General features: G+C 43.8%; 8 protein-coding genes and 1 non-coding gene across 19 annotated transcripts in view; 7 read left to right on the top strand and 2 right to left on the bottom strand.

The window, feature by feature from the left end:
* Positions 1-2,298, top strand: part of LOC117857037 (uncharacterized) — a 6,788-nt gene extending 4,490 nt beyond the window's left edge. For 3 of the 5 annotated variants that reach the window (XM_034739524.2, XM_034739532.2, XM_034739511.2), the window contains 3 exons: positions 1,271-1,315; positions 1,615-1,680; positions 1,795-2,298. In XM_034739524.2, coding sequence (XP_034595415.1) covers positions 1,271-1,315; positions 1,615-1,680; positions 1,795-1,947 — 264 coding nt within the window. In that variant the 3' untranslated portion in view covers positions 1,948-2,298. The remainder of the gene's footprint in view (positions 1-1,270; positions 1,316-1,614; positions 1,681-1,794) is intronic. The other 2 variants (XM_034739541.2, XM_034739516.2) reach the window with 1 other exon arrangement.
* Positions 2,299-9,034: 6,736 nt separating this feature from the next.
* LOC117851187 (tocopherol cyclase, chloroplastic) lies at positions 9,035-17,570 on the top strand. Its single transcript, XM_034732971.2, has 10 exons — positions 9,035-9,311; positions 9,870-10,114; positions 11,370-11,449; positions 12,082-12,158; positions 12,628-12,797; positions 13,697-13,794; positions 14,410-14,514; positions 16,546-16,662; positions 16,892-17,041; positions 17,300-17,570. The coding sequence occupies exons 1-10, from the start codon at positions 9,085-9,087 to the stop codon at positions 17,471-17,473; spliced, it is 1,443 nt and encodes a 480-aa protein (XP_034588862.1). The 5' UTR covers positions 9,035-9,084; the 3' UTR covers positions 17,474-17,570.
* A 1,776-nt stretch (positions 17,571-19,346) lies between these two features.
* LOC117861020 (probable inactive nicotinamidase At3g16190) lies at positions 19,347-23,797 on the top strand. Of its 2 annotated transcripts, XM_034744479.2 has the most exons (6): positions 19,347-19,701; positions 19,804-19,923; positions 21,362-21,436; positions 21,515-21,746; positions 22,093-22,209; positions 23,506-23,797. In XM_034744479.2, exons 1-6 carry the CDS (start codon positions 19,507-19,509, stop codon positions 23,568-23,570), a joined length of 804 nt encoding a protein of 267 aa, XP_034600370.1. In that variant the 5' UTR covers positions 19,347-19,506; the 3' UTR covers positions 23,571-23,797. The 2 variants fall into 2 exon arrangements, with proteins under 2 accessions (XP_034600370.1, XP_034600376.1); XM_034744485.2 differs by lacking the exon at positions 21,362-21,436 and having other exon boundaries at positions 19,353-19,701.
* Positions 23,798-29,878: 6,081 nt separating this feature from the next.
* On the top strand, positions 29,879-34,365 carry LOC117837836 (probable inactive nicotinamidase At3g16190). The gene is made up of 5 exons (XM_034717614.2): positions 29,879-30,056; positions 30,157-30,276; positions 33,442-33,673; positions 33,782-33,898; positions 34,080-34,365. Exons 1-5 carry the CDS (start codon positions 29,997-29,999, stop codon positions 34,148-34,150), a joined length of 600 nt encoding a protein of 199 aa, XP_034573505.1. The 5' UTR covers positions 29,879-29,996; the 3' UTR covers positions 34,151-34,365.
* Positions 34,366-41,344: 6,979 nt separating this feature from the next.
* On the bottom strand, positions 41,345-41,482 carry LOC117841769 (small nucleolar RNA Z247). Its single transcript, XR_004637355.1, has one exon. It is a non-coding gene; the product is annotated as a small nucleolar RNA Z247 (small nucleolar RNA).
* Positions 41,483-48,467: 6,985 nt separating this feature from the next.
* On the top strand, positions 48,468-49,679 carry LOC140221358 (protein ALP1-like). Its single transcript, XM_072290888.1, has 2 exons — positions 48,468-49,126; positions 49,212-49,679. The coding sequence occupies exons 1-2, from the start codon at positions 48,471-48,473 to the stop codon at positions 49,663-49,665; spliced, it is 1,110 nt and encodes a 369-aa protein (XP_072146989.1). The 5' UTR covers positions 48,468-48,470; the 3' UTR covers positions 49,666-49,679.
* Positions 49,680-50,169: 490 nt separating this feature from the next.
* On the top strand, positions 50,170-53,625 carry LOC117858924 (fucosyltransferase 2). Its single transcript, XM_034742084.2, has 2 exons — positions 50,170-50,687; positions 51,764-53,625. Exons 1-2 carry the CDS (start codon positions 50,444-50,446, stop codon positions 53,233-53,235), a joined length of 1,716 nt encoding a protein of 571 aa, XP_034597975.1. The 5' UTR covers positions 50,170-50,443; the 3' UTR covers positions 53,236-53,625.
* A 334-nt stretch (positions 53,626-53,959) lies between these two features.
* On the top strand, positions 53,960-59,287 carry LOC117858914 (galactoside 2-alpha-L-fucosyltransferase). The gene is made up of 2 exons (XM_034742073.2): positions 53,960-54,383; positions 57,607-59,287. The coding sequence occupies exons 1-2, from the start codon at positions 54,113-54,115 to the stop codon at positions 59,082-59,084; spliced, it is 1,749 nt and encodes a 582-aa protein (XP_034597964.1). The 5' UTR covers positions 53,960-54,112; the 3' UTR covers positions 59,085-59,287.
* Positions 59,275-63,387, bottom strand: LOC117858933 (cytochrome c-type biogenesis CcmH-like mitochondrial protein). 6 transcript variants are annotated; one of them, XM_034742122.2, is made up of 4 exons: positions 63,231-63,387; positions 61,150-61,312; positions 60,005-60,136; positions 59,275-59,825 (listed from the first exon to the last, which is right to left on the bottom strand). In XM_034742122.2, the coding sequence occupies exons 2-4, from the start codon at positions 61,288-61,290 to the stop codon at positions 59,640-59,642; spliced, it is 459 nt and encodes a 152-aa protein (XP_034598013.1). In that variant the 5' UTR covers positions 61,291-61,312; positions 63,231-63,387; the 3' UTR covers positions 59,275-59,639. The 6 variants fall into 6 exon arrangements, with proteins under 6 accessions (XP_034598013.1, XP_034598007.1, XP_034598000.1 ...); XM_034742116.2 differs by having other exon boundaries at positions 61,150-61,346; positions 63,231-63,383; XM_034742109.2 differs by lacking the exon at positions 63,231-63,387 and adding an exon at positions 61,830-62,566 and having other exon boundaries at positions 61,150-61,346.
* Positions 63,388-69,069: the final 5,682 nt, after the last annotated feature.

The following is a 69,069-nucleotide window of genomic DNA, read 5'->3' as shown; positions in this document are numbered from 1 at the left end:
GTTTTTCTAAATGCATAGATATTATTATACATATAGGCATATAGGATATATCTAAGTGCATAATAAAGTTTATGAATTAAAAAAGCCAAAACGACATATAATTTGGGATGGAGGGAGTATATCTTATGTATAAGGTGCCAGATTTTTCCATAAAGGGTCAGTTTGAAATGGACGGCTCAGTCCTAATAAAATTTATCAGTTGGATTTGTCACCATCATGCAGTTGGATTTTAATAAATAATGCAAAATAAATTATCCAGTGCTTTTCACATGTCTACACCTTATCATATATTTTAGTTTCCTAATGAAAAGACGCCTTAAGTTGAATTTAGACCTAGTGGTTACTACACTACTGTTGTTACTGATGTAAAGTTATGTATGAGAGAATACAAAAAATGCATGCGGCTCATTGTCCGTATGAGTTAAAAATTCAATGAAGTAGAACAAAGAAAATGAAGCATAAGGAATTCAAATTAAAACCATAAAATAACATCCATGAGGAGTTTTTACCCATTTTTTGTAGAATCAACAAAAGTTTGAGATTAAAGTAATCAACACAGCTGATGACACACTCCGACATGTTTATGTAATATAATAGTTTCATCAGTAGAATGTATACTAGCTTTATTTGGTAGACATAGCTGTGTGAGAACCCCAGAATTGTACATGATCGCCACGGGAAACATAAAGACAAATGCTATTGATACAAGTGATTGGTGTGTACAGTACCATTTGGTGCATTAATTTTCCTTTCCAGATGATCAGATCGATCACAAGTGGTACAGTGCCACACCCTTGTTGTATGTTCTTGGCAGCTAGGATGTATATTTTTGTGTGTGTCCTCATATATGTTTAGGCTTAAGACCACTGCACATCATGTGTTCTTCACAACTTTAAAAATAATGTATCATTTTCCTTACATACATTCCCTTGAATATTTCATAATTTTATCTATGCTGCGGTGTGCAAAAGTGTAGCTGCTGCCTTATGAAGCAATAGGTTATTCTTCTGAACCAAGGATTCCCACATGCACTGAGAGTATGCTTTCTGCTGCAGAGAAGTATAAAATTATATTACCATGACAACAAGATTAAGGCAGAACAAGCAGCGCAATAGAAAAAGCATAAGCGTACGATTTTACCCAAAGCATCGTATCTCTGTGAGATCTTTGACAAAAGTATTGACAGAAACTTTATGCCTGGCGAACCAATTTATGTATATATATACCGATAAAAGGTGTCTGATTCCCTTTAATCCCTAATTTTTTATAGGTGCACGGAGAAAGGCACAGCATATTTCCAGAAGACCCTGGCCAGGTATCATTATCTACTCGATTAGTCTCAGTAATTTTATCGCTAGCTTCTTTTATGGGATCAATACCCATGCATCTGATTGATCGGTTAAGTAAAGCACAAAGATACTTTTGTTCGAAAGAAAGGAGCCTTTAGTTCTTCGTCAAAAGCGTTGCTTTAATTTGGTACATGTAGAAAGCATCAAGGAAAAGTTAATCATGGGCCAGTACTTGTCTCCAGCTTTACATCCTTTAGTTATCATTGCAAAATGCTCTTTGGCCTCACTAATGCATATGATTATCTCTGGTCCCATACGTGTGCAGCTCCTGCATGACAATGCATTGAAAAAACGAGGACAGCCTGAGCAGGTACTACTCGTCATCGATCATGTAAATCAACTCAAAGTTTGCTTGATATCTCATGTAAAAAATTAAGGAGAATAGTAGGTCATACCCATAGCATATTTTGCAACATTTAGTTATGTTAAAAAAAACTGTGGCCAGGATGGAAGCTGTGAGGAAGCGAAGAAGGATCTGAGGAGCAGGGGTCTGTGCCTTGTCCCAGTGAGCTGCACCCTGGACGTCGGAGTTGACGTGGTCGCAGACTACTGGGCGGCCGCAGCTGCGCCGGCTTTCGGCATGGGGTTCGGCGGGTAGATAATGGAGGATGTTACACGGCGAGCATGCTGGGCTGCATAACATCAGGAGCAGCCATCCTGGTGAAGAGAGATGCTTAAGGCTGGTTCCTCTTGATGCTATGCGAGTATGCGTACGTATGATCGATAGATGTATGCACACTGATCGATAATGCATGGACGTAGGGGATCGATGCAAATAGTATATAACTGGTAGTGTGTGTGATCTATCTTGTCTAGAGATTGGTCATCAATTTGGATGCATTGATTAGAGAGGGCTGCACACAAGCTAAGAGTGCACCATCTGTACGTATAACTCATTTAACTCTTATTTGCGCCTCACTGCTATGCATGGTGATGGTCTCTTGTGTAAGTGTGCAATGTGTCTATGTTTAATTTTTCGCAAGTTGCTATGATTTAAAATCTGAATGCATTATCGCGCGTCCGTTCTAGATTTTTCTGCTATATATCTATGAATACGTTGAATCTTGTAAATGATAAATACGCAGTTAGTGAAATTTGAAAATGTATATTATTGTTTTTGCTCATCGAAGGCCGGGCAGGCATCAAACTGATGCCTATATTATTTGGTAGACGGGCCATGTTGTAATTGTAGTGTTAGTTTTCATGGCTTTACTACTCAACTATATGCGTTAATTTTTCCCTTTTTATTATTTGAAAATGGTAACATCACTTGGACTGAATTTTTTGTGGTGATAACTAATAAAATGGCAACTTAACAAAGTGTTACCTCAAGCTTTACTTATGTTAGTTTTTTTGGGAGGGTGGGGATGGGGCCCACTATATTTACTCTTACAGCACCTAATAAGTTATTGGGCGTTCTCTTACTGGTCTCACTACCGGAATGTCCAAGTTTGCCGTGTGTCGGCACACGGCGAAGCTCAAAAAATACTCGGCAAAGCCTTTGCCAAGTGTTACACGGCGTACACAGTGCCAGCAAAAGTTTCTTTGGGCACTCGGCAAAAACTTTGCCGAGTGCTAAAACCGACGCTCGAAAAAAAAAAGCAACGTGACGGCACGAAGACGGTCACAGCACAGCACGTTTGCCGAGTGTCTAACGGCATGGGCACTCAGCAAGCTGCCCTGTTTGCCGAGTGTCCACAGAAAAAACACTCGGCAAACATGCCTTGCTTGCCGAGTGTCCTAGAATGTACAGAGCCCTTTTGCCGAGTGTAACACTTGGCAAAGCTGCCACATATAACCAGTTTATTTGGTTCGGTCACAGTCACGTACCATATTCAAATAAACATCACATCCATCACAGATAGTTCACAATAGGCATCACAGGCAGTTCATATAGATATATCGACAACACATCACAAATGCAAATGAACTTCACAATCACAAATGCAAATAAACTTCAGAATCACAAGTACATAGTTCATAGAGACTTGAAACACACAAGTATACACTAATAAGACCTCTCATCGACATCTACTGAACTAACCGGCGTCACTGTGACTGCAGTGGCCATTGGTGCTGTGAGTGTCCTACTCCAGGCTCATTCGATGCCGCTGATTGATTCTGCACAAAGGAGAAGAGATAAATCATTCACAATGATTGAGAACGAAACATACAAGTATTAGAAATAAACTAGCAACTAGAAATAGTGATTAATTCTACGGAAACTAAAAGTAGCTAAGTTACAGTGATTGAGAACGAAACAGTGATTGCAAGATTAACTACAAACTAGAAATAAACTAGAAACTAGAAACATACGCACATCACAGAGGAGAAAAGATTGATTCTACATAAACTAGAAACGGTGATTATAAGGTTGTGAAGTGACTCACAGTGCCGGGTGGAGTATTTGGAGTAGGTTGAGGAGGAGGGACTGGCATCGCTGGCGGAGGTTGACCGATTGCAGCGTAAACACCCCTCATCATTTCAAACATCCGCAGTCGCTCTGCCTCCATCCTCAATTGCTCGGCCTCCATCCTCTGCTCAATCCTCTGCTCGATGGATGCCTCTAGCTCCTCCGGTCGCCTCCGTTCTTGTTCCAGCTGAGCCTACAATATTTCATCCCAATGTTACAATGCAATGCAAAAGTATGTAAAAATCAATGAATGATGAATAAAATAGAAATAACCTGGAGTTCGTCCATCTGGAACCATGTAGAGTCTGGTCGAGGGCGTATCGCCGGGTTGGAACTCGTGCTCTGTGCTCGAAGCTGAGAGAGGGAGGGAGTACAAGCCGTATCGAGTGTGCCATTGCCAATCCAGAACTGGCCATGCTTCTTGCCTCCTCCCGCCCTCATGACCACTTCTCCATCAAGGTCATGTGCGCTCGGATCATAGTTTGGGCCATGGACCGCCCTTGCCATTGATGTGTATCCATCAAGGCGACTGTGGACGGTCTTGTTGCTGTACGCCGAGGACGAGTCATCCGGGTTGTAGGTGACGCTGGCCGTCGCCTTGCCTTTGCAGGCCAAAGCATAAGCCTTGAACAAAGGAACATAATAGTGTCAATTATAAATATTGGTAGCACCTCCCAAGCATAGTGAGGTAACCACAACCTGCAACAAACCAACAACATGATGGCCGGCAACCACATACACAGCTTATACCTTGCAAAACTCGGGAACTACCACATGAAGTAGCCTCTCGTCGCCGGCGACAGGTGACGCATTGAGTAGTTTATCCTACATGTTTGCATGAATACAATGGTGTCATTTCCAAATCATTACATAATACTTTCAATGAATTGTTTCTTCTCCAATCTAATGAAATTACCTTGGTTCCAAAATGAGCACGACACGGAGCGGCGGGGAGGGTGGGGGCGGCCTCATCGCGGCAGCGACGGGGTAGGAGGTGGCAATGAGGGTGGGGGTGGCGGGGAGGGTGGGGGGCGGCCTCACCACGGCCAAGAAAGGCATGGGGAGAAGGCGGGGAGGGTGTGGGGCGGTGGGGAGGAGGCGGGGAGGGGGGAAGACCACAGCGGGGAGGGTCAGGGAGAGTCGGCAGCATGGTCCCGGTGGCGGGGAGGGGCGGGGACAGGCAGGGAGAGGCGTGGCAGGAGTGGCGGCCCAGCCCGGTGGTGGGGAGACCCGGGAAGAGGCGGGGAGGAGGTGGGGAGAGGTGCGGCGGGGTGTGGCGGCGTGCCCCAGCGGTAGGGAGAGGCGGAGAGAGCCGGGCAGAGGCGCGACGGGGAGAGGAGTGATGGCGCGGCTGGCGCCGGCGACATTGGGTGAGGCTGTGTGGTGGCTAGGTGGCGGCAGTTGAAGAAAACGCTAAGGACTCGCGCTCATACGCGCCCTAAAAACACGGTTTACCAAGTGTCAGATCACGGCACTCAACAATCCCATCTTTGCCGAGTGCCCCAAATCTTAGACACTCGGCAAATATATTAATTATTTTTTATTTCCTTATTTTTCGTAACGTGTTTTCTTTTTTTTCGATGTACTTTGAAAATACTTTGTCAAATTGACTCAACAATATATATATGATTTTTCTACGAATATTATTCCGTTATTTTATGTAGTTACAACTCAAATTTAATTTATATCAATTAAAATTCTATAATTGCACTTAATAAATTAAAATTATCAAACGGATCCAAAAAGTTACCAAAATTTCACATGAAACAATCTATGTTCTCTATTTCCTATAGAAAAAGTTTTGAAGTCAAACCCCAATTCGACTGTCACTTTGACTCCAAATCTTACCGATTCCTTCTCAAGGCTACGATTATTCTTCTGAGATGCTTCGGTTTGTAAACATCGTACGTGATAAATTGTGCAAAACCTTCTTAATTTTTTATCACAGCCTCCATGTATGATATCATCACATCATGACAAATCTCATAATTTATAGACTTTATTTGCTTTTTTTAGAATTTAAAAACCAATTGGCCACATGTTCGTGGTCGTGTTTTCTGAACAAGATGTTTGAAATTTCTTTTTATTTCCTGGGTAAGGCCTAACACTGGACTCATTAACATGAATATCATTTTTCTACTCATTTTATTCTATTATTTCAATCACTTACAGTTCAAATTTGACTTATACCAAAAAATTCATAGAAATGCAATAAATTAACTAAATATAGCAAATAGATCCAGAAATATAACAAATTTTAACATGTTGTATGCTGAGAGTAGAAAAATTTTCAAGGTCATAAGAGAAAAAAATAAAATTATTTGCCGAGTGCCACAGATTTACACCGGCAAACATATTAACGGATGGACACGTGGCACGTTCTTTGCTGAGTGCCTCCCTTTGCCAAGTGTTTTTTTTCTCATTTGCCGAGTGTTTATGCACATTTTTGCAAGTGTAAGTCTTTGCCGAGTGTTTCCACTAATGGACACTCGGCAAACATATTAACGGATGTACACATGGCATGTTTTTTGCTGAGTGCCTCCCTTTGCCGAGTGTTTTTTCCTCTTTTGCCAAGTGCAAAAAGTTGCCGAGTGTTTATGCACGTTTTTGCCAAGTGTAAATGTTTGCCGAGTGTTTTTTGATCTGTTTATAGTGTGTCACATTTTTTGCTGAGTGTTTTTTATTAGCACTCGGTAAATAGCTTCTTTGTCAAGTGCGTCACTCGGTAAAAAAAAGGTAGCACAGGGCAAAGCCATAATTTCTGGTAGTGTCTCTATGTCAATGGGCTTATTGACAGCACCCTTTCTAGAGAATGTCAAATAATTCCAAAATCCATTTTGTTGCTATAGCTACGACTGTTTTTTTATAGGTACTGCGGCAGTAGCTCTTTGGTTAGGTATTGGAGCAACATTATCCATTGATAAAATCCTTAAATCTAGGTCCTTTTTAGGGATTTTTCGAGTTGGTTCATTCAACCGCGAAGTCCATGGGTATCTAGGAAATAGTTACTTCCAAGTGACCCTTCCCTGGATATGTGTCGTGTACACTTGAAATTCCCCCTTTTTGTTTGTGTTGCTCTAAAGCATTTCCTTTGCTTCAGTATTTGTTTTGCTAACAAAAATTAAGCAGCACGAAGATGTGAACATTGGATTATGTAAGATCCAAATGACAAACATCTGACTACAATATAACCAAAATTTGATGGTATACATGCATACCAGGCAATGCACTTAATAAGGAAAAAAAGTTTTTTGTACACCGATACAAATAAACCATGCCTTTTAATCCACTAGACAGCAAACGCTATACATCGTTCCATAATTATATACAATGGAATATATGTCTTGCGTTGAAATAATTAAGAACAGATTAAGAGCAAATGTTGATTTGTGTATATGCCATTTACACTACTGGAAAACCCACCTTTACTCCCGGTTGTATAGGACCTTAGATCCCGAAAATCTAATCGGGACTAAGTTTTCGAGACAGAAGGGTCCTTTAGTCCCGGGTCATTCACCCGGGATTAGAGACCCCCTCTAGTCCCGTTTGGTGTTACCAACGGAAATAAAAAGGTTCAAAAAATAAAAAATGGGCCGCCCGCCCCCGCCCCAGCCACCCGCCACCCACGCCCGCCCCGGCCGCCCACCGCCCGCTTGGAGGAGGAGGAGGAGGAGGAGGAGGAGGGAGAGGAGCGCGCTACCTGCCTGCGGGAGATAAGAAAGGGGAGATAAAGAAGATAAGGTGGAGGGGGGCCGCGTGAAAAGATCCCGGTTGGGCGTTTACTCCCGGTTGGTGTTACCAACGGGACTAAAGGCCCCCCTTTAGTCCCGGTTGGAATTACCAATCGGAACTAAATCTTCCAACCGGAACTAAAGAGGGGCTTTAGTCCCGGTTGGTAACACCAACCGGGACTAAACGCCCCATCCGATTCTCTCCATTACAACCGGGACTAAAGAGCCCGTCGGAGGTGGCCTTCAGTGGCTCATTTTTAACCTGGGATTAAAGACACTTTAGTCCCGTCCCGGTCCAAGATCAATCGGGACAAAAAGGGTTGAACGGAAGGTGAGTTCATGTAACTATTGTTTAAACATGTATGCGTCATATTCATCTATATGTATAGGGTTAAGTAAAGAATTCTGGCAGGGCAGAACCAAAAAAATGTGATGAGGGACAAATAGTACAAAATATACTATGAATGGGTCTATTTTCAAGATTAGTACAAAATGTACTATGAAGGGGTCTATTTTCAAGATTTTATTTGATTCATCGTATGGTGAAAATACATGTAAAGATATGGTGGGTGTTTAGCTCCATTAGCCCCTCCCCCACACCCCATTCATGTTTCCCCGTATCATGGGTATATATTCATATAGTCGTAAATTACACAATGTGAGGTTGAAGCATGGTTTAAAAACAATAATGGCACAATCTCCTATACATCCTCCGCAGGTCCCTGTCCCCATCGCCGTTCCTATTTTGAAACGAGCGAACAAATATCCGTAGGGCAAAAGCCAATTGTTACTTAAGGAGTAGGGGGCGAGGAGTCATGAGAACACGAAGAAACATTATTGGTCCAAAAGCACCGGGTGCCATGATGAGCAATAACACATTAGGGGCATGAGAAAGGAAGAGAGAAATGGACTTACGATCCTTACAATATGTAGAATGTGATGAGCTAGCACGCAAACGACATCGATATCAAATGGGAAGATACGTGAACAAGGAGCTTTGGAAGTATGGGTGGTTGGGGGTGAGGGGTGCAAACAAAAGGCCTTAGTTGTAGCATTTGGATCAAGGCCTTAGTTAGAGGGAAGAAATGAGTTGTCGTGGTATGATTTTTATTCATTTGTTTCTCCTCGCACAAGTTTATGGTCAGCTCAATTTTATAGGGGCATGGGAGGTTTCTATGCACTTCTATAGATGTGCAACCGAGGGTAGAAATTTGAGCTCTCTATGTAAATGGTCCACGAGCAAAAGTTGGCCCAGCAGCTGATAATACCGGGCCATGAGCCCACACTGGCTAGGCCTATAAAAAAGCTACAATCCCACCAATTCTAGTGAAGCCCACAGCGGAGGAGCCACGGGGAGGGTGTGTGACTGTGTGCGCGGCAGGCAGCCGCCGTGGAGGCACCGGAGCCGGTCCACTCTCATCCATCCACTATTCCACTCCAGGCAAATGGAGCACGTGGCCGCGCCACGCTTTCCGCGCGACACGACGCACGAGCACGAAGCGGCCAAAAACGAAAACCCAACAGAAAAAAACCCCGTGGCCGCTCCGCCCGCGCACCGCGACGGGCTGGACTATACCCATACTGCTCCCCCATGAGCCTCGCCGTCGCCGCCGCCGCCGCCGTGCCGGGCGTGGCGCCGCCTACCCGCGTCGCGCACCCGCGGTGCGCCCGCCTCCCCCGCCGCGGCGGCCTCCCCGCGCGCGCGGCCTCGGCCTCCGCTGGCTCGCCCTCCTCCTCGTCGTCGGCGGCGTCCGCGGCGGCGGCGCCCGTCTACGCGCCCACGCCGCAGGACCGGCCGCTCCGGACGCCGCACAGCGGGTAAGCGCCGCGCATCTCGGGGCTGTGATTTTCGCTGTTGCTGCCGGAGTCCGGCCCGGGAGGTATGATTGCGGCCGAACGAGCGCGCGCGCGCGGGGAGGCAGCTCTCCTTCTGCCCGCCCCGCACATGCAGAGTTTTTCGATTGGGTCCGACGGCCACGTTGTGCTAGACATATATATCTTCGCCCCAGATTTATGATAGCGGAAATGCAGTTCTAGATGGTTGATGCTGCGAATGCATGCAGCTCTAGATGGTTGATGCTGTGAATACATGCAGCTCTAGATGGCTGATGCTGCGAATACAATAATACATCCTCGCATCACTATGTCCAAATGGTCAATTCGGAGCCTCAATTCTCCATCCACATCCAGTGAACAGCGCTGAGATTATCCACAATGCTGATAATCTGTTACCCTGTCTTCAGCCAGAAATGCATTTTTTTGGCGCTTACCTTATCATCTTCAGTGCTGTATGCTGTTACTTGGTAGCGCCAAGTGGCGAGACCTGGGAGCCTGAGATAAGAGTACGTAAGCGTAGTGGATTGATTAATTTTGCAGGTACCACTTTGATGGCACCTCCAGGCCTTTCTTTGAAGGATGGTACTTCAAGGTGTCCATACCCGAGATCAGGCAAAGCTTTGGCTTCATGTACTCTGTTGAGAACCCGCTGTTCCGTGATGGGATGAGTGATCTCGACAAGTTGGTACACGGCCCACGCTTTACCGGGGTGGGAGCACAAATCCTTGGCGCGGATGATAAGTACATATTTCAGTTCTCTGAGAAATCAAACAATTTTTGGGGAAGTAAGCTTCTTTCTCAGCCTCTCTGTGCTTCGTTGCTGTTTTGTCTTACACTTTTATCATTCTGATAAAACTCAAGTTAAAAATTTATTGGCATGGCTCATAAATTTGTGGCATGAAGGAAAAGGTGCTGAATGGAAGGTTCTTGCAAATTTGCAATGAACTTCACCAAATTCAAATTAGTTGTTGCCTTATTTTTGTGAAATTTGTAACTGTGTCTTGGATAGAGATGAGATTTCAATGCCCCATGGTCCAATTCCTGCAACAACATAGCCATGTCCCAGGTTAGCCACCACAAAATCAGAAGTCTTCATGATACTAGTTGTGGACATCCCATGATGCATTCCAGATAAACAACTTAGGGCCACTTTGGACTTCTGATTGCTGTGTTCCAGTGCGTAACCCAGTTAGTTACTATGGCTTCAGACTTTTTTTTTTATTGAATATTGATTACTACTTCCTATCACATAAAAGTGACATTTTAGACATTGGCAAAGTAGCCACAATGCAGACCACTGGCTTCTGATGTGAATATTTGTAAAAGCTGTATTCGAGAAAAAAATATTGTAAAACATGGTGAGAATTATGCAATGCTAAACCTCCATTTGGTAATATTTGTCCATTTTTTTAGGAAGCTTTGTTCCACGATTTTTGTTCATCGAGAAAAATATGTCGAACAATTGTAGCATGGATTTCAATAGGGACATGTACAATCTTTTTCATTAACTTTTCTTAAGTTTGGTGCTCTTGTGTTCGTCCATGATTGGATTGGATGTATATTATGAAACAGAGGGAGTGTTTTCTTGCGACAAAAAACTACTCTGGGTTGAAAACCTATGTCAAAGAAAATTATGCCTCTGAAAGTACACTACCATCTCTGGCTGTATGATTACCTTGATGGTAATGACTAAGGGCTACCTACCTGGTCGGTGGACCAAGGTCCTCCTGGGTTGAGAGTAGCAGCCCAGTTTTTTGTGATATGTCTGCAAGTTGCTGTATTGCTGTTTCAATTAATATAAGGTCAACTGCATGCATTCTTGGAAAAAATGTGCTTTTTTTCATAGGGAGTGATTAATAACTGCAAACTAAAATAGATGGCATATTAAAAGCCATCACAGTGGCAAACTGGTCTTCATGTAAAAGTTAGTTCCTTCAGTTTTCTGTGTTAGCAGTTAGTGTTGCTTTTCTTGTTCTCCTGGAACTTTAGTAATGCATCACTGTTTGCTTAATTCCCAACTAATAAGCTACGTTTGCATAGGTAGGCATGAACTAGCGCTGGGAAACACTTTCATTCCCAATAAAGACTCAATTCCCCCACAAGGGGAGGTCCCCCCTCAGGTACATGCTTTATGGCTTATGAAAACACATTGAATGACATAAGCTCAGCTGCTTCATATCTTGTTTATCTCGGGAACACGGTGCGGAAACATCATTTTCTTGCCGCTTCTTTAGTATTTGTTCATAATTATATTTTTCCATGATACTTTAATTGCTAATTCCTTAAGTGCAACATCTTCATTTTTAATAGTAGTAGATATATGTACTGATTTAAACATTTAGTCTACTTTCTTCTTTTTGGTATAATGTTAACTTCTTCATACGAGAATATGATTTATTCGCACTTCAACTTCATTCATTTTCTTGTCTTTCAATCATTCCAGAAAATAAGTGCTTTGCTTGCTTGTGAGAAGATACTTTTTGAGAACATGCGTTGCCAGTATATGTATTGATTCTGTCAATTAAATATCCAAAAAAAAGTTTCTTTAGAAGAAGGGTTTCCATTGATTTGTATAGCTGTTACCTTTTCATATCGCTAGGCTTTAATTAATAATAAATAATGATCGATTAATGTGTATTTTCCCATTCTCCTATTTGTACATGATATTTGATATTTCTGCTGGTTCATTGTTTTGTTCTCTCAAAGTTTTGTAACATGTAAAGGATTCTCATTGAATAATTAACGGTTATAGGAGTTCTCTAAGCGTGTTTTGGAAGGGTTCCAAGTCACTCCAATCTGGCATCAGGGTTTCATACGTGATAATGGAAGGCATGTGATATCTCATCTTATATAAGATTCGCTTTTATTATTATTAGGTTGCTTGCTTACCACTGCGACAATAGTTGCTTAACATTTTTTTGACCCTTTAGTATGTGATAGTGGCTACTCTTGTTTAAAAATTGTATATTTTGCCGAAGTTAGAAGTTTAACTATGCTCCCATTTCAAGACAACAATAGGAATTTTCTCTATAGGAACTTTGGCTACATTGTGTTACAAAGTGCAAGGAAAATTAAAATCATGCTAATTCATATATTTTATAGCAATATCCTAAAATTTATAATAGTTCTGTTCTCTTGATCTTGATGTTGCAATGCAAAAATTACCAAACTACCTGCAGTAATAGTTCAGTGGCTCAGCAAAACACACTAACTTTGTTACAAGTAAACAGAGGTCGGGTAAAATATTAGACGGGTATTTTCTTTTCTATTATTGTTGTGAGATAGTTTTTCCTCACAGGTCAAAGTATGTGCCAAATGTCCAAACAGCTCGTTGGGAGTACAGCACTCGTCCAGTTTATGGATGGGGTGATGTCAATTCTAAGCAGTTATCCACAGCTGGTTGGCTTGCAGCTTTTCCTTTCTTTGAACCTCATTGGCAAATATGCATGGCTGGTGGCTTGTCCACAGGTTTGTCTTCATACTCAGAAAAATAAAGATATTGAGTTACTTACTGACATGCTGTTTATAAGTTTTTCATGGTAGAGTGCACACTCCCTCTATTTACTGAGTTAACATTTCTTTCGTAAACTAAGACATCACAATGGCACTGTTTATAAGATTTGTACTTCTTAACCTGGCATGTGAAAGTTGGGATTTCTGATAACATGGTTTTGTGCCATCCTTTTACCTTTCAATAATGCTTGCAAGAACCCTATTTGCATTTAGCACATATCTGGACACTGGACTGCAGTAGGTCCACATGCCAGATTAAGAAGTACATATCCTTTTACTTCTTAACCTGGCTTGTGAAAGATGTGTTCTTATTTTCCATCATATGACTTCTCTCCAATTGATTCATAGCTTTAATCCTGTAAGAAGTTGAGGTATCTGTCAAGAATTTCCTTTGGCCCCCAGGTTGTCTCCATTTTCTGCAGTTCATGACAATCAAATTATATTTTGAGGTGTACCCTGTGTTTTACTATTTCTTTTTCTGTGTGAACATCTCTGTGTACCTCAGACGACTGATGTGTAAGTAGGGCCATACCTCCTATCCATTTAGAGCATATGGATCACTTAAAGAATTATACATGTTTATTCTTATGTTCTTCTGTGGTGCTTCTGGATCAAGAATTAAGAGAAGAATTAAAATTGCAATATATACAGGTATATGTTTTGAACTATTTGCTTGGTGTGTCTTATGGAAAATCACTTCGTTTCCTGCTATCTGCATCTTATAAATGCTTCCTTGACCACCACGTTTAACTAGAAATTTCTGAAATAATCTGCAACATGCTGTATTTTTATTTCCTTTAATAACTTCCCATCAATTGGAATAGTATCAACAACAGTGACATGTGACTTTTCAGGATGGATAGAATGGGATGGAGAACGGTTTGAATTTGAAAATGCTCCATCCTACTCGGAAAAGAACTGGGGTGGAGCTTTCCCAAGAAAGTGGTATTGGGTGTGTCATCTGTATTCATTGTGACCTCTGATCTTCTGTTAGTTCTGATGCCATAAATGCCTTATAATATTAAATACAATCTTATTATTTGCAGATAAGAAAACATGTTTTTATACAATAATTTTGGTTGAAAAATTAGCAATAATTTTTGAACTTGGTTTTAGTGGTAAATTGAGATAGAATAATGACTCTACTGTCCAATAATTTACCAGGTAGAATTTGCCGCAAATTCTTGTAGCTTCTTCTGAAAATTGCCCTTTTGGACTCGTCTTTTACGCCAGGCACTAGTCATGATGGTTCTAAATTCTAATCGTTATAAGGTCACTTAATGACCTGTGTGTTCTAGGTCTCAATAAGATTCAGGTCTATGTAGTGAAGTTTGCAAGTATGCTGTGGTTCTGGTCTGCTATAATTGGATTATCTTCTGTAAAAAAATGTTATTGACGAAACATACCAAATGATCATTGATCCTAACCTTTCCTGATGTATTCTAAAAGCTATGGCCTTTCACTCCTTTTCCTTGGGAAGTAGACTAATATTCTTTATACTTTTTGTCAGTTGCACAATCTCATGCATTACCGATGTAGTTAACTGAATAATCATTGCATTATTCAGATCCAGTGCAACGTTTTCTCAGGCGCTTCTGGTGAAGTTTCTTTAACTGCTGCTGGTGGATTGAGGAAAATTGGACTTGGTGATACCTACGAGAGTCCTTCACTGGTACAGTTTATGATACTTTGTGCTTTCAAATTGACCTTCTGCTTCTGGTTCGCACAGTGTAGTGTTAAGGGCATGCATTGATGAGAGGGGATTGGTGAGGGAGAGATGAGGCGTCAGCCAATGGAGAAGCTGACTAGAGCACATGCCATAGGCCTGCGCATGAGTGTGTGAGAGAGGGGCAATGGCTAGAGGAGGGAGAAGGTGGTGGCAAAGAGAGATGAGGGCAGAACGGAGTTAACCCTTAATTCCTGCTCACCCTTCATTGATAGGCTGCCACCCTTTATATAGCGAGGATAATGGCCCCTAAGCAATCTATTACAATCTTGAACAGTCCGAATGCTACCTAATATTACATTACCAAACTTTACGGGCAAGTAACCATGCATTAGGATCATGGACCTGCATTTGTACTATAGAGCATGTGCACAGTGCCTCAAGCCTCCCGGGATCAAGGCTGGGCCAGCAGGTCCTTGGGCCATGTCTAGGCCCATAACAATAAGTTACTTACAAATTAAAATCATCATGTTAGCATATGTGAGCGTGAAACATAGATATCTAGTGAAGAAGATTATTCATGGACCTACTGGGCATTTTGAGATTGTGGAAGTATGATGTCTGCTACTATTGGAAGCACTGATGTATGTTGCAAAGCTCTGATAAAATATCATACAAAACTGTGATAAAGTATCATGGATATTTTGGTTGATTACTATATTGCTGCTACAGCTGCCAAGTGTTGGAGTATAAATGAATTGTCCACCTTTCCCTATCAGTTTAAGCTTTAGGGTTGGGTTGAACTGGTTGGTGCATGCAACTCAATATGATATCAGGGCCATAGGTCTCGAGTTCGAATCCTGGCGGGCAGCCCAGTCCAATTTCCACGTATGCGGCCTGATGGAGCCTGCACATGAGGGGGAGTGTTGGAGTATAAGTGAATTGCCCACCTTTCCTCATCAGCTTAAGCTTTTGGGTTGAATTGGTTGGTGCATGCAACTCGATACCAGGGATAAATAGTTAGATAAGCTCAAAGGGGGAAAAAGAAAAACGTTCCATCATAAGTTCATTCAGTTTGTTCCTTATAATTTCTCTGTCGATTCAGCTTGTAAAGACTGCAGTAGCTATTCATATATGAGATATGCTGACCCTTTGTAGTACTGACAATTGCACAGTTAGCTCATTCGTATCAATCTAGTCATTTACATATACATTTTACAGATAAATGATAGGATGCACATTAGGCCAATACTTCTTTGTAGTCAATGTTTCACTTTGAAAACCACTAACCTTTTTTTCTTAGATAGTATGTTGTCCAGTCTCCATTGAGAAACTTTTGCCTGAGGGACTAATCTGGAATACCGGTGACTTGATGGTCATTTTCTCAGAATAGCTTGCAATCAAAAGTATATGATAGAAAAGGATATGGGTTTAAGTCTGCATACTTCGATCAGATCTTTTCTACACTTCTGCCAACGAGAACTGTTCTGTTTGTCTTTGTACTGATTAAAGATGATCCGTCATTGCATATGTTTAATTGTTTCCTTTAAGTTTTACTATTTCAATGGACTGTATGAACTTTTGTCTGAAATGTTTCTCTTCTTATCCAGAGTTCAGCATATACAAATTTTCTGCATCACATTGTCTGCCTTAATTATTGCAAACAAATGTAGCTGTACCTATTTCGTCATTACTTATCAGCCTATTCATTTACTCTGTTACTATAGAAACTGCTATTTAGTCAGTATATTGAGTGGTTAGTAACTTAGTATTTTCTCCTCCATGTATTAAATGAAATAGGCGTACGCATGAAGGCATCAATTGTGAGGCCCATGGGCCAAAATGGCCATGCGGCCACTCCACCAAAGGTAGCATGTATGGGATAGTCCCATACTGCTAGCCAAGTGAGTGTGAGGCCAACTTAACTAGCTGTTTTCCTGGGCTGGGTCATTACATCAATATATAACCTTTCTTAAAAAGCAAATCCAATATATCATGCAACTACCATGTATAAGGACTCTCATTTTTATTCTGCAGATTGGAATACACTGTGATGGAAATTTTTTTGAATTCGTACCTTGGACTGGGACAGTAAGCTGGGACATCGCACTGTGGGGCTGCTGGAAGATGTCTGGCGAGAACAAAACTCATCTGGTAACTGTTGCACAATAATACAATCCTGTGAATTTTGCTTGTCTATGAACTAGTTGGCCTCATTTTTGCATTTGTAGTTGTTGCAAATGAGAAGAATTAGCTTCATAGCAAGACTCCATTGCAGTTTTAAGCTCGTCATGCTTTGTCTGTTACTGCTAACCTAATGTTCTGCAAGTTCTGATGTCACTTTCTTGTGCTCCTTAACAAATGCATCCTTATATTTTTGCAGGTAGAAATAGAAGCAACCACTACAGAACCAGGCAGTACATTGCGAGCTCCTACTACGGAGGCTGGACTGGCGCCAGCATGCAAAGACACCTTCTATGGAGATCTCAGGCTACAATTGTGGGAAAAGAAATATGATGGTGGCAAGGGAAAGGTATGCTTTCATTATCAGAAGTTGCTGGCACCAGTTTCCCTTATGCATGACCTTTCATGCTCTTCATTTTGTCCTTTCCTCTTTGTTCGGGTGTTGAAAGCAATTTATACACGTTTTGACCACTTTAAGATCAAATTAACTTCATTCTTTCACATGTCCATAATCGGCATTTACGCACTGCATCTGGAAAGTTTGATGAGTATTTTTCAGCCTGATTAATACGCTAGATTACCAATGCGTTAAATGATTTCCTCGCAGTTGATACTCGACGCCACAAGCAACATGGCTGCCCTGGAGATCGGTGGTGGCCCCTGGTTCAACGGGTGGAAAGGGACAACTGTTGTGAACGAGGTTGTAAATAACGTTGTGGGCACCCCAATCGATGTGGAGAGTCTCTTCCCCGTCCCATTTCTGAAGCCCCCAGGCCTGTAGGATGAGCCAGGAATCTAAGGAATGCTCTGCTGAAGGAAGAGTATCCTTGTACGATTAAAACTTGTCCAGTTCAATAATAATTCATTACTTCGCCTTCTTTACAGTCCAGAAACTACCAGAACGATGCAACCATGTTGCTTTTCAGATTAGTTCACTGCGTCCTTGCTCTGGCGGTCCAGCTGGTCACATTTTAACTTCTAAAAAGAATGAAGAATGGTGGCCCGGACAGGCTCAGTGATAGCGCAATCCACGGGCCTGTTGCCCTGCTGAGTCTTGGCCACAGTTTAACTTCTAACCCGTACAACTCTGTGCGGTTACAGTTGAGTTTGGATGGATGGCAAGCTCATCTTTGCACAGTTCTGCCCAACTTTATTGCCTAGTTCTATGGTCATCATCTGACATCGTTCATTTGAAGACTGAATTCTTTTTCGCTGGACCTTCTCTCGTTCGGGATGACTCTCTGAAGACAGATAGAGACGTGCTCTCAATTATGATAGGACAAAATGTGCAAATGATAAGAGTGAGGTCTAAAGTTGTGGAGCCCTCTGTTTTGCTCTTCTTGCGATGTGATGCTACTATGGGTCAAAAGTTGAAACCAAATTGTCGTCGTGCCCTTTCTGCCCCCATCAATATGTGATGCAATATGGATGGATTTTGTAGGGCTAGAACTGTGTGGCCTCCATGCCAAGGCCTTTGTCCTGCAGGGAGATCCGTGCAGGGTGGGTACAGGATGGGAAGAAGCTGTGCTACAGCTACCTCAAATCAATTATACAATTACTGTTTAACTGTTCAACAGCGTGCTAACTCCATCTGGCATGGTTCGTCCATACCTTTCGACGAATGGATCGGCTCTTGCGGGAAGAAAACACGCTATAATTTTTTCATGTTCATGTGGCAAAACATCTGCTCAATTTTCATGTTCTGCTTAGCTTGATTCGTGGTGGAGTTGAAATTTCACTGGACGGCGTGGACTTTTGAAACCATTTTATAAGTTTCGTTAGTAATTACAGATTACTCTTAAAAGCATTACATAGTTTGAACTGATACTGATGTCAAAAAGTTTGAGATGATACGTTGCAGTAATAGGAGTTTTTAAAGGAAAAATATTTTCTGTTGAAAAAGGGAAAAAAAACATTCTACTTGCTTGGTCCCTCGTGTTTCAAATCCTTGGTAAAATGGTTAGGAGAAAGTTAGGATAAATTTAGTGAAATAGAATGTGCCGTAATCATAAAAAGTAAAATTGAAATCATGACTTCGACAATTAGAAGAAAAAGGAGAATTTGGATTAATAAGGAAAGGACAGCTACTAGGCTAGATACTCAGAGCACCGACCTACTTAGTTCTTCAAGTGTAGTGCTAGAAAAGTCCATAAAGCAAGGAATCACTCTCAAATCAACATTCCTTCATTCCGAACGGTCCTACAAACCCCATAGTAGACAAGTATGCTAAAACCGTATTATTATGTTTTTCCGTAACACCAACTCCTACAATTTCAAAATAGTATCTACTACCTACATTTGAAATTATAATGTGCATTTTGTTTTATTGGAGCAAACTTTTAACCAAGAATTACTCTATTAGTATAGTTTTTATCTCAGAAAGTTGATATCGTTAGATTGTTATTTAGAATACTTTCTTAAGTATACTTTTATATCACATAATCAAGATATTATTAGAGTAACTGCTGGTCATAACGAAATGAAATACGTCCGCTAATGCCATTTGATCCTAATGAAACAAACTACATATTGTAATCTCGAAGAGTACGTTGGTACCAACTCTTCCAACCAAACTCCAACAAATTCACTCACTCCGTCTTAACTAATCTAGCCCCATTCGCATACACCACATACTGCGGTCCTGCCACAAAAACCCCAAAGCCAATTTCTCCTGATCAAACAGCAACGCACTCTTCCAATCGCCCGAGAGATAAAAAAAATTGTCACCGCACCATCGCATTCGCGTCGCATCCGCATCCGCATCGAATCCATTTCGTTTTCTGTTTTCTTTTGCCTTTTTTTCCCTGGCGATTTATGCCATCACATCTGGCGCTGCTGTCGTGCCTGCTGGTGCTGCTCCTCTCGCTCGACAAGTTCCTCCTCCACTACCTCAAGAAGCGCCTCTTCTCCGGGCCAAGAATCCCGAGCGGCGGCACCTCCAAATCGCGGAGGCCCATGGCGGCCGCCGCCAAGTGGAGCGAGACGGCCATGCTCGTCATCGACATGCAGGCCTGTTCGAGGGGACTTTCTCCTTTCAATTCCCGTTTCTTGATTTTGAGTTGTTTGTGACGGCTTCGTGTTTTGTGGAATTGGTGGCTCATTTTCCTTCAGAAAGACTTCGTGGACCCGGCGATGCGCAGCCCCATGCTGGTGGCCGGCGGCGAGGCCGTCGTCCCCGCCGTCGCCGAGGCCGTTGCCGTTGCGAGGGAGCGCGGCATCTTCCTCGTCTGGGTCAGTTTTGCCATCACTAATTCCGCACGCCCTGGCGTAATTTCTGCGCGATTTCTTGGTCTAGTACAAGATCAACATCCATTTATTGGCTCAGGCAACGAGTCGTACTGATTTTTCGGTCCAATTAAGGAGGAATCTTTTGTGGCATCGCGTATTAAGCAAGTTCTTGGAGGGATGCTATGGTCTTATTTTGCGGGCTCCTTTCGGTTAGCTAAGTTATTTATTTATTTGTGCTTTTGCCGTGTGTGGAACATCCGAACATGAATTAGCACGTTCATACTTCATAGACACAATAATATAATTCAGTCCCGGAGATTTTCTTCTTTTGATGCAAATGAGCCCTTAATAGGCTGATGCTATTGATTCCCTTGTCATGTGCATGTGGATGTTTGAATAATTTCTAGGATAACTGACCAACTTCTTGTTCCTATCTGAACCTGCTCACATGCATGGTTTGACCATCCTGTGTCCTGTGTCAGTGCAAATGGCACTCCTGAACCTTCTTTAGTCATAACAGTGGAGGGGATTATTTGGGTCTTTAACATAAGCATTGGATTGTGGGGGAAGTGGAATGGTTCTAGGGATTTATCATTGTGTCTCCTCTGATTGACTGTCAATTTGAAACAGTTCCCTTTTGCTTTCATCTTCCTTTGGGGCTTATTTGGCTAATAGGCTAATACCACTAGTTACCTTTTAGGTCTTATTTCCTTTTGTGTGTCCTCCTAATAGGCTAATTCTACTTGTTACATTGACATGCATTTGAAAACCTAAAAGGTTTATAGAACCAATGAGTCAAGGTCCTGTTCTTTTCTGAACCACCTTATTTGGTTTGACCATCCTTCCTTCCTAAACATGGCATGTCTGAACCTTTTCCTGCTGATGACAGTCGTTAGGATTATTTGGGTCTCAAGCATCTGCAGCAATTCAACATTGGATGGTGGGGTACTGAAATGGTTGTAGGGATTTCTCATCGTGTCTGCTCTAGTTATCTAGGAATGTGAAACAGTTCCCTTTTGCTTTCCTTTTCCTTCAGGGATAATGAGAACCAGATTCTGTGAGAAGACTATTATAAAATTGAAAGTTTATTTTAAGGACCAAATTTCATGAACCACGCTGGCAACATGCTTAAAATTATTGATAGGTAGTAGACCTACATTATTCTCTCAGAAGAGCACAATTGTGGTGTGTTCATAAATTTCGGGACAGTGTGATGCTATTCAAGTTGTCTACATCATAAAGAAACAAATAGTATGTTTAGCATATACTTCCAAATTATGCCACTTTCCCTGCAGGAACTAGATAAAAATATATGTTGCACTTGTATTCCTGCCTGGAATCATATACATTTATGTCTTTCAATTTGGTGCTTCTGCTATGTATCCATTTACATTAGTTGAATGTATTGGTGTGCATTAACTCTGCTTAAAATGATTTCCAGATATTTGTTGGAGGCCAACATCTGCTCATAACATACAGTTGTCTCCTTTTTACACAAAGCAGTTTGATTCAGAAAGTAGTGTGATATATTTAATTGTCATTTCTTATCACTGTTCTCTGCTGGGACATTGACTTACAGCAAACTGCAATGTAGGTCGTCAGAGAGCATGACCCTTCTGGAAGGGATGTTGAACTTTTCCGCAGGCACCACTATTCTGGGGGAAAGGGTCCAACAGTGAAAGGTTTGAAAGGTGCAGAGCTGGCTGATGGGCTTGTTATCAAGGAAGGGGAATATAAGTTGGTGAAGACAAGATTCAGTGCTTTTTTTGCGACACACCTTGATTCTGTCCTCAAAACTGCCGGAATAAAGAACTTGGTTATTGTTGGTAAGTTCTGATATTACATATATTGTTATGAAAATGACTGTCCTTTTCTCACCTTGATAATCGTTTTCTGTAATGTTGACCTCTTTTTGTTATCTAATTGCAGTACTCTTGTCTCCCTGTGGAATTTTTTATTTCCATATATTTTTAGTTTTGATAGGCAATAATCATTATCCTTATATATCTCAGAACAAATATGAAAATTCTTCTCTTTTTCACAGTATAGTTACCTTTGCACTAAATAGAAAATGGTTAAATACAAAGCATGGATACTTGCTTTTCAGCCACAGCTCATTATCACATTGTACAAGATCATGTTACTTATATGTGTATATGTGTTGATTTTCAGGAGTCCAAACACCAAATTGCATTAGGCAGACTGTCTTTGATGCTGTAGCATTGGACTATGAGAAAATAACGGTTCTTATTGATGCAACAGCTGCTGCAAGGCCAGAAATCCATTTGTGTGAGTACTTATGTTTCATAAACCCCCTTCTATATTTGTTTCCACATCAAGACAATGTTTCTGCTCTTGGCAATTTAATATGCTTATGATTAGACTAATATGGATATGTTTGTTTCACATTATAGTGAAAAGTTTGCATTATAGATTTCTCAATATTCTGAATTGAAATGTAAAAGTATTGGATTAGTCATGTGTTTATTTAGTCCTCTATGGTAGGGAAGATGTTTAATTTATGGTATTGGGAAGTGAACCGATGCATATGGTGCAGTAATGAGCTTTAGAACACTGACATACTCTGTGCTAATCTGTTGTTACATCTCATGTTCTGAGTGCAATACTGTAATGTCAAACTCTTATGCACTAGATAAAGAGTGTACATTACTAAAATTTTCGTTACAGTTGTCTCAAATTGCAAGGTCCATACTCTATTGAAAGTTTCAATGACCCAATGTAATCCTGCATGTTCGAGAATTAAAATGACCCAATGGCTAAATGGCAGATCATTGAATCTTTTATATGTTCATGTTGTCACAGTTTCAGATCATAACGTATGTAGAAATTTACTTTATGCTTTATCCTGGTTCACAAACAAGTTAGAATGTAGTACCTGTTTTTGTGACACCATGCATAGACCTTATTCTGACAAACAGTTCGGAAAGTTACATGAACTTTTCGAATAAGCCAATTATCGTCCAACAGGAAAGGTGAATTTTCGTAGAGGATAATAATCAGAGGTCCTTAAACTTGTGCCACAATGTCATCTAGATCCCTACACTCAAGTGCACATTTGGGTCTCTAAAATTGTTAAGTGTGCCACTTGATGCCCAAATCACCAGAATCAGCATAAAGCCATAAACTTAGTCTATGTCACTGTGGCATGCAAGCATTGTACTTAATGTGCAGTATACGCCAGTGGAAATGGCCATGAGCATGTATTAGAGCATGGCAACATCTCGGGCTCCATGCATGCGAGTGCTGTGTATGTAACTAGTACTTGCGTATTAATGTGAGTTGGAGCTGAAGTGACACACTTAACACGTTTATGGACCTAATTGCGCATTTTAATAGTATAGGGAGCATTTTACTCTTCCGTAAATATGAAGCTAACTAAACGGGCTTAAACTCTTTCAAAGAATTCTTATCTTAGGAAAAATTACCGCCGCTCTTGCTACTGACTGAGTGACTGTAGTGCTGCAAAGTCTGAGTTTGGCAAAGCTTGTACTGTTGTGATTTTCAATCTACATAATCTGTTCCTTTTGATTCCCTGACTGAAGGCATCTATCATATGTTGCGCAGCAAATATCAGGGATATGAAGAACATCGGAGTGGAAACGCCGACCCTGGATGAATGGCGCCGGTAGGTTCAGTGGCACTTCACTCTATCTCTCGGCACCAAATTACCAGAGAGACAAGACATCCCTGGTGTATTCGATGCGACACCTACATCTTCTATTTTTTTGGTTTTCGATTCCATTTTCGTCTGACTGTGTAGTTGTACTGTAGTGTTACTCTGTCAGGCAAGAACAATGCCAGATGCTGCCATGTACGCAAACTTCTAATCCCTGTTGTATAGATAAAGAGTTCACTATGCCATTGTTGTCGATGACTATTTAATCTGTGCGAAACAGAGGTGATGGAACAGGCAGGCTGTTACTTTCCATGGGAGAATTCAGAACATAGCACCTAATCCGCATGACTTGCAGCTACTGACTCTCAGTCCGTGTGGCTTTCGGAATGTGAATCTCTGTTCTGACGGCAAAGGAAGAGAGAGGGTCAGAATGTGTCAATTACTGATCTTTTCATTGGATAAGAACAGGAACAAATAAACTAGGTAGTGCTGGGAAGTTGGGTGTGCGAGGCGTGCGGATTTGATGTTAAATTCCCTCGAAATTAATCTCAGGATATAGGAGGCCGTGAGAACGAACCCTGTGATGGAGAAATTTCCGGTGCTTTATTTGTCACCAAATGACGCGAGTGTTTTTGGTAGGAGTACATGATGCGGATGAGCATGTGGCCGTTGGACGTTGGTGGTTGTGTGCCTGTTGGCGCGAGGGACGTCCAGCGAGGGAGACGGGTGGAACCAAATTTTTGAATGGAACCATCTGCACCTGTCACCTTTCGTTCGTTAACTCCTCGGCTGTCTGCTCAACCGTACCCTCACAAATGAATCAAGTGGCGGGTCATCTTTCCGTTTTTTTTTTCCATTGTTCACACCTTCGAAGTTTAGATACTTTGAAGAGATCGCTACATTACATAACAGTGTTCCAAGGGAATGCAAAAAGGAAAAACAAACAAATTCGGTTCAAAACATTCTTTTGTTTAAAGCAAAAGGGTGAGCGCGCAATTCAATTCTCTCATAACACGCACGCTATTGCTCTATTTTTTATGAAATTCTGACTGTCCCCTTCAGCAACGATAAGGATCAGATAGTGCAATGTACAGTTGCTTGGCTGCTCTAAATCGTCGAGTGCAAGTGTGCAACCAGGCCTATAGTAGTGCCAACTGCCAAAGCTTTATTGCTGTAGGCTTGGGAATACTGAAAACATACAAATAAAGTCTATGGTTCAGCATCACAAATGGAGTAACACATCACTGTACTGTTCCACATGCATGTGACACTTCTAACTTCTTTCATTATGGTGCCATCAATTATTGACTTTTCTACCTCATATCTCTATCCCGTCCAGTCATCCGGGCTACGAACTAAGCGACCTCTTATTTCTCGTCACTGTTCACCTTTTGTTGCAAGGCATTATTTGTCTTTAAACTTATTGAGTTGTTTATCTAAAGTTTTGTTATTGATAGTGTGATGATGGTGATGTGATACTTTGAAGAATTTCAAGTTGCATGCTTTTTTCCCCCAAAAAGTGGGTAGCTTATACCCATTTCAACGAATAAGAAGTGTATAATTATTGTGCAAAGTGAATGCAGAGGGAAAAAATCGGTTGAAATGCGTACAAGCTGAACCATGTCTGACGTATCACTGGTGGCATCATTCTTATGCAACCCAAGCGTAACTTAGCTGGTAAAGATGTCTTGTGGTGGAACCTATCCACCTAGGTTTGAGTTCTCAACTCAGCACGTGTGCTCATATTTTTCTTGACATGAATCAACCAGCATATGCCTCGTTGATATCGAGGCATCAGAGGTGCTCATAAGGGGTAGCGTTGTGTGCATGTATTTATAGGGGTAAGTGCGGGTACGTGTATACGTAAGCATTTGCATTTGTGTTTCAAAAAAACAACTCGTACCATTCATATTTAATGATGTACGCTACTGCTTTATGGTAATCTAACCCAATAAAATTACAAGAATCAAATAGTGGGACGCTTGGTCACGAGTTAGCAGTCACTGGTGCAGCAAGAATTATAGAAGCATCAATGATTTTTCAAATAACAGTGATGTAGTATTAGCTACCTGCAGGGACATGAGTGGCATGATGGGCTTGAGGACATGAATGACAAACACACAAGACTAAACCCGACAGCTAGTCCTGCATATTTCGATAATTGACAGTTCGTCTCTCCTAGCATTAGTGCAACCTCATCAATTTTTTTCTCTTTACCTCTCATTCTGATTCTCTCTGGAAAGAAGGATTTCCTTGTGGGTGAGTTTTGGTGGACTCCTAGTTGTGAAGCAATGTGCAACCGGAAGAGGTTTTTAGTACTGGAGATCTCGGTTTCCACTTCTTTTTTCAGTTCTTTGTTAGATGCCACCTTGCTCCCGATTTATGTAGATGTTTTCCAAGATTTTTCTTTGTTTTCGCAGTGTGGTAATGATGATGTGAACTTTGTAAACCTTTTAGGTTGCATCATGCATGGTTTTTAAAGGAAGTTCCTAACACTCATTTTGGGGAATGATGTTTCTAAACTTACACCAAGGTAAATAATTCAAAGAAAAGTATGTCAGTATAATAGGATAAAAAATAATGATCAGAGTAAAGTGTAAACATACCTTTAGGGATTAGACTAATTAATGGATCCACATCCATGATAGAGAACTCACCATGATACTGTATAAATTGTTTAAATCCATGAATGCAGTATCCTCCATGTCTTACTATTCTTAGCATCATCCATCCCTGATGTTTTCATTTCTGCTTATATCAATGTTACTCCCTCAAAAATGAAGTCTCATGGGCCTATAGAGGACTATGAGACTATTAGCTTTATGTTGCCACTACAACATATGTGGTCTTTTGTGATGAATACCTTGTAACAACATATCAAAACGCCATAAGGTCATTCCCTTCTTTGACGTTCTGTAAGGGATAATACAGTTTAGTGACGAAAATTAGGTATTCGTGAGTAAGACCAATTAGAAATAGTCATAAACTATTCCAATGTCGGATTGTGATGAACACTCTTCCATTTTTATGACAACTAGCAAGTGTCACAGGTTTATGATAATGTTGAACTATATCAAAGTTTTTCCGTGAGTTTCTTTAAAATAATAGGTGGGTCGCCATCTTGTTAAGTTTTGTGAGAAGTGTGGTGCGGCCAGGTTCCTCCACTGATCACGGGCCACTAGCACTTGCAATCTCACTTCCCTTTTCAATGCTCATATTTCTTTGTAGGACATCATTTTTTTACTTTATGAAATTATTTTCCCATACCTTTATTTGATAGTTTGAGATTAAAGAGTAAACTTTGTGAATCTTACAAGTTGCAATAGTTTCTTGTATACGGAGGTTGCCAATGTGCATGTCATGTGTACAACAAAGAAAAGGGTGTGATGCTCCTCTGTTCTATTATTCATAAAAAGGGACATTGAAGTAGACATGTTTAGCCTATTTATTTTGCATATTCAGGTGATCGTATCCTCTACAGCAATATCCGCTGCATTTTGTTTATATATTCTATGCCACTCATTGAACTTAATTATGAAATGAGATATCGATCACATATATTTTTGAAACATGATGAATTGGTAGCTTCATTTTCCTCTCGATGGATTTGGTAACTTGGTCAGCTATGTTCCTCGTGGTGGAACTTGATCACCTGGGTTCGAATTCTTGACTTAGCATTTGTGCTCCCATTTTTCAGATTTATTTTAGGAATTAGCGATCCTATTCTTTCAGTAGTAGACAATGTGCCCGTCGGTAGCGAGGCACATGTGGACTATGTGGTGACTTCATTAATCTTAAGAGCTACTGAAGTAGCCTCTAAGATGTGCTCATAAGGGTAGAGTGTACGAGAGTGTATTCATAAGCGTAAGCATGCATGTGTTGATGCTCGTTATTAACACACTTTAGTGCCATTTAAGTGGTCTTTTCATATATATTCTTATACTAACCCGCCATTTGGCACCTGAAATAATCATGTTTTTGCATATGCAATGTATTTTGGAGCATATTGTGTTTTTGCAGGAAATTGGACTAAATGGAGCATAATTGGATAAAGCTCAGAATAAGCGATGAACCAAAGAAAAGCGAAGGCCAACAGGCCAAAAAAGGGCCCAGGCCGATCGGCCTATGGAGGCCCAAGCCGATCGGCCTAGGATCCTTTAAGCTCCTCTGATGCTCATTTTTAGCAAGCACTCCTCCAAGATTACTTAAGGGCTAATTTTGTAAAGATATGGCAAGGATGACTTCAGGATCAAAGAGGAACCAAAGAAGATCAAGCGGAAATTTGGAAAGTTATCAAAGATCAATCTCATCCTGAAGCTATCGATGTGCCAGGCCTACATGCATACAAAAATAAACTTGCAGAACATCTAAGAAGACTTGGGAACGAAGTAGAGCACGGGACGAGGAAAGGAAGGCCCTAGGCCAATCGGCCTAGGGTGTTTCCTCACCCTCTCGCCTTCCAATTTTTGCCACATGCTCCTTGGACTATAAGTACCCCGAAAACTCACCGAGTCCCGACATCCATCCACGAGAACTCAACGAAACAAAGGACATCCATCAGAGGGAGCTGAGGGCCGCTGCAAGTCTTCAAAATTGTTTAGGAGATAGCTAGGACCGACCCTAGCCATCATGGCCTCCCTGAGCGATTGTGTCAAGCTGAGGGCCGCTGCAAGTCTTTGAAATTGTTTAGAGATGGCTAGGGCCGACCCTAGACACCATGGCCTTCCCGCACGGTTGTGTCATGGTGGAGTTCAGGAGCTAGTTATGATCATCAATGGGATGTATCCGGTGGTGATGATCTAAATACATCTATTATATGAACAATATTCTTCATGTCATCCGATCTATTAGCGACTCGTTGTCTTCTTTTATGCTTTCTTCTCATCATGAATATGGTTGTTCCTTAGTCTAATTTAAGGTTAGACTTCATAGGATGCTTTATGTAATCATGGTGATTAGATCTAGTATGTTGACCCTCCATGATATTTAGACATGTTCACTTGTGTTCGTGCCCTTAAACTGCCTGCGCTGATAGAGAGGATCGTGATAGGATCTAGCTTGTGTAAGGTGGGGGGTTTTTGGGAGGTTGACCGGAGGTAGTAGTTTAAAGATTGCTTTGGATGAGATGCATATTGTACTTGCTTCAACTAGAAGATGATAGGCTCTTACTACCCTTGGTGATGTTTATCATATACATATCTGTGGATGTGATCTACCTGTTCTCATGATTTACCTTTACACCAAGGTTACCCTCTTCATATGCAATCTATGCTTCATGTTAGGATTAGATCCGTTAGATTAGATGGAAAATCCTAGTTAGTTCACTGCCAATCCACGGATTGATAAACCTTGGATGTGTTGTGCTTGCTTCAACTAGAAGACGATAGGCTCTTACTACCCTTGGTGGTGTTTTATCATATACGTATCTGTGGATGTGATCTACTTGTTCTCATGATTTACCTTTACACCAAGATTACCCTTTTCATATGCAATCTATGCTTCATGTTAGGATTAGATCCGTTAGATTAGATGGAAAATCCTAGTTAGTTCGCTGCCGATCCACGGATTGATAAATCTTGGATGGAATACTCTGAGGAAAAAGCTACAATGATCCGTGCGCTTGCGGTTCACAAACTAGCGTGCTAACTGCCGTTAACAGCATGCATGTATGTGTGCGTGTATTGTGTTTCGCAAAGAAGCTTCATACGATGGTAAGGAACATATGCAACCTACTCTTTCAGTGAGCTAGTCTAGTAAATAGAGAGAAAATCAAGCCTTCGTTGTAACACCATTGATGATCACGTGCCAACTTTTGGTGGAGGCTAAAGTCAAAGAAAATCGAGCAAGAACTTGCTACTTAAAGGTGTGAGTCTCACGTATGTTGCTTAGTCAAAGGGGTCAGTTGCTTTGTGTGTTTGCGCTGGTGGCTCACTAATCACTTTGTTCTTTTTTAAGCATGGATTGCTTCCCATTTTTTCTTTATGAAGGTGTGATTTGCTACTGATTTTGTTAGTACTGATAGGCTTTTAGGTGTTGAAAGTTAATGTTGTGGGACGCCAACTGCTCCAAATCACAGCACAACTAGACAAGATTAGAGGTACAGCCCGACACACCACGAGAATGACACATCGATCAGCCGAAAGCCTCAACTGTTTCCTTTCACAATCGTTGATCGGTAGGTGCAGGACAGCATGCATGGACCACATCTTTTCATTTGTGCTCTCCTTTTGGTTAGTTAGAGTGCTACTTCCTTTATTTCCTTTTGCCTTTTCCGCAGAGTTTAGTTTGTGATTTATGACGTCACACTTGCCTTTGCTGTCGTGTCTCCCTGGTGTTTCTCCTATTGCTCTATAAATTGCTCCAGCACCGCGGAGATCCCAGGATCTGAGTCACAAATAGAACCCCGAGTTGTCTTTTCGATTGCATAAGCTAGCGATCCATGGGGTCTGCCAACAACAACAAGTGGAGCGAGACTGCAATGCTCGTCATCGACATGCAGGTAACAACAACCATGGGGTCTTCTTGGTTCCTTAGCTTTGGTCGTCTTGCATTTGGAGGTGGCTGCTTTTGAGATCTGATGGCAGTGCGGTTGGCTGCAGAAGGAGTTCGTAGACCCCGCAATGAGCAGCCCGGCGTTCCTGGCCGGCGGGGAAAAGATCATCCCTGCCGTTGCCGAGGCCGTCGAACTCGCACGGAAGCGCGGCATTTTCGTCGTCTGGGTTGGTCTCTCACCTTTGATAGTGTTAGCTTGCCCTGTACTTGCTTGTGCATCTTCTTTGTCTATTTTATTATCGATTCAAGGTAACGAGGTACTATGTGAGAGGGGTTAATTGCACCCCCTCACTTGGTGGCAAAAAATTAAATAGCCTCCCGTTCTGTACCTCTGTTAGTCATTCCAACTTCATAGAGAAGTCAAAATATCTCAAGTTTGCATAAAATTTATGTAGTAAAGTACTAAAATTTATGATATCAAATAAGTATCCATTAGATTCTTCATTAATTATATTTTCATAATATATCTATTGGTACTATAAATCTTTCTAATCCTCTCTATAATTTTGATTAAATATAAAATAGTACGACTCTTCAAGAAAAATTGGAATGACTTATAATTTGAAATGGAGGTTCTTCGGAAGAAATTTTTGCAGCGTGTTAATTTACAGTTGCAACAAACGTAATGTTACAGGCTTTACAGCTACTATTTTATTACAGCCTCTTTACTGGATCCACCTTTTTTGCTTGACTTTCTTGGTGCCACGTAGGAATTTCGTATCATTCTCGCGGAAAAAAAAAGAGAGGGGAGAGGTGTTAGCTGTTAGCACTTGCCCATGCCAAAGCCTAATAGTATGATATTGAAATGTTTCTGGGCTCAACGCAAGAAAATTTTCTGAACTTTTCTTTTCCCTTTTTTACTTTTTGAAGAACTTTTCTATGCAGTGATAGTTTCCATGACCTAGATATATTCTGTGTCAAAACATGTGTGTCAAAATGGTAAAAATGTTACTAAAGACAAACTGTCCGATTGCTCATTTATTGGTCTCCAAGATCTGTTAGAGATTCAGCATTAGACGTCGCGGAAAAGTGCGCGCGGTTGTTCTTCAGATTTCTCATCTAACAAACTGGATTAATTCTGTTTTGCCTTTTGTTTTCTCTGGGATAATAAGAACTAAGTGTCAACATGATGAAAGTGCAAACAACAACAACAACATCATCATAAACAAATAAATAAACACTAATAATATGTATACACAATCACTGCTATGTGGACGTCACTTTGTTTCAAATTGCAAGCATTCAGATCTAGCTTCACTATAAAAATGGTTTGAAAGTTTTTAATCTGATTTAAGTTAATGGTTAATTGTTCTAAAAAATATCAAACATTTTTTAATTAAACTGATAAAGTAGTTTCATATTTGCCAGCTACAAATATCTCAAGTAGATGGCGTTAACCTTAATACAAACCTCTACTACGTTTTTAAATTTATTGATGCTACTAGTAGCTAAACACACACATGGTAACGACACACTATATTAATACACGTGAGCAGTCTCGTATGTCTTCCCATTGCCGTGTAGTATTTTTTTTTTAAGATAGGAGGGAAATGGAGTGAGAGAATACATGGTGCTTTCCCAAAGCCACCATCTCGTAAACTAAATTTTTTGGAATATGAAATACTCTACACACCATTGTAGGAGCTGCCATTACTTGCCATGCAATTCACAACATTACGATTCTCTATTCATAAATTAATGGATTGTAGAATGGCTAGGAAACAATTTAAGAGACAACCTATTGTAGTGGTTGGCTAGCTGGTTGCCTTTTATTATAACTCAATATATAAAACTGTCTAGTATGAGGCATCACCAATCTACTTGGCCTAATGCCCATGCAACAAGAGAATAAAGATGGTAATAAGCAATTAATAAGCACTGGCGTGACTGAATTAAGATTGATGAAAGCATATATGACGAAACCATGAAAAAGGATGATTTACCGGCAGGAAGACCACCTAACAAAATAAAGAAAGAATGTGAAGAAATTCTTCTATATTTTTCCCTTAAACATTTGATCTGGATTTTATCCAGAAAGTGTCCAAAGTTCGGTGTGTGTTAAATGTTTGGGTGGCATCTTCATTCTAAAGTGGGACATGATAATGCTATCGTAAAATCTTCTTCTCTACAATAAATAAGGGTACTAATTTCCATTTTCCAGCAATTAGTGGATATAGATCTGGCGCGTACGTTCGTCCTACTTCCCGGTGCCCGCTAGCTAGCTGATCTGAAATTGTTTTCTTGCATTTTTAAAATCATTTACAAAAAGAATGCTATCATTAGCATAATTTGCAGCAAGGTTGAAAGTACTGCTCCCTCCGTCCCATCCTAAATTATAGATTATTTTAGCTTTTCTAATATATAGTTTTTACCATATACCTAGATACAGTACATGTTTAAATGGAAAAGTTAAAATAATCTACAATTTAAAACTGAGAGGAGGTACTTACCCGTGCAACTGTTTGTTGTGCAAAATAAACATTATCTACGCTATCTTGGATGTTACTGGCGCTGTACATTCAACTTGCAAGCCCCCCACATGTTGCTGATACTGACTTGATGCTAATTGCGACTGGCAATCTAACCTCTCTGATTAGGTGGTCCACAGTTCTCCTGACACAAGCAGTACAGCTCAGTCCAATAGTGTTGGGTCGACACCGATCGATTTGTATTTTGCGACGAAACAAGGCACTGACCGGGACCGGTGCACTACTGGACGATTGATTATTATTACCGGTCGGGAAATCCTCGCGGGCACCCGACCGACCGGTACCGATTTTCCGTACTAAATACAAAATACTACATAGCTTAACTGGTATTAAATGCGTCATTTAATATCGATTGTTAACACCAACGGATACTAAATGATTTTGCGCCAAAAAATAAAGAAAGAAGTTTCTGAATCACATGATTTTGATGCGAAATATGCGCGTACGCGATGTTGGGATTTAAACTTGGGACCTCAAGCCTCACGCGAGCTTTCCTTACCATCCACGTACAGAGTACATGTGATGAACGAAGAGATGTTTTCCTTTTAAAGTAACCCATGGATAACCTTTTAGTACCTGGTCATAACACCACCTGGTACTAAAGGTACCATTTAGTACCGGGTGGTGTTATGATCCAGTATTAAAAGTCTTTGTGGCTTTACTATCAAGCCACAACACCACTCGATACTAAATTTAGTACCAGGTGATGTAATGATCCAATATTAAAAGGCCTTCAGGAACTCTAATTTTAGACCTAGTACTAATTTCACGCATCAGCACCGGTTCAAAGCTCAGCTGGTGCTAACGTCGTTAACGAATGGTGAACAACTGCAATGCATGCAGGTTGTGAGAGAGCACGACCCTGATGGAAGGGACGTCGAGCTCTTCCGCAGGCACTTGTACTCCGGGGGAAAGGGCCCCGCGATGAAAGGTTCCAAAGGCGCAGAGATGGCCGATGGGCTTGTCGTCAAAGAAGAGGACTATAAGGTGGTGAAAACAAGGTTCAGCTCTTTCTTCGCGACGAACCTGGATTCGGTCCTTAAAACCTCAGGGATCAAGAACCTGGTTGTTGTTGGTAAGCACGTATACTACTATACTGGATCAATAATTTTATTTTCTTGTTCTACCATTTTCCTCTCATATAAAAATATATTTTTTGTGTGTATATGTGTTGAACTTTCAGGGGTTCAGACACCAAATTGTGTCCGGCAGACTGTCTTTGATGCCGTCGCACTGGACTATGAGAAAGTTACGGTTATTGTTGATGCAACGGCTGGTGCTAATCAAGAAATCCATTTGTGTGAGAACTCCCCCATAACTTACTCATCCACTTTATTGTAGTACCAGTATTACCCCATAATAAAATATAGCTCCAATGTTTGTTAGATGACAAAAACTGACCCTTTTAATATGTCAATTCACTCTGTTTAATCTGTTTCTTTGAGATTACTGGTGTCATCTACGTGCTTTATTTTGCCCAGCAAACATCAGAGACATGAAGAACATTGGAGTGGAAGCACCAACTGTGGAAGCCTGGAGTCGTTACGTTTGATTATGCTCAGCACCAAGGAGACATCACCGATCGAGCGTATGATCAGATGTTATATGCATGTGCACAAACTTGTAATAATCCCTCCTGCACACAGAGATCGGACCATTTCGCTGTGCCTTCATGTCGTCTCCTAATCTCCTATGATCTGTCTGAAACAGAGCAAATCAAACTGTCTGGCGCTAATCAAAATATACGAGAGTGCAAATCTTATGTAATGGGGTATTTAGGCCCGATATTCCGATAGGATTTGCAACAGGGATTGTGTCAGATGGAGGGATGTCCTCATCATTATGGTAATCGGAGCCGTTAAAAGGCGTATTTAGCAAACAGAGAAAAAAAAGAAAAAAGTGAAAAACCAATTGCTCCTTGCAGAGTGGACACTGGGACAGAGGTAGTAGGGTGGTGCCGCCGGTGGTGCCAATGTGATCGCAAGTGTAGGATCGAGTTGGGCTGTGGGTTAGGTGGGCTGAAGAATGGAGAGGAGTGGGCTTTTGGAAATTTTGAGAATTGTTTTTCATTTTTATATTTAATAATTTCTGTTTTAACAGAAATAATTGTCTGGAACAAAAGTTTGCAAAACTATACCTATATAGATAGAAATATGATAAGTGCCACTTATTCGGATGCAAAATTCTGAAACTTAACTCCAGGTATCATATTATCCATTTGTGCATCTGAATACTTGTACACAAAATTCCATTGGTTAAGCAGCGTAACTTCATGTTTTTTATTATGTTCATATTCAAATTGGCAGTGAAAATGTGAAACGATGACGATGCATCATGAGGGCACAATGCTATAGCTAAGTAACAATGTACACAGGGGTGGATCTAGCACCGGGGTGGACGGGGCTCGAGCTCCTCCCTACCGTTACTAGAACTATGGAGCTCATCCTAAGCCTCCCCTACAAATTTACATCCATTGAAGCTTGAAAGGAGAGACTAGAGGTAGAAGATAAAGGGAAGAGCTCCTTCTAATATAAATATTAGATCCATCACTAAATGTACAGGAATCATACAACAATTTGATAGATGGGTGAGGTACAGCTCAGTTTGAGCCGGAATAACGTGGTCATGGCCTCGTGGGGCTCGTTGGGGATTCGATCATGTGTCCAATCCGCGGGCAACGTATGACTTCCAATGCTTGACGGCAAAGCTGGTGAACCACTAGTGGTCAAGTTGTGCCAAAAAAAAAAATATTTACACGCAGTAGTTTCTACAGCCCACGGCACACGCTTATGTGATCGCGAGCTCCTTCAGTTAGGCCCTGGGATCAATTTTAGTCGTATCACATCGAATATTTGAATTATTAAATATAAGCTAATTACAAAATTAATTGCATAGACGGAGACTAATTCATGAGGCAAATCTATTAAGCCTAATTAGTCCATAATTTGACAATATGGTGCTACAGTAACCATTTGCTAATAATGGATTAATTAGGCTCAATAGATTCGTCTCGCGAATTAGCCTAGGGTTTTTGCAATTATTTTTATAATTAGCTCATGTTTAGTCCTTCTAACTAGCATCCGAACATTTGATGTGACAAGAACTAAACTCTAGCCCGAGGATCCAAACATGCCCATAGATTGTCGCTATGCCTGGCTAGTGCAGTGTGCCGTGGGGTTTTGTTCCTTATAAAAACAAGTTGCATTGGGTGCTGCTGGCAGCCGTTGACATTGACAATGCCTTATGCCAGTCTTAGTAAGAGTTTCATGAGCATTAAATTTCATGCCACATTAATAATTTTTATTGACTTAGCAAAGTTTTTATGAGGAGAGAATGGGGAGTTTCATCATATGGGAGAGGAGTTTCATCCCCATGACACTCAAGAGGTACAGTTGTCTAGTTTCCAATCTTGATAACAGTGCAATAAAACTGTGCACTAAGACTGGTCTAACACTGCAATGAAATTATACACTGAGACTTAGGCAGGCGTGCGCCCATTTTTCAAAACCCCTCCTGTTTAACATAAAAAGATATGGTTTGCAACTGACAGCTTTGGATAACAACTGTAAAAGAGAGTTTAGCATTCATGTGCTTAGTGAAGTGAACCTTGAACAAGATCGATATATGCCATCTCATTTTATCGTACCTTCAATTCTTCATCACCACAGTTTTGAAATAATTTCAAAAGGTCTTAGCTTTTGTTTAAGTTCTGTAGGATGAAAAAAAAAAAAGAAAGGAAAACTAGCTAGCCAGTCCGTGGGCGGTGGGTATTGTCAAGCTAAGCCATGACATGGCTTGAGGGGGACACTTGGCTCTCTACGTAGTACAGTTTTGTGGTCACGCATATGCATGCAACCGTGCGCCGCTTGACAACGTCAAATAAGGCGGCCGGGAAACATGTTGTTTGGCCCAGCATCCGATACGTATCCTGGACACATGGGCTATAGCCTCCAGGGGACAGACACACAGTCTCTCACGTGGTTTCCTTCCTTGCCATTGTATTGTGCCTATCCGGTCGCGCGGCAGGCGAAACGCAATGTTCCTACGTCGCCGTTCGCCGGCCGTACGTCGGTCTGATCTCCAAAGCTGACGACGCAGATCAATCCGCCGCCCCTGTCCCGTGCATATGCAGCGATACCAGGAATTAATCTTCATGTCTACGGAATTCCGGCGACTCGAAATATAACAGGAACTGTCCGTTGAGTTGAATCGATGCCAAGTCCCGCGCAGTTGGCGTCCAGATTTATCTTAGACTCTGATGAACACCTCGCCTAGCTTGCCGACCTTGCACGAGTCCCAGCCTTTTATTAGTTCAAAACCGCGGCAGCTTCGCCGCTCCTTCTTCCACACATGCAGGCTTCCATGTGCTTGCTCCTCCCCCTTCACTCGTTTCTAAATTTAGGCGACGTGGCACCGTACCCTAACAGTACTGTTACTTGTTGAGAGCGAAACAAAGAAAGAGCGAGAATTAAAGCATCATGGACGTGAAGGGCGGCAGCGACGGCACTACCGGCGGTGGCGCAGACAAGCGCCACTGTTTGTGGTGGGCAGCGCCACCCGAGCCGCAGCCGGAGGCCGTAATAAGGAGGAGATAGAGGCGGCTATCGTGGGGGTGCTATCTCTACCGCGAAAAAATTTTGCACCCTAGATTCCAATCCTATAAATTATACATGGCAATTCTAGGATAGGTAAACGCGAAATGTAAGTGCAATAGGAAATTCGGAAGGTAAATGTGAAAGAATTGGTAGAATTGTAGTTGCTTATCTTAGCTATAACCGAACTTGAGTCCTGAACAACCTGAGAATTTATATCAGAGATTATATCTCTATTGCTAATACCCTCTCTCAATCTGAAGCTTTTGTTGACTGAAGATTTAGATTGTGCACAAAATTATTCATCTGGCGCAAAGATAGAGTTTTGATAAATCCATCAGCTAGCTGATCACTTGAAGGAATGAACCGTACCTGAAGCTGATTATTCATAACTCGTTCTCGAACAAAGCGGAAGTCAATCTCTATATGCTTTGCTCTAGCATGAAACACCGAATTAGCAGACAGATATGTTGCTCCCAAATTATCACACCACAACACAGAGGTGTCTTTAATTCTTATTCCAAGTTCAGCCAACAGAGATTCTAGCCAAATTATCTCTGCTGTTGCATTTGCCATGGATTTATATTCAGCTTCAGTGCTTGACCTGGAAACTGTAGCTTGCTTTCTGGCACTCCAGGACACAAGATTGGAACTGAAAAATATCACAAACCCTCCTGTAGACCTCATGTCGTCAACGCTTCTAGCCCAATCGGCATCTGAAAATCCACTAACAAGAGTAGACGAACACTTCTGAATTTTCAAGCTCAAATTTATAGTGTACTGTATGTACCTCAATATGCACTTAACTGCAGTCCAATGCAGTGTGGTGGGCGAATGCAGAAATTGGCAAACCTTATTCACAGAATATGACAAATCCGGCCGTGTCAATGTTAAATATTGGAGAGCTCCAACCACACTTCTATACCGAGTACTATCTTCAGCACTTAACAGTTCACCTTGATGACTTGAAAGTTTTTCCGACGATGACAATGGAGTAGTAGACGGCTTGCACTTGGTCATGCCAACTCGCTCCAGGATGTCACTTGCATATTTGCTTTGAGAGAGAAGTATGCAATCCTTTCCTTTCTTGACCTCAATACCCAAGAAATAATGCAGCTCACTAAGATCTTTTAATGCAAAGTCTTTCCTTAAGTCTTCTAGTAATGCCGCAACAGCTTCTGATGATGAACTTGTAACAATGATATCGTCAACATAGATGAGCATGTAAATTGTCACATTCCCTTTTGTGTAAATAAACAGCAACATATCTAACTTAGAGGCAACGAAACCAAGACTAATCAACTTTGAGCTCAATCTCGAGTACCAGGCTCTAGGTGCCTGCTTCAGACCATAAATAGCTTTGTCCAACTTGCAAACAAAGTCTGATTTACTCTGATCTTCAAAACCTGGTGGCTGCTTCATATAAACTTTCTCTTCCAGAACACCATGCAAGAATGCGTTCTGTACATCTAACTGTCAAAGATACCATCCTCGAGAGATTGCAATAGATAATACCAGCCTGTAGCAATTTTAACAACAGGACTGAAAGTGTCCTCATAATCAATCCCATACCGTTGTTTGAAACCTTTGGCCACTAATCTGGCTTTATATCTGTCTATGCTGCCATCAGCTCTTTTCTTGATTTTATAAACCCATTTGCAATCAATTAAATTTCTACCCGTGTCGTCAGGAACAAGATGCCATATCCCATTGCGTATTAATGCATCATATTCTTCTTGCATTGCTTGCTGCCATTTAGGATCTCCAAGAGCCTCTTGCACAGAATCAGGTTCACCAGTAGAGGAAAAGAAACCATAATGAATCATACCGTCATACATTTTCTTCGGCTTGACAATACCACTTTGCAACCAGGTTTGTCGTCGTTGTACTAGAGACGGAGCAGGAGAACCAGATCCTGGTGCTGGCGCATCTTCCGCAGAGGATCCGGCGGAGGGATTTTGCGCGGGAGGCCCTGGCGTGCGGGACAGAGCTAAAACGGAGGGCCCCCATGCGGCAGGCTGTCATGCGGGCTGGCGCACGCTGCAGGAGAGCTGACGGGCGGACTGACGTGCGCTGCAGGCGGGCTGACGAGCGAGCCGCCGCACGAGCCGGGCGAGCCGAGAAGAGAGCCAACCTGCGAGCCGCCGTGTGAGCTGGGCGGGCCGAGGAGTGAGCCAACCTGCGAGCCGCCGCACGAGCCGAGCGAGCTGTCGCGTACTATAGGCGAGCCGAGGAGCGAGCCATCAGGCGAGCCGAGTGCGGCAGGCGCAGAAGCTGTGCCGCCGGCACCTTCTGCCGCCAAATCTTCCTGGAGTGTCGCGCTGTGATCTTCTGCAGGCGGAAGTAGAACAAAGGGAGGAATGCCAGGAACCCCTTCTGTCGCCAAATCTCCATCTGCCTGTAAATCACCACTTGTACTAGGAATATTAGTAGCATTAGTAATATCAGAAGCAACATAATTTTCATCCCCCAGATAACAAAGATGATCAGGAAGAAGAACAATTTCCTTGTGGAGTTGAGCACTCGCATTAGGATGAAGTTTTGTGAACGGAAAAACAGCTTCATCAAAGACAACATCGCGTGAGATATAGATTCGGCCGGTGGAGATGTCGAGACATTTGAAACCCTTGTGCGTGGAACTATAACCAAGGAAAGCACATTGGGTAGATCGAAAAGAAAGCTTCCTAGTGTTATATGGTCAAAGATTTGGCCAACATGCACAGCCAAAAATGCGCAGGTTCTCATAACTTGGCTTCTCTTGAAGAAGACGCTCTGCAGGCGTCTCATAATTTATGACCTTGCTTGGCAGTAGATTAATAAGATGCGTGGCAGTGAGAAAAGCTTGATTCCAAAATTTTAATGGCATAGAAGCATGCGCAAGGAGAGCTAGACCAACCTCGATGATGTGCCGGTGCTTTCGTTTTGCCGCACCATTCTATTAGTGAGCATGCGGACAGGATACTCGATGGGTAATGCCAATGTGCTGAAAAAAGAAATTTAATTTCTCATGCTCTCCTCCCTAGTCAGATTGTAGACAAAGGATTTTCTTGTTAAATTTTCTTTTGACGAGATTTTGGAAGTCTTGAAAGACTCTAAAAACATCAGAATTTTGGCGCAAGAAATAGATCCAGGTAAATTTTCTGTAGTCATCGATAAAGCTGACATAGTAGAGATGGCGACAATTGAAACAGGAGCTAGTCCCCAAATGTCAGAATAAATCAAATCAAGCGGAGCACTGGAAAGTTTTTTTTTTTTGAAATAGAATAAGGAAGTTGATGTCTCTTAGCCTTTTGACAAGAATCACAAACAGACTCAAAATTCTTATCACTAGCACACGGTAAATTATTTGAACTAAGCACTCTTTCGACAATAGGAATAGCTGGATGGCCTAGCCGACTATGCCATCTAGAAGTAGACGGCTTGTTAACTCCATAAGCTTGTTTTCCTGGACCTTCTTTAGATGAATCCAATGCTAGGGATAGAGACCACCTTTGCATCTACCTTGATGTAGGATTTTCATCGTGTCCTGATCCTTGAGAAGAAAGAAATTCGGATGAAATTCAAGGAAAGCATAGTTATCTCGCGCTAATTTGTGGACAGAAATGAGATTTTTATGTGAGCTGGGAACTTGAAGAATATTCTTAAGATGTAAGCTTTTATGAGGGGTATGAAAAATTGTATGCCCGATATTACTAATTTTCATACCTGATCCGCTAGCAGTGTGAACTTGATCACGCCCGGTGTACTTGTCACGTACTATCAGATTCTCCAATTCGCTAGTCACATGATCTGTAGCACCGCTATCGGCATACCAGTTTGTATCATAACCATAACCTATTTCTACAGCGCCTGCTGTCTTGCTGTATTGCTGATCATCATCATCATAGCGGTACCAGCACCTTGGAGCTTAATGTCCAACTTTCTTGCAGATCTGACACTGCACCTTTTTCTTGGCTGAATTGGCACCACTGTTATTGCTGATTTGTGGTTTTCCTCCACGTCTGTGACCAGGTGCGCCACGGCCTTGGCCAAACCGGCCACCACGGCACCACTGCCACCCCTGTTTCCACATCCACAGTTGAAACTGCGACCACGAGAGACTGAATTTGCTGAAGATTGAAACTGTCCCCCTTCTTGGAACATCTCCAGCCGCAGGTCATACTCCATAAGTTGTGAGTACAGATCGAAAGTGAAATAGCATCACCACGGCCAAGCATAGAGGACACAAAAGGATGATAATCGAAATCTAAACCATTGAGAATATGCGCCACAACTTCATCATCTCCAATAGACTTACCAGCGGCTGCAAGCTCATCCTTGATATTTTGCATCTTGTTGAAGTAAGCTGACGTACTCAGATTTCCCTTCTTCAGAGTCGCCTGTTGCATGCGCAGATTAGTAACCCACGCTCTTGATTGCGCCGCAAATATGATCTCCAGCGCTTTCCACGCTTCAGCAGAGGTCATCGCAGTTGCCACTCCTGCTAGTACTTCCCTGGTAATTGAATTTAGCAGGTAGCTGAGGAGTTTTTGGTCTTTGCTTACCCACGAATCGTACTTAGGGTTAGAGACTTCTTGCTTCTTTCCTTCCACCACAATCTCCAAGATCTTGCTTGGTGCCGGCTCAGTGCCTTCCAGGATCCCGACGAGTTGAGCACCACGAACAACTAGGAGGAATTGCGCCTTCTACATGACATAATTGTCTCGTGTGAGTTTCTCTAAGATCGTCGACCCGAGTTGAGCCGAGAGAGAAGAGGATGTGCCGGCCATGGTGGAGTTTCAAGCGTGAGCAGTAGATGTATTTAGGAAGAGGTTGCTCTGATACCATGAAAGAATTGGTAGAACTGTAGTTGCCTATCTTAGCATACTACAGGTTGTGTGTTAATATATAGGAGCATCTCAAAGACGTGGAGTCCGGTTCACAGACGTGTGTTAATATATAGATTGCAATTGGCGATTGCTAGGAGTCCGGTTCAGTTGTGTAGGATTACATATTGGAGATAAAGCTAAACAAATTGTCTTATCTATAACCGAACTTGAGTCCTGAACAACCTAAGAATTTACATTAGAGATTATATCTCTATCGCTAATAAAATGAGGGAGAGAAGGCAAACTTCGGTGTGGTGATACGGCGATTTTTATTTTTACTAAGGTATCGAAAAGCAAAACTTTCCACTAATCCTCATTGTTGGAGCTCCTCTCAAAGGCAACACCCGCGCAAGGGTATAAACTCCCTGGTCAAGTAACTCCGCAGGATAGCCGATAGGTTTTCTCCATGCACAAGTGAGTCTCCGCCTAGCCTATCCCGGACGCTCCTTGCCCCTCTTCACTTGGTAGAGATTTGGCAAAACACCTAGAGCCGCTTACAAGCATCAAATTTACAACTCTTGGTATGCGCAAGCACCGATACAAAGGAGGTGTGCAAACCTCGCATAACTCTAGATTAAACCCCAAAGCAATGTGCTAAGAGGCCTAAACTAGCACTAATCAAGACCTAAGTCTTATGCTAATTGATTTAATCTTCTCTTGAGAACTTTGGTGGCTAGAGCACTTGTTTGTATGTGAGAATCAAGCTTATAGCTTCTCCAAGCTCTAACACATCTCAAATGCCCAGGCAATGATGTATATATAGAGCCAACATCAAAAACTAGCTATTGCTCCAATGGTCACCAAAACCGTAGTCATCGACTGATTCGGTGCAGTGGTCCAAGTCCGACTAGCCGTTGAGCCACTGACGCCCGAGCCCCACGCATCACCGACTGATTCGGTGACTCCTGAGCTGCTGTCTTCCTTCATCTTCTGTCACCAACTTAATCGATGCCCTGGTCACTATGCCCACCATATGAATCGGTGGGGCCTCAATTATACTCTAAAACTTCCAGAGCCGATCGTAAGCCGAGCCGATCACACCGATTGATTCGATGGTGATCCATTGTGCCCACCGAATGAGTTGGTGCACACAGTACACATCCTTGGCCCTGCTATTGTCCTTTTAATCATCGGTTGATTCGGTGACCTTATTGGTCACCACCGAAAGGGTCGATGAATTGTGTCGGTGCGCAATTCTAGCAGGATTCACTTCAAGTCTTTACGTGTCTTTGTTCCAGCTTCATTACCATTATTTGTAATTCATTCTTAGGACCTATAAAACACCTACAAAGGTACATCTTGCAACATATTAGTCCCAATGACTACGTTTTCATTAATCATCAATATCATAATGGCCTAGTAGGGTCATTTTCCTTACAATGCATACCCTCGAAATACACAGACCATAATGGTAAATTAGTTTAGAAACTTGCTACAATCAATCCGTTCAAAGGTTATAGGTCTATGGTCGAGCCATGCTGTACTCTCATATTCATAAAGTATGGAGTTTTTGGAAACTTAGTCTCTACAGTGGGTGCTACATTGGTGGAAAACACATCTTTAGTCCCGGTTGGATAAAACCAAAGATCCTGAAAATCCAACCGGGATTAAGTTTTGGAGACAAAGGGAGGTTCTTTAGTCCCGGGTCATTCACCTAGGACTAAAGACCCCCTTTAGTCCCGGTTGGTAGATGGAACTAAAAAGTTTCAAAAAAATTAAAAAAGAGCCCGGCGCAGGCGCCTGCCCGCCGCTCATCCGCTTGTGCTAGCCCACCGCTCGCCCGCCCACCCACCCGTGCCGGCCCACTGTTCGCCCGCCCACGCCGGCCCACCACTTACCCGCGTTCGCCCGCCCACCGCTCACCTGCCTATGCCGGCCCACCGCTGCTCACCCGCTGCTCGCCCGCCACTTCTCTCTAGGAGAGGAGGAGGAGGAGAGAAGATAGGGAGAAGAGAAACGTCTAGGCAAGGAGAAATTAAGGGAGAGGTGGCTACACTAGGAGAAGATAAGGGGCCGGAGGAGCGGGGCGTTTACAACTGGGATTAAATGGGGGGTTTTAGTCCCGGTAGTTTTTTACAATCAGGACTAAAGCTCCCCTGTCGGTGGCTTTCGGTAGCTCATTTTTTACCTGGGACTAGTCCCGGGTCCAAAATTAATCGGGATAAAAAAACCCTTGGATGAAAGGTCAGTTTTATACTGGTGCTACCTTTAACATGAGAAAGCAATGAAACTATAAAATTACTTTATCGTAAAGTATTTTATGATAAATTTAATACCGTCCATGTAGCCAATCCAACATTTTTAAAAGGTATCGTTAATGTTAAATTTATCATTAATGATAACTTCTAAAAACTTATGGTCCATGTCAAAAACTGTGAGGAAAACTTGATCACTCTCGCTTTAGCTGGAATTCCGTAGTAGAGGCCCGTGCTGCCGTGTATATGCATGCATGGACTTGGACTCGAATCTCTTGAGTACTTGACGCATATACCAGGCCAGGAATCTTCGGGCCTGTTTGGTTAGCCTTGCTTATAAATAAGCAACTTATATTTAAGCAAATAAGTTGCTTATGACCCAAACACCCTTGCTTATAGACTTGCTTATAAGTTGCTTATGCATAAGCAAATAAGCAAGTTTGGAGCTGCTTATTTTGCTTATGGGGTGCACTTTACCCCCCTACCCTCCCCCACTTTTCTCTCTCTCCCCCACTTTTCTCTCTCCCCCGTCTGCATCCTCCCCCAGATCCCCTTCTCTCTGGTTCTCCCACCCCGGCGCCGCGCCCGATCTCCGCCCGCCGCTCCCTCCCCGCCGCCGCCGCCGGCCTCCGCGCGCCGCTCACGCGACGGCCCGCCGCTCCCGGCCCGCCTCCGGCGCCGTTCTCCGCGCGCAGCTCCCGCGCAGCCGCCGGCGCGGGACTCGGTGCGCCGCACCCGCCTCGGCCCGCCGCTTCCGCCCCGCCTCCGCCGGCGGCCTCCATGCGCCACCGGTTTCTCGCTCCCGCACCGCCAACGCCGCCAGGATCCGCGCGCCGCTTCCGCCCCGGCCCTCCGCTCCCGCCCCGTCCCTCCGCGCCCGCCCCGGCCCGCCGCCCGCCTCCGCCCGCCGCTCCCTCCTACCCTCGGTTGTCTCTCGCCCTCGTCCGCACTCTCTCCGCCCGATCCCCTTTCTCCCTCCCCCCGTCCGCACTGTTTTCCCCCAGATCCCCTTTCTCTCTGTCTTCCTCTTCCCCGGCGCCAAGTCCCCTGCGCCATCCCTCCTTCCGCGCCTGCGCCATCCCTGAAATCATGGACGGTTACCGTGATTTCTTTTCGCAGGGGGCCTCATCCTTGGCAGGTCCTTCCTTCCGTCAACCCCATGGCGTATCCACCCCCGATGAGTTGGAGCTCCTGTCTCAATGGCCTGAGCAACCACGTACAACTCCTACTGTTTCTGCGGGGAGGGTTGGGATGGAGAATCTCGATCTAAACTCGCAGCAAGAAGATTTCCCCTACATCGAAGAGTACTCTGCATTACTCGATCGAGGAAGAGGCCGTGCCGATGGTGGGAGAGCAGCATCGTTTCAACCTCCCCGTCAAAGCGCAAGTGGTATTCCAATTGGACGGGGAAGAAGTGCTGGACGAGGTTCTGGCCGTGCCCATGGAAGAAGTGTCAGCGCATCACATTCGCCGCCCGCAGGTTGGTGTAGCTGTTTGGTCCTCTTCTTCTTTTTGCATAAGACGCTTATATGGTTAAGGATCATATTGTTCTTGTTTGTTAGCCTATCAGTCAAATATGGTCGCTGAATTTGTAGTACTTTAGTGCAATTGCCATTGTTATGTACAAAATAGTACCCTTCCTGATACTATGACTTGTGTATGTGACATGCCTTTTTTCTTTGTAATAAAAAACATTTCTGGTAGTCATGGGCATGCATATCTTGTAGAATAAACTAGACTGCAAAAGTAATAGGAAGGTTGTATTTATTTTTTGGCCAGACATATTAGGGAACAGTACAAGGTATGGCTGGTTCCAGTACATAACTCCATTCTCAAGTAAATAGAATAGGGTGAAGTTTGGTAAGTGCAGGTGCTGAAGTGCATAACTCCATCACTGAAATACTGTATTGAAAAAAAGTTAAATACCTGGTCTACACTTATCAACTATACTTACAACTCCAGTTTCTATGTTCAATCAGAAGCTTGTTATATCTGAAATGGTTGAATCAGAAGCTGATTATTTCTGAATTTGTTATGTATGATAAATTTATTTCTGAGTTATTTATTTTGGTGGACCAGATAAAAACACAAATATCCTAGCTATTTTTGAAATTATCAGGATAACAAGTTATAGTGGAATACGAGGTCAAGGACAGCAGACCCACACAGTAATGTTGTTTTGTTTCAAGACTTGTTTTTGAATGGCTATATTACTGTGTGGTCAGACCACAGTAATGTTGTTTTGTTTCAAGACTTGTTTTTGAATGGCTATATTACTGTGTGGGTCTGCTGTCCTTGACCTCGTATTCCACTATAACTTGTTATCCTGATAATTTCAAAAACAGTTAGGATATTCATGGCTAAGCAATTGATGAACTTTATTTTTTAAATGGAGTGATTTTTTTGGATGTTCATATCTGTTTCTTGTATATCAGTATACTTGAATGAATGGTGGCTATATCGAATTTCTAAGCTTGTTATCTCTGAATTTTGTAGGGGCAAGTCCTCCCCTCCGTCAATCATTAAGGGGGAGGTTATCTCAATTTAGAGGCGTCAGACGTGGTGCCTCTAAGTCGGGTGCAACACACTGTCCATCGTTCACCAACCTGGTGGATGACGAAGATATTGATGACGAAGATGTTGACTCCTTGCCTTCTGTAAGAACACTTATCTCAGCTATTTGTGTTTGAACATGTGTGTTGCATAAGTACATTTTGAGCTAGCTGTTTTTTTCCATGTTATGTGTTAGAACAATTATGACAAGGCGAATTGGAGCGCAGAAAACACTAGCATATTTTGTGAACTCTGTGTTGAGCAAATGAGGCTAGGAAATAGCCCAGGTGGAAAGATTAACTCTAGGGGTTATAAAGAAATTGCACGAAAATTCAACGAGAGGACAGGCCTGAACCATGCTCCCAAACAATTCAGAAATAGATGGACAACATGCAAGAAACTTTATGAATTCTATAAGTTTGTGATGTCACAGTCAGGACTAGGTAGGAAAGCAAATGGTGCCATTCTAGCTTCCGACGAGTGGTGGGAAGACAACCTTAAGGTATTACGGTTTCCTAAACAAATGTAAAACCCAGTTGTTTATGTTTGTGACAGATTATAAGTGTTGTTTCTTTTTGTGTTGCAGTTTTTCAGTTCGGAGTGCCAGTTATTTTCAAGATATATGCCTGACTATGTTGATGACTTACAAGAGATGTACCAGAAGGTGGTAGTGGATGGAAATTCATCTACCATTGCAGGAAATGTAGCTGCTGAAGGAATTGACCTTGAGAAAGAGGTTATTGATTTACCAGAAGATGATGTTACGTTACCAGATGATGCACCTGAAGACTACGCTAGCCCACTGAGTAATAGCAGTCGAAAGAGGAGTTCTAGCACAAAAGACACCGCAATTAGTCCGCCAAAGAAGGGAAAAAATCAGTTTCTAAACATATTCAAAGGCCTAGTGCACACAATGAAAGCTGACAGCTCTGAGGACACCGAGTCAATCAAGCTGAAGCAGAGGGACATGGAGTTAAGGCTGAAGCAGAAGGAGATGGAGATGAAGCAGAGGGAGATGGAGATGAAGCAGAGGGAGATGGAGATGAAGCAGAGGGCAATGGAGATGGAGTATAGGAGGAAAAATGAGAAAATGGCCGGTTATGAGGTACAGGAATGCATCAATAAGGCAATAGAATGTGGAGCTGCAGAAGGTACAGAGGAATTTTTTGTAGCCATTGAGTTGTTTAGGGACAAATACAACCGGATGGTTTTCTCCCAGATGAAGTCAAATGAGGCAAGGTTCACTTGGCTACACATGAACGTCACGAGGGACAAGTGAAGATACTGAGCACTATTTGCTTTAGATGCTTGAGGGGAACTTTTAAATAAATTGTGAAATATTTGTACTGTGTTGATTTGGGACATTTGTTATGTGTGAACCATCTCTATATGTGTGAACCTTTGTTATGTGTGAACCCTCTCTATATGTGGCATTTGATTTAGTTGTCATTCCATTCCTGTCATGTCCATATTTTTTATGTCATTCCATTCCTCGCTTATAAGTTTGATTTTTTGAGTAGTGAACATGAACTCTGATGGATTTTATTTTGATTGTACAGATTCTTCCTTTTCACAATTCTTCGTCTTCTGATGGGGAAGAAGAATTGCTGCTCAGAAGGAAGAAGAAGAGGAGGCAACTTGCTACTATTTGTGCAGCTTTCGGTATGTACTATTACACCACATACCTAGACAAAGCTAAGTATAGGATTGCATCCCAAACTGGTTATGAATGGGTTGTTAGTACATTACAGAATAGGACATCATGCTACAACATGTTTAGGATGAATAGAGATGTGTTTGATAGTCTACACAATATCCTAGTCCAATCATATGGGTTGAAGTCAACAAGGAGGATGACATCAGTAGAGGCTTTAGCTATGTTTTTGTGGATTTGTGGTGCGCCTCAAAGCATGAGGCAAGCTGAGGATCGTTTTGTTAGGTCCACTGAAACTTGCAGTAGAAAGTTTGAGAAGGTTTTGCACAGTCTGTGCAAGCTAGCAGGTGATATCGTTAAACCAGTTGACCCAACATTTAGTACTGTGCATCGTAGACTGCAGTCACCACGGTTCTCTCCCTACTTTGATAATTGCATTGGAGCAATAGATGGAACACATGTGCCTGTTATTGTGCCAGTGGACAAGGTTGTCCAACATACGGGCCGACATGGATACACCAGCCAGAATGTCTTAGCAATATGTGATTTCGACATGAGATTCACGTTTGTTGTCGCCGGATGGCCTGGATCGGTGCATGACATGAGAGTCTTCAAAGATGCATTGATCAAGTACGGCGACAAGTTTCCTCATCCTCCAGAAGGTTCTTCCCTATTCTATGTTCCCATAGTAGTCACCATGTCTATCTATTGGTTGAGTGTAACATGAATATTAATTATTGTGCAGGGAAATTTTTTATTTGGTGGACTCTAGGTACCCAAATAGATCGGGATACCTGGCACCATACAAGGGGACGAAATATCATATCCCAGAGTTTCGACAAGGACCACTCCCTAGAGGTAAAAAAGAGCTTTTCAATTATGCCCATTCATCACTAAGGAATGTGATTGAGAGGTCTTTCGGAGTTTTGAAAAACAAATGGCGTATTTTGCGTGATTTGCCGGCATATCCAATGCCAAAGCAAAGCAACATAATTATCGCTTGCATGGCAATTCATAACTTCATTAGAGAGAGTACACTTGCTGATGTGGACTTTGAGAGGGCGGATAACGATGAATGCTATGTGGCGCCTGCGGACGCATCGTCGTCACAGAACAATGCTGATACTAGTCAACATGGGGACGAAGATCAAGACATGAACCAATTTAGGGATTGGATTGCCGATGGACTCTCCAATAGATCTTAGCTTCCTTTGTTTTGTAACGATGTTATTTGTACAATGTTGAACAACATTTGATTTGAATAATACATTTGGCTCCCAGCAGCGTGGCAGCCAAATGAAAGACGGAAAAAAAATAAACCTCCCATATGGCTACTGATTTGGCGAACAAAAAAGAATCTCCCTGGAGCAGTTTCTGGCGCAAGTCCATTTTTACTTCTGGCGCACACGGTGAAATGGTGCCAAGGCCAGGAAACAGCTTCTGGCGCCAAGGTCAGGAGCACTGCCGCCAATTTTGCTGTGGCGCCAGGGACCAGGAGGGTAAGAGCAGTATTAATTAGGGGTAGAGGGAAATGGGATGGACCAGGAGTAAATGTGTCAATACCACTCTCATTTATTGCAAATAAGCAACCTAAACCAAATACCTAGACTTATAAATAAGCAACTACAATAAGCAAATAAGCAACTTATATTTAAGCAATCCTAAACCAAACAGGCCCTTCATGTCCACCGGAATACGGCGAACCGCAGCACAACAGAAATTGTCCGTGGACGCGTGATGGTCAAAGTCTCGCGCGGCGTCCAGAGCCCGCACCACAGAAATTCTAGCCCGCACTTATCTTCTCGCTCGCCGGGCCCGGACGTGTATGAGTTCCCAACCGAGGCAGCTTCGCCGCTCCTTCTTCTGTTCCATATATACAAATATGCATGCTTCCAAGCTCCGCTCCCTTGTACAGGCTACATCGCCTGCCCCCGTACCCTCCAACTAGTTGATGAGAGCGAAACAAAGAGCGGGAAGTAAAGCATGGACGTGAAGGGTGGCGGCGGCGGCGGCGCGGACAAGCGCCAGTGCTCGTTCCCTGCGTCGCCGCCCGAGCTGCAGCCGGAGGCCGTAAGGAGGAGGTGGCGGCCGCCGTCGTCAAGGAGGAAGGCCCTGCTGCCGGCCGTCTTCGTTGCAGCGGCCGTGGCCGTGGCCGTCGTCGTGCTGTGCGCCGGCGGGGGCTCGCTCGACGGGGTGCGGGACTACTTGTTCTTCCGCGACGCACAAGGTACGCACGCGGCACGCGCACGGGTGCATTTACTTTAACCACAGCCTAGAGCCCTAGACTAACACCTCAAAATTAAACTAACCTAACAGCCAGTCCATCCGTTTCCAGTGTTCGTGACAGCAAATATAATTGATCGTCACTCTTGTTTTGTCAGAGTTTCTGGTTCTCTTCCTCCTCCGTACGTCTATAAAAACCATGACGTAGTCTTTGCGACCATGCATGCCTATGGCTGAATGGCTCTACTCTTTCTTTAAAAAAAAAAAGTCTAATCTGTACCTTGGACTTTTCAGTTCGCCTAGGCTGGATCATCTTTCCATTGCACTTTGAGCCTATATTGTTCCAAGCGGATAGAGGTCGATATTGGCTAGTGGATGGCAGCGATGCAAGATCACACTACAAAAGGTAGAGAAGAAGATGATATTTGAGCCCGTCAGTGCGGTGGGAATTAATGTAATGTTACATCAAAGATAACGATAAGGGACTCCACACTTGGTAAAAAGTGGCAAGACGGGAGAGATCATACAGGAGCAGGTGATCTGATGTCCGGATCGAGTTCAGTAATGAGATGTCTTATTAATTAAGGTCAACAAAAGCTGATGCATACATTTCAGAGTGGATCAGTGCAATAGTCGTCGTTGGCTCATTGCACCGTTATTGTATGGGTGGAGAAGCCCCGGTATGCACTGATCTTTGGGTGAGCGGCCAAGCTCCGGCAAGTAGGACAATGCAAGTTGCTATCTTGGTCATGGAGCACTTATGATTGACCACTATCATCTAGTAGTGTGTATAATTCCTAAGTTGAGGAAGTCCATGTAGACATGTAGTTGAGCCTATTTTTTAAGGAATCACATTATTAGTTTATTACCATAAATAACATGTTCGAAATACAAGAATTACAAATGAATTTTGCAGAAATTGATTGAAATAGTATCACGGTGTGTAATTTGAGAGTCCGGTATCATGACAATGATGGATCTAATTATATACACATTTGATATCGTAAATATTATTACTTTTTTCTCATTTTTCTTTTATGTTTGCTGAATATATATATGACTCGGATGACATATCTCCAGTGAACCTCACCGCCGACCATCTCCTCGACGGCCTTCTCACTGCTGAGTTCAGCTACCGTTCCTGCCGGAGCCGTTATGAGTTCGGCAGTTACCACAAGAATTCGTCGCATAAGCCATCACCCTACCTCCTCTCCAAGCTGCGGAAGCAAGAAGCGCTCCAGAAGCGCTGCGGCCCCGGCACGCCCGCTTACAAGAATGCCCTCCGGCGGCTCCAATCCAGCGACGGCGCCGCCACCGGCGTCGAGGACGGTGACTGCCGCTACCTCGTGAACATCAGCTTCCGTGGCCTCGGCAACCGGATGATCGCCGTCGCGTCGGCCTTCCTCTACGCCGTGCTGACGGAGCGCGTCCTCCTCGTCCACTGGGGCAAGCAGGATGCGGCTGACGTCTTCTGCGAGCCCTTCCCGGGCGCCACGTGGCTGCTGCCGCGCGCCTCCGGCAAGCGTTCACCGCTCAGGAACCTCGACGATTACGGCGGGGAATCAAAGGAGAGCCTGGGGAACATGCTCCAAAGCGGCGGCGCCGTCGTCGTGTCCGCCGACGGGAACGTGTCCTGGGCGTCCCCGCGGCGGCCGCCGGCGTACGTGTACCTACACCTTTCCGGCGGCTATGGCTTCCACGACAAGCTCTTCTACTGCGGCGCGCACCAGCGGCTCCTCCGTGGCGTGCCGTGGCTGCTCATGAGGACGGACAGCTACCTGGTGCCGGGGCTGTTCCTCACGCCGCCGTTCGTCGGCGAGCTCGAAGCCATGTTCCCGGAGAAGGACGCCGCGTTCCACCACCTCGGCCGGTACCTCTTCCACCCCAGCAACGCCGTCTGGCGCGCCGTCACGAACTACCACCGCGCCAACCTCGCCGGCGCCGCCGGCCGGCGCGTCGTCGGCATCCAGATCAGGGTGTTCGACAAGAAGCAGCCGCCGCAGCTAGTCCTGGACCAGCTCCTCTCCTGCGTCCGCAACGAGAAGCTCCTCCCGGGGATCGCAGCATCCAACGACGACGCCGTCCTGGTGACGTCGCTGAGCTCGTGGTACTACGAGCGGATCGCGGCCGAGTACGGCGGCGGGGTCGCCGGCGGCGGCGTGCACCAGCCGAGCCACGAGGGCAAGCAGCGGTGGGGCGACGCGTCGCACGACGTGAAGGCGCTGAGCGAGATGTACCTGCTCAGCACGTGCGACGTGCTCGTAACCAGCGGCTTCTCCACGTTCGGGTACGTCGCGCAGGGGCTAGCCGGGCGGCGGCCGTGGGTCATGGCGAGGCCGTCGCCGTGGGAGGAATGGACGGAGGGCCAGGCCGCGCCGGAGCCGCCGTGCCGGCGCGCGCTCTCCGTCGAGCCGTGCTTCCACTCGCCGTCGTACTACGACTGCGCGGCGGGGAGGGACGTGGAGCTGGACAGGGTGAGGCCGTACATCAGGCGGTGCGTGGACGTCAGCTGGGGAATACAGCTTGTCAACGAAAGCAGCAGCCGATGGTAACATTTACCTGGTGGCCATGGCAGTTAATTAACACACGGCAAATTCAAAAAGCAAAGTCAACCACTGACGGAGCGAGCAAAAGAGGCTTCACTAGCTTAGCTTGCACGCCCTTTGTGCCGCCCGCATGCACTGTACCATACGCTCGAAAATCCTTTAATTTAGGGGCGTTTGGACTTTGGATCGGCTTTCAGATGTTGAAAAAACTAGCAAAAAGATACGTATCATTCCAGATTCTCTTGAGAAGCTGTTGCTTGGGTAGGCTACCTGATGTATGTAGCTTGGTGTTTGGTAGTCTGGTTTTTTTTGTTGGGCAGCCTGTACTATACAGGCCGAACTGAGAAATGTTTGGAATGCCCTTGAGGTTTTGAAAGAAACATCATTCTTCTCCCAGGTGTCCTCTCTTCATATCCAAGTTGTGCTAGCACACAAGAATGCCATTTGTAGCTAAAGTCATCTGTTCCGAAACTCCATACGTTCATGCCTGCAGCTGCATTATAGGTAACTAGGAACGAGAAGTGGGCCGTTTCGACCGGCCAAAACCAGCAGCACACCACCACAGGAATCGCACGAAATAATCCAGCGTCACAGCGATCGTGATCCGATCCCCCATGTGGTTATCTTTGGTCTTGAGCTTTAGCAAGTTGCCGGCCTTTTTCTCCACACGTACGCGCATGTCTGACGTATCCCCCGCCGTATATACCGTATATAGATACCACAGCTTCGGTCCAAGCCTCCAATTCCGCGCAACTGCCAAGTCGTGGCCGGCCGGCCGGCCGGGTCATATATCCAGGTGACCCACCACAGCGCCCGCGTACGTGCTGCAACTGCTCTCAGAACGAGAGAACCAACCGGTGAAGCGATCAATCGAGCGTCGACCATGCAGCAGCAGCAGCAGCAGGCCAACTCCTCATCATCGTCTCCGGCGGCGTCCTCGAGCTCACATGCGGCGGCAGCCATCTTGGCCGCGGCGAGTTGGTTGCCGTGGTGGCCGTCGAGGACCAGGAGCTGCGCGGCGAGGAGGGCCCTGCCGGCCGTCTGCGTCGCGGCGGCCGTGGCCACCGCCGTCATCGTCCTCACCGCCGACGGCGGCTGGTGGGGCCGCGCGCCCGACGAGATGCCGGCCTCCTTGTTCTCCGACGACCCGCGAGGTTCGTATATTCTCAGTTGCTACAAACAACGTAACATAGTGCTCTGCGATCGTCCCCTCCTGGCCTCCTCGATGTCACCGAACCAAACGTACGCGTGCCAGCCAACAAACCATGTCGATTTCAATCCCATATCCATGCGTTTCTTTACACATACAGATTATATTTTTTTGAGATAAAAAACATGAGATGGGTATGGCCTATTATATGCGAGTCTACTGATGGCTACGAGACAAAACCACCCTGCTTTGCTACCCAGAATATCTCCAGGTCCGTCGAGCGGTGTCGACATACTTTTGATAAGCTCTGCTGTAAGGCCAGCCGGCGGCTGCGTGCATGCGTGCTGTGCCCGTCGTCGTCCCCTCCGACGAACACGTCGGCAGCGGCGGGACTCCCGCCCGGAGGACACGCACACGCACGTTGGGTCAACCGTGGTCGTCCCCTGCATGCATGTATTCTCACTTGGATTTTCTATGAACACGTGTCGATTGGCGCCCCACGTCCGATGCGAGACCTGCGCACTATCTAGCTAGTTGCTACTCGGACTCTATAGTGGTCAGGGAAGAGAAGAATAATGCCATAATTTACCAAGTCTTAATTATCACAGTCAGAACACAAACATACTGTGACCATCACGATCGTTCTTTTGAGAAGTAGTGACTGTGGTATGATAGCCGGTTTCTTGGGATGATTGTGATGAACCCATATCGGTCAGTTCTTCCCTGTAGTGGCTCCTGATGTGGAACCGGTAGTGATATATGCATTAAAATGGCAGATGATGTGCAGAGAACAGACTGTGAACAGGTATTTTTTTTTCTTGTGAGAGAGAGTCTGAACAAGTTGTGTTTTCCGATTCTGTAGGTAGCAACTTTCAGATCCATCATGTACCTTCCACATAAAAAAAAGTACGATGACAAAGTATAAATAATCTAATCCTACATGTATAACAGGTTTGTTGTAAAACATTTTTTAAAATTTCACTATTAATAGCTAAAATATAACATATTGACAAAATGAAGTTTAGGTGTTTCTTCTAGACTTATCGTGGAACATACCTTTTTTTCAATTAATATACTATATACAAATGTTATTGATGAAAGTGTTACATTGGAGCCATATCGATGTACTAGCCAGTGGGCTTATATTTATGATAGGATGAAGCAAAATTCTACAAAATTGCAAGATTGTGAGATAGCAGACACTCCCTCCATTTATCTTTATAAGACCATTCATCTATTTTATATTATATTATTTATGGTTATAAATTTATAGTTACTGTAGAGTATATTTGATTACGAATCCAACCATATAAAATTTACATTATAAAACTAAAAAATTAATAGTCGTCAAAGATTGCAATGTTTGAATTTTGATATGCGTGTGTACTTATAAATAAAAATGGAAGGAATAGTATATTAGAGTTTACTACAGGCTACAACCTAGAGACATGGCCAGGCGGAGCAGGGCCTGATGAGAGGGTAGGGTGCACGGCAGTGACAGGACGTTTATGTTGGCTTGCTGAAAATCAGGAATATAAGATGTAGAAATGACCTCTTTTCTGGATGCAGTGATGCAAGATATGACCGCAAATTGTATGCAGACGATACTAAAGATGGCCAGTGCGGCAATGTAGTGTTATACATCAAAAGACAATGCTAATAAGGATGTCACACTTGCTACACTTAGGGGGTGTTTGGGAGGAGAGGGCTAAACTTTAGCCCTGTCACATCGGATGTTCGGATACTAATTAGGAGGACTAAACATAAGCTAATTACAAAACTAATTGTAGAACCCCTAGGCTAAATCGCGAGACGAATCTATTAAACCTAATTAATCCATCATTAGTGAATGGTTACTGTAGCACCACATTGTCAAATTATGGACTAATTAGGCTTAATAGATTCGTCTCGCGATTTAGCCTAGGGGTTGTGCAATTAGTTTTGTAATTAATCTAGATTTAATACTCCTAATTAGTGTCCAAACATTCGATGTGACAGGAGCTAAAATTTAGCCCCCTCCTCCCAAACACCCCCTTACTGACTATCGAGATGTCTTAATGTCGACAAAAGCTGATGAATATATTGGATTCAGAATAAAGCTGATATGAATAACACATTTCATTACGTAATAGTAATAGTCATTATAATCGATCACACTGTTTGGATAGAGAACATGCTGCTATCTTGGCTAGTGAAATAAAAGGATACGACAGTGTGGTCTTGGCTATGCTTAGGATGGGCAACAGGTCGACAAGTGAGTATGATAAACTGCTACTTGATCTAGCGAGCAGTTAGAATAGACCACTGTCGTCAAGTCTATGACTCTGATCTTGAGGAAGTACACTTTATTTGGCATCCTGATTTTCTTTTCAGGATGTCTATCTTCAATATGATGTGTAATGTCCAATATGCCTCCAAAATTCCAAATCCTATGATGGCTTTGTTTGACCATTTAATCAGCGAACATGCCATTATTTTTACACCACCTAGACTACAGGCGGCTGGAAAAAAACGCATTCATCCATTTGGCAAAAAAAAAAATGCTACTGCTCTGGCCAGATCCGGATCTCCCGACGAAACATTTGTACCAAGCACCACAAAAACAGCACGTTGTGCATATTTACAGGGAATGATGTCATTCATTTATTTTTGTTCACAACTTCACATGCATTCATTCAGTTTTGTTTGCATCTCTCACTTGTTGATAAATTATTATCATTTCATCATAAATTCAAAACAAATTCAAAGCTACTATTTTCATATACCATAGGGGCTGACCATCTTTAGAAGACAAGCCACACAAATCCACAAAAATTTCAGAGTTCACGCGGTATCCATGACGCAATAAATATAATAAATAGTACTTTATCCATTTCAAATTGCAGATCATTTTGATTTTACTAGATTTATACATTTTGCTATGCATATAGATATATATTATATCTAGAAACATAGGAAAAACTATATATCTAGAAAACCCAAACTGACTTACAATTTGAAACGGAGGGATTATTAAGGAACGAAAACACCCCTCACTGCAACACATGTTTACAATGCAAGGAAGAATTTTGCATAATTCAACTGAGGTTAGTTCATTTCTCATGCAAATTAGAAAATTTCTTTGATGATCAGTACAATCGCCAATTCAAGCTAGTTAATTAATCCCTCAAATTTTATACTGGAATAAAGCTTATACTTCTATTTTTTCTGTACGTGTGATGAAACAGATTGGGAACCTCCTCCGTCAAACATCACCGCCGACCATCTCCTCGACGGCCTTCTTACCGCTGACTTCAGCTTCGAGTCATGCCGGAGCCGCTACGAGTTCGCCGGTTACCACAAGAAGTCGTCGCACAAGCCGTCTCCCTACCTCATCGCCAAGCTCCGGAAGCAAGAAGCGCTCCAGAAGCGATGCGGCCCTGGCACGACGACGTATGAGAACGCGGTCCGGCGGCTCGATTCCGGCGAGGGCGTCGGCGGCGACGACGGCTGCCGCTACCTCGTGTACATCAGCTACCGCGGCCTCGGCAACCGCATGCTCGCCATCACGTCGTCCTTCCTCTACGCGGTGCTCACCGAGCGCGTCCTCCTCGTTGACGGTGGCAGGGACGCCGGCGAGCTCTTCTGCGAGCCCTTCCCGGGGACGACGTGGCTGCTGCAGCTCGCCGGCGCCGGCTGGTTCTCGCCGCTCAGGAGCCTACAGGGCTACCTGGGCGGCTCCAAGCAGAGCCTCGGCAACATGCTGCAGAGCGGCGGCCCCGTCAGCGTGTCCGCCGACGGGAACGTGTCGTGGTCGGCGCCGCGGCCGCCGACGTACCTGTACGTCCACCTCGCCGGCAGGTACGGCTTCCACGACAGTCTCTTCTTCTGCGGCGCGCACCAGAGGCTCCTCGGCGAGGTGCCGTGGCTCTTCTTGTGGACGGACAACTACATCGTGCCGGGGCTCTTCCTCACGCCGCCGTTCCGCGGCGAGCTCGAGGCCATGTTCCCGGAGAAGGACGCCGTGTTCTACCACCTCGGCCACTACCTCTTCCACCCGGCGAACCCCGTCTGGCACGCCGTCACGAGATACTACTGGTCAAACCTCGCCGGCGCCGCCCGGCGCGTCGGCGTGCAGATCAGGGTGTTCCAGAAGAACCAGCCGCCCCAGGCCGTTCTGGATCAGCTCCTCTCGTGCGTCCGCGGCGAGGGGCTCCTCCAGGAGACGACGACGGTCGCGGCCAACGGCACGTCGTCCTCGGACACCGCCGTCCTGGTGACGTCGCTGAGCTCGTGGTACTACGAGCGGCTCAGGGACGAGTACGGCGGCGGCGTGCACCAGCCAAGCCACGAGGGGCGGCAGCGGTGGCACGACGCGGCGCACGACATGCGGGCGCTGAGCGAGATGGTCCTGCTGAGTATGTGCGACGAGCTCGTCACCAGCGGCTACTCGACGTTCGGGTACGTGGCGCAGGGGCTCGCCGGGCTGCGGCCCTGGGTCATGACCAGAGCGCCCATGTGGGCCGACGACTGGACGGAGGGGCTGGACCCACGGGAACCATGCCCGCGGGCCATCTCCGTCGAGCCGTGCTTCCACTCGCCGTCGGCGTACGACTGCGCGGCGGGGAGGGACGTGGAGCTGGACAAGGTGACGCCCTACATCCGGCACTGTGTCGACGTCAAGTGGGGCATAAAGCTTGTCAATGAAAGCAGCAGCCAGTGGTAACATTGGTCTCATAGGCATGGCCGCATGGCAGTAAACTGACATGTGATTTGTTGTCTTAGTAACACATGAGAATAGCTCTAAAAAACGCATGAGAAAATGACAATGTAGAAGAAAAACGCAAAGGGATTCAGTAGATAGGGGAATACTGTAGGTGCACGCATTATCAGGAAATAAAAAGGGTAGAAGACAGTGAAACGTGGTAATCTTGCTGTTTTGGCTATATAGTGGAATGAGTGATAATCTTGTTAACTCATCAACAGGCTTCAGATCCTGCTCACAAAAGCAGCAGGCAGCAGCAAGTACAGACAACAGCCGACTGCTGTCATCTTCTCCCTATCTTCTAAAAATGCGTGGCTTCAGTAACGCAGCAAATCCTGCTAGATCCATGGAGTACAGAGTACACATTGCAAATGTTTGGCTAAACTGATATTCGTGATCAAAGGTCGCATATATGCATTCACACTCCAAGCTAAAATCTGCATCCTGATCATTTCTATGCTGCTACCATGGGAAAACGAGTACTTCAAAATGCAGGATAGGTGCATGAACACTACTTCATTTGCCTGGCCACCACCACTTTCTTGGAGGCGGTGGAGGTGTAAGGATGTCTAGCATGGTCTCCTTCTCCCTTGGAGTCAGCGGAACCCCTCGGACCAGGTTCAGAGCCATAATGTGAACATTTGTCCTTTGCCTGTGCTTTTGGTAAGCCCAGATGCCAGCTGCTATACCTCCCACAATTATCTGCACAGATGGAAACAATCAGGTGACCAAATGCTTCGTCTCGGATTCAGATTAGCAGATTTCAGGGGTTTTGGTGAGTCACTAGCTCAGTAGCTCTTAAGGAGTAGCACATGCCATTACAACAGTTAGGTCAGACAAATGGAAACATGAACAAAATCTAGATTCTCATTAGGGCTTACAGGTGAAAGCCATATCCCAGCAGTCTGAAGATCAAATTTAGGGGCATACAGGACCGTCTCTCCATACTCGTCCTCTAGTTTCTTGTAGATCTCTTTATCACTCTTTCCCACTTTTATTTCATCACGAATGAGCTGCAAAATGCCATATCGTTAATGTCTAACCAAAAATATCAATTAAGCTACAGTGAAAAAGTGATGCTGTTAAATTAGCATAACTATTGATTGTTGTTTTCTCCTAGTTGCCAGACATTTCACCTACTGTGCATGGTTGTGTAACAATATATATATACAAATATAGCAGAGGAAGAAAAGAAACACAAAGCTTAACATCCGTTACCACTAGCTAGAGAACGTTCAAGTTTCAAACCAAGTTTTAAAAAGTTTAGTTCTAAATAGAACCTCAAAATCTAAGCACTAACATTTTCGAAAGCAAGAGTCAACAGACCCTTCACATATCAAGGAATACAAACTGTTTCCAGACATGGAATAGATGTCTCTGTCTAAAATGCAATGAGATGTTTTTGTCATCATCTTAAGATATCTAAAATTTTTCAAAGTTTGAGCATCTCTGAAAGCCAGTAAACATTATATGAAATATATTTTAAACCAAATGATTGTGCCAAAACAGATTCCATTTTTACAAACCGAGAGTCTAATACCTACATTATTCCAATTTCCAACAAGTCTTACCTGCACTAGGTCAATAACTGAATGGTTGATGCACCAAAACATCAGAAACAAACACATGACAACATCATAACCTGATGAATTAAGTTACAGAACAACTTAAAAAAGCTTATTTAAGAACAGTGCTTTAGCCACCAAGAGGTTAACCTAAGTTATTCAAGGTATGGATATAAGAGATGTACCAAGCAATACAGCTGCTTTGAGTTTGAGGTATAATTGACAGTGTGAAAGCTAAGACATTTCAATATCCAAGATTTTTGTAATTCTTACTTTGCTCCAGAGATATAAAAAGTTGCAATGAAACAACAGAAAGGAACACATAATAATATCAGAAATCTGACTTATTCAGTTAGAGACTGACCAAAAATAACCCTATTACCATGAGTCTAGCAAACAAGTCATTCAAGGGTAAAAAAGGTTAGCACCTTTCTAAGCAGAAGGGTAAAAAAGGTTAGTACCTTTCTAAGCAGAATAGCAACATCAGCCTGTGAATCTTCAATTGATTGGCTACCACACTCAGTGCACCGGACATTGTGGCTTATATTTCTCGCACGATTTTCAATGATCTGCCTCTGCTTGACATCTTCCTCAGCTGCCATAGCGAAATCCAACGTACTTGATCTGTATACAGCATCCAATTAGCAAGGGATAGTGCCTGAGAGAAATGAAATTAGGCAAACAGATGAAGTCATAACTTGTGACATCACTCTATAACATGATAAGAGTTGCACAGAAACAAAATCGGATAATCACTTGTTCAAAAAGAATGGTAAACCAAACCGTTGATCAGGAATAATGAATACATAATCCTAACCACCTATCCAATGACTAAGCAAGTCTAGTATATTATAGCTGACCTAAGCAATTGCTGACACAAGAGAAGATACGACCATAAATTTGGCAAGGGAGCATTGCAAATGTGCAGTCGCCCACAAGAAAATGTACATGTAAAAATGCATGCATGCCTCTCGCTACATTAACATTGGTTCTCCTCCAAATGTTTCCCTTCAAATCCAACCAAAAGATGGCCTCAATCTCCATTCATAACTTGTACTAAGCTCTAAATTGCAGGTTTCCATTCATAAATTGAACTAAGCTCTGAATTGCAGGTTTGAGTACTAAACAAGATGGTTTGAACCTTTTTATGGAAATTATGTAGACAATCAACAGGGAACCTTAAAGCTGGGTGTCTGAATTATGCCCCCCTTTGGCAGGGCTTTTGCCGCGGCTCCGCGAGCGGCTTCGGTAGAAGCCCTGCCAAACGGTGACCACCAAAATGGCTTCGGGACGGAAGCTCCTCAGAACGCGCTCTCTAGAGCCATTCGACCGAGGAGAAGCCCAAAAAACCGGCTCCCCGTGGCTCCTCCCCGTCGTTTCCTACCCTTGCCCTCGGGGGCCCCGCGGTGGAGGTGGAGGTCGCAGCTGCCTGGGCCTGCAGGATTGGAAGGTGGGAGGCGGAGGCAGAGGCGGCTGCGGTGGGGCTGTGGGCGCCGGTGGGAGGAGGGAGGAGAGGATGGAGGCCACGGTGACGCAGCCAGCGGGCGTAGAGAGACGGCGGCGGCGTGGGCGAGGCCACCGGCAGGCGCAGGGAGCTGGGGGCGGAGTCGATGGCGGCGCGAGCAATGGGGCCTGCGAGCTCAGGGGAGGCGGAGGGCGACGGCGGTGCGGGCGAGGGGGCCCGCGAGCTCAGGGGAGGCGAAAGGTGATGGCGGCGCGGGCGAGGGGGCCCGCGAGTGCGGGGAGGCGGAGGACGGCGGTGGCGCAGGGGGCCGAGAGTGGTGGGCGGCCGGCGGGGTCGGTGGGCGAGGAGGCGGCCGACAGGGCAGAGGCGGCGGCGGTGGTGTGCGCCTGTGCGGTGGACGGAGAAGAATGGAAGAGGCAAACGTTTTTCCAACCAGATAAGTGAGAGCCACTCCACCCACCAGAGCAGCCGCAACCGGAGCCATTTCAGCCACGGCAGCAGCGAACAGCAACTTCCGACTACTGTATTTTCTTTCTTTAAAAAATGGATAGAAACTTTGATCTTGAAGCTCTGGTAGGGGGAGGGTTTTACTGAGAGGGGAAGGTAGAGGCGGAGCGGAGCAGCGGCGGCGGTCGGGCAGCCAGCGAGGACGGTGAGCGCGGACAGAGGAAGTAGCCGGCGGCGATGACGCAGCGGACGTGTCGCCGCGAGACACGAGCGCACGAGGCGATGGGAGGGGGCGGATGGGATGCGGGAGGCACAAGGGGCGTGGGACTTCACGGGAGCTGCGGAGTCGCCACTGCCGCCGCCGCTTCCTTGGGGTTCCTCCGCCTGGGCGCATTGGACCGCCGCCGCTCGCCGCGAACGACAACGAAACACTCCCCATCACAAATTAGAAATGTATAAATCCCAAATCAGGCACCGGGTTTCAAATTCCAATCTTTCTCAGCCGGTGATTACCTACATGCCCCTCTAATCGAATCCTGTACCGAGAGAGAAATCCCCCAACAGGACAGTCGATCACATCGAATCCTCAGTTGAAAGCTAGTCCCAAACTGGGCAGGGCAATCAACTCACCAGGCACCGGCGGACCGCCCACTACCCTCTGTGGATGCGCGGCAACAGAAGCACGATCACCCAAGGCAGGATGCGTCGCCTTCCACCTGCCGAACGCCCGCCCGACGCACCGCCGTTGCCCCTCGCCGCCCGACGCGCCGCCGTTCGCCGCCAGGGGGGGTCACGACACCTCGCCCGGCTGCTACGTAAGTAAAGTACGTCTTTGATCCAGCAGCAGCCCAACGAACATACGTTGCAAGCCCAGAACGGCCCATGAAGCACAAAAACATTCCGGAGCCTTTTACTTTTTCCACCGTGCGCAGCGTTGCTGTAGTGTACTAGCGTGTAGTCCGACACAGGCACACCGCAGCACGGCGAGCAGCAAAGGGGGTGTTTGGATACAACCACAAATTTAATACCTGTCATATCGGATTGAGTCTAATTCGCGAGACGAATCTATTAAGTTTAATTAGTCCATGATTTGATAATATGGTGCTACAGTAACCATTTGCTAATGATGGATTAATTAGGCTTAATAGATTCGTTTCGCGAATTAGTATAGGGTTCTGCAGTTAGTTTTATAATTAGCTCATGTTTAATCCTCCTAATTAGCATCCGAATATCTGATGTGACTTTTTAAAGTTTAGCCCCTTATATCCAAACACCCTCAAAATGCACCCTGCAGAAGTCAGAACTACATGTTGTTTCCTAATACCTAAAGGCTGAACCCATCATCACGTGCTAGGGCAGCAATTTTTTTCTTTTTTATTCTAATCTAGTGCTCACATACACATACTCACCCTTACGAACATACACACGCTACCCTACCTCTATGAGCACTTGATATTGACAAAATCACCACTAGCACCTCGTTGTTGACGGGCACGTCGCCTATCACTGACTGAGCTAGCAAATCCTCTAGATTGATAAAGTCACCACTGGCACCTCGTTGTCGATGGGCACATCGTCTACCACTGAAAAAATAGCGCCGATTAAATCCTAAAATAAATTCAAGAAAATGTAAGCACCAGTGCCAAGTTAAGAACTTGAACCCAAGTTGGCAGGTTCCACCATAAGAAATCTTGCCAGTTGAGCTACACTCAGTTCGCTTATCCCTCGCTCTTTGTATAGTTAAAACCGGTGATACTTACTTTCTTTAAAAAAACATGAGTAAACGTTAGAGCAACTATATTCAACATTTTGAAGTTTTAGATTCAACATTTCTTCAAATCTAATTAAAGATTTAAATAAGCTAGTTCAACATTTTATATAATAATGTTGATAATAGTGTATATAAAATATTAAAATAGTATATCAAAAATGTTGATATAGCATACTGGGCCAGCCAACATCTCCTTTTCCTTTATCTTATCCTATTCTTGATCTCTGTAAATAACTCCTATGTTTACAATTTTCCGCTTTCAACATTTAGAATAATTAAAATTCAATACCTTTTGAAAACTGTGTTCAACAATACGAAAGTATAGTTCAACATTTTATAAAAATCTTAAAATAATATAAAAATGGACTAGTATATACTTACTGGTCAACATTTAAAAATACTAGGCCCAACAATTCTTTAAGGCTAGTTCAACATTTTGCAAAAGCTATCTCAATATTTTTCATGTAAATGTTGAAATAACATACTCAACATGTTGAAATAGTTTGTCAGAAATGCTGAATATTTAAAAAAACTAGAAAAAATATATTCATATTGGATCTTGTTTTGTTGTATTAATTCTAAACAACATCATAGTTCAAACGGTTCCGAAAATGGACAAACTATTTAAGAAATAAGTGCACACTACAAGAATGTTCCGATCAATGACGAAAATTTTATGGCATATGTCAAAACATCATAAATTTGGCTGAAAACATCATAAAATTTTGCATTCGAGCAAATTTAGTGACAAAGTTACAAAACATCATAAAAGGTGCCATCGAAGCCAAATAGAAAACGCCACTCAGTGTTACATGGTGGTTTTGTGACGATATAAGTTCTGCAAAAATATTGTAAATCAATCAGGATCCCACATGTATATCTAGGCTGATAAAAAAGGGAGGAAAAATAAAAGGAAAACATGCTCCTCCCTCGGGTCGAACCCGTCACCGATTGATTAGGAAGTCTGGAGTCAAGAGGTACACTATAGACAATTTACAATTTGCATCTTTAAAATATTTCTACATTAGATAAGTCATGCCTACCTAGGTCCCACATGTAAGTAAAAGGTGAGTTGCAGCAATATATTTTGATTGTTAGCGTGAGAAAAGCGCGCGCTTCCATGAAAAATCGGCATGCTTGTGCGAGAAAATCCTCCCTCCCCACAAAAATCAGCGCCCATATCTAAGTCTCAATAGTGTGGCGGCCCACGGTGGGAATAGTGCATCAAACCAGAATGGAGAAAGAGATGAACTCTGATCAGGTAAGCTCTTAGTTCGAATTGTAGGGGCTTCTTGTCCCCATCATCCTCTTGGGACTACGGTTTGTGCTACTGGGATCTTGGTTGAAGGAACTACATTTCAATTTCATGATGCAATTAGGTTTTGATTTGATTGGTAGTATGAATTGATAGGTTCTTCTATTTTACTAGCTTCCATGGTCGCCTGGTGTCATTGATAGCTTCACAACAGGGTCACCTGATTGTGACATTACCGTGGTGGATCATGAAGATGTGTGCAAGCACGGGATGGCTGTCCATGTAAAGTATGATTGGATATTTGACAACCCTTGGTGCCGTTTTGTATGCTACTGCAAGGTAAACAACAAATTGTTTCAATTATCATAGCTCTTGGGATGCTAGGACTAAAGGTAAACGTAATTGGTGTCTATAGGAGGAAGCGGAGAAATGCGAGGCATGTAAGTGGGTTGATCCTGAATGGGATGTTAGGAATAAAGGTATTCTAGTGAAGCTGATGAAGAGGAAGGTGAAAGCTGAAGAGGATGCAAGTATCTGGCAAGAAGGATGTGGTTATGCTATGAGGGAGCTTGATGAAACTGCGGGTGAGCTGAAAAAGGTGAAGCGATACCATGGGGAGACCACCTTGCAGCTGATGAACACGAAGTTGAAAGCTAAAAGAGATGCAAGGATGTGAGGAAAAATTGGAAGAGGCACACGATGGGCAGACGACGGAGAGGCAGATCTTCAGGAAGGTCACCTTGGAGCTTATTGTAGGAAAAACTGCGGGTGAGCTTATTTCATTCATAAATTAGTAAAAAAAGGGCCGAAAGCAATGTGACCCAACCGATCGAACAACAAATAGGCCTATCTGAACAATTTTTTGGTTATCTAAACAACATTGGCCTATCGGAATAAACTTGAGCTCGACCCAACAACAAATAGGTCAAAATCATTTTATGACGAAACAATTTGTCACAATGCTCATGCCACATTGGATGCCACATCAGATTCTTGTCCATTGTGGCAAAACCATAAGAGCTAATTTATGACGTTTGTGTGGATATTTCTTAGGTATCATAGATTTAGCGATGCGCAAATATAAGGAAAATCACTCATCGTGGTTTATGACGCTCAATTAGTGACGGATGGGTTACCATTTTGAGCCCAAAAGCTATAAAAATCTCATAAAACCGAGCTTTCCAGCTTTTCATATAAATTTAATTTTTCTGAACTTACAGCTTTTCGGAAGCTACATGAGAAGTTCATTGTTTGTTTGAACTTCTAGTTTTTCACACTGAGAAGCTATTAGGAAGCTAAAAAAATATGCCTTTACTTATTCCTCCAAAATTAAAGCACCACGTGTAAAGCGAACACGTTAGTTCCTGCACACCAAGCTTTGCTTGGGTCTGCTCGCTTGCGACACCCGTGGATCTATACCATCTAAGGTTTGAACACCAATCTTAAAGCGGAAGATGTATAAGAAAGTTTCATGGGGGAAGATAGATAGGATCTTCTCAGCCGAATTGGACCCTCCAGTAGGGGCGTCCCTATACAGCTTCCGGAAGATGCTTAAGCAATTCGTCACACGACCCATTAGCCCATAACCACATCTTCTTCTTCTTCTTCTCCTCCGCTAGTGGTCGGCGAGCCCTTCCACTGCCCCTACCTGCTGCCTCCCGTGCAGCTATTGGTGCCTCCCGGTGCCACGCCTGCACCACCACACCCTCCCTTCCCGGTTGCCACCGCCTCATCGTGCCGCCCACCTCCTGCTTCTGCCATCCTGACTCTGCTCACCGCTAAGCAAGGCAAGTCACCACCCTCGCCGCCAACCCCACCCATCAGAATGTCTTGCCGCCGCTCCGACCGGCCGCCGACCCCGCTGCCGTCTCGCCCGCCACCACCGCCAGGCAAATTGGCTGGACCGAGCTTCCTTCTAAGCGTGTAGATGCTGGAGAACCCAACCCCCACCCCCGAAACCCTAAGCAGAAGAGGTGGGCGGCGGGGCTCTGGCAGCTCGAGCAAGCTTGGCGCAGAAGCAAAGCCGGCGGCACGAGCAAGTGCGTGACGGAGGGGGAGAAGGAGCAGCAGATCGGACGACTCAGAAGGCTCGTACAAATCTTAAACATCGGAAGGTGGATAATTTTTTACTTTGGGGGGGAAGATTGATAGGTTTTCCGCTCCAATAGGTTTAGCTAATCATCTTTAAGGCCTAGCTGGCCCAACTAGGATCTAAGCCGCTCATGTTGCAAGTACACTAAATCCTATCATCTCGGGCGAGGTTTGAGACATTAGTACAATATAATGCAGACCCTCTCGGAGTCTCAGATGAGCTTTCTTTTCTTATTTTTTATCTCATACGTATGGATTTGTGCATTCAACATTTTAGTAAATCATTTTCAACATTTCAAAAGGCACATTTCAACATTTTACATAAAGAAGTCAATGTAGTACCGTCAAAATCTCGAGCTAATATATTAAGGATATTGGACTTGTATAGTCAACATTTGAAACACTATAATCAACAAATTTTTTGAACCTAGTTCAACATTTTACAAACACTAGTTCAACATTTTCTATAAAATGCTGAAACAGTTTATCTAAAATGTTGAAATGCTTTATTAGAAATGTTGAATTTCTTAATCACTAAAAAATAGTCACACCGGAACTAATTTTGTGACATTAATTCTAACGACAAGCTGCTTCGGTGATAAATGCGTTTCAATGTAGAATTCAAACTTAACTTCCCCAACCCATTTACCCCAACCGCATGTTGCCACATAAACCCGAGGACATGGACTCCCGCTGCTCTGCTATTCCCACCGGCCCGCACACGCAGACATCTTGGGGGTGTTCAGGGGGTGCTTGGATACACCCTCCTAAACTTTAGTACCTATCACATCGGATATTTAGATACTAGTTAGGAGTATTACATATAGTCTAATTACAAAACTAATTGCACAGATGGAGTTTAATTCGGGAGACGAATCTATTAAGCCTAATTAGTCCATGATTTGACAATGTGGTGCTACAGTAACCATTTGCTAATGATGGATTAATTAGGCTTAATAGATTCGTCTTGCGAATTAGTATAGGGGTTCTGCAGTTAGTTTTATAATTAGCTCATGTTTAGTCCTCCTAATTAGCGTTCGAACATCCGATGTGACCCTCCTAAAGTTTAGTGCCTCTTATCCAAACACTCCTTAACCATTCGAATCTTGAACCATCGAAGTTGCTGAAGAGAGCTATTTCCGGAAGTTATATAGGATCTCTGCTCCAGGAGGTATTAGCCTAAATATCTATAATCCAATAGAAGCGCACTAATCTATACTACAAAGAGCGAGAGAATTGAAAACAATTCCCACCCAGATTTAGATCCCCGTACCCATCACAAGGGGTCCATCTGCCAGGATTGGAGATGTGACGAAAGAGCCTCCGAACCTAAAAATTGATCGATAGAAAAT

Source organism: Setaria viridis, chromosome 1 (genome assembly GCF_005286985.2).
Source record: "Setaria viridis chromosome 1, Setaria_viridis_v4.0, whole genome shotgun sequence".
Taxonomy (NCBI): domain Eukaryota; kingdom Viridiplantae; phylum Streptophyta; class Magnoliopsida; order Poales; family Poaceae; genus Setaria; species Setaria viridis.
This window is presented reverse-complemented; position numbering and strand designations above follow the sequence as displayed.

Bases quoted from the DNA above. Each gene is read 5' to 3' on its own strand.
- LOC117851187 (XM_034732971.2), top strand. From the start codon at position 9,085: ATGAGCCTCGCCGTCGCCGCCGCCGCCGCCGTGCCGGGCGTGGCGCCG. The intron at 9,312-9,869 runs GTAAGCGCCGCG...TTAATTTTGCAG, and splicing joins CTCCGGACGCCGCACAGCGG to GTACCACTTTGATGGCACCT. The intron at 11,450-12,081 runs GTACATGCTTTA...TAACGGTTATAG, and splicing joins AAGGGGAGGTCCCCCCTCAG to GAGTTCTCTAAGCGTGTTTT.
- LOC117861020 (XM_034744479.2), top strand. From the start codon at position 19,507: ATGCCATCACATCTGGCGCTGCTGTCGTGCCTGCTGGTGCTGCTCCTC. The intron at 19,702-19,803 runs GCCTGTTCGAGG...ATTTTCCTTCAG, and splicing joins TGCTCGTCATCGACATGCAG to AAAGACTTCGTGGACCCGGC. The intron at 19,924-21,361 runs GTCAGTTTTGCC...AATGATTTCCAG, and splicing joins GCGGCATCTTCCTCGTCTGG to ATATTTGTTGGAGGCCAACA.
- LOC117837836 (XM_034717614.2), top strand. From the start codon at position 29,997: ATGGGGTCTGCCAACAACAACAAGTGGAGCGAGACTGCAATGCTCGTC. The intron at 30,277-33,441 runs GTTGGTCTCTCA...CAATGCATGCAG, and splicing joins GCGGCATTTTCGTCGTCTGG to GTTGTGAGAGAGCACGACCC. The intron at 33,899-34,079 runs GTGAGAACTCCC...TATTTTGCCCAG, and splicing joins TAATCAAGAAATCCATTTGT to CAAACATCAGAGACATGAAG.
- LOC140221358 (XM_072290888.1), top strand. From the start codon at position 48,471: ATGTACTATTACACCACATACCTAGACAAAGCTAAGTATAGGATTGCA. The intron at 49,127-49,211 runs TTCCCTATTCTA...GTGCAGGGAAAT, and splicing joins CCTCATCCTCCAGAAGGTTC to TTTTTATTTGGTGGACTCTA.
- LOC117858924 (XM_034742084.2), top strand. From the start codon at position 50,444: ATGGACGTGAAGGGTGGCGGCGGCGGCGGCGCGGACAAGCGCCAGTGC. The intron at 50,688-51,763 runs GTACGCACGCGG...ACATATCTCCAG, and splicing joins GTTCTTCCGCGACGCACAAG to TGAACCTCACCGCCGACCAT.
- LOC117858914 (XM_034742073.2), top strand. From the start codon at position 54,113: ATGCAGCAGCAGCAGCAGCAGGCCAACTCCTCATCATCGTCTCCGGCG. The intron at 54,384-57,606 runs GTTCGTATATTC...GTGATGAAACAG, and splicing joins GTTCTCCGACGACCCGCGAG to ATTGGGAACCTCCTCCGTCA.
- LOC117858933 (XM_034742122.2), bottom strand. From the start codon at position 61,290: ATGGCAGCTGAGGAAGATGTCAAGCAGAGGCAGATCATTGAAAATCGT. The intron at 60,137-61,149 runs GTACTAACCTTT...GGCATTTTGCAG, and splicing joins TTGCTATTCTGCTTAGAAAG to CTCATTCGTGATGAAATAAA. The intron at 59,826-60,004 runs GTAAGCCCTAAT...CCATCTGTGCAG, and splicing joins CTGGGATATGGCTTTCACCT to ATAATTGTGGGAGGTATAGC.